The sequence below is a fragment of the Nicotiana tabacum genome, chromosome 8, assembly GCF_000715075.1.
Source record: "Nicotiana tabacum cultivar K326 chromosome 8, ASM71507v2, whole genome shotgun sequence".
Taxonomy (NCBI): domain Eukaryota; kingdom Viridiplantae; phylum Streptophyta; class Magnoliopsida; order Solanales; family Solanaceae; genus Nicotiana; species Nicotiana tabacum.
In genome coordinates, this window is record NC_134087.1 from 198,845,633 (window position 1) to 198,917,721 (window position 72,089).

The window sequence follows — 72,089 nt, forward strand, 5'->3', positions numbered from 1 at the left end:
AGGGATAATCTACTCAAATTCATCCCATAGATCATTCAACCTAGAAAAGTACACAAATACACTAGAGATTCCTTGTGTCAAGGAACTTATTCCTTGTTCATATGATAAATTTTTGTGGCATTCACCTTATCAAATCTATCCTTCATGGATTTCCACACCTTTTGCGCATCTGAAGAGTACACAATTCCTCTTCTAAGTTCTGGTAGTACTGAACTTCTTATCCATGATTGGACTATGGCATTACACCGTTCCCATTACCTTAATCTAAAAATATATTTCGCATACTGTTCTTTAGTACATGTTCCATCTATAAAATCTAGTTTATTCTTCATTAATAGTAACATTATTATAGACTTACTCCATTTCGAATAATTTTCTATTTCAATTAGTAACTCTGGCACAAATGAGATACCTGGTGTGTCCGAAGGATGTACATATAACGGATGATTGCAATCGAGTGTTTGGGTGTTTGCATGTGATGATCCAACATTCGTATCAGGAGTATCGATGGCCATTTCAGCAAAAAAATGATGAATTTTGAAGATTTCACAAGTAGTGAACAATTTCAGAAAAAAAACGAAAAAAATTAGGGAAAATTAGAGATTGAAAAAATTAATAGGATACTAGAGCTCGACTGTCAGAATTGCATGGAGCCGGACTCTGATACCATGTTAAAATCAAGCCCTAGGTCTTCCATGTTTGAGCTTCACATGAAGATCGAGATCAGAGATGAAGAGAGAAGAAGAGGAGAAGAGATAGAGAGAGAAAGTTCAGCTCGATCATTTCTTAATTGATTAAAATGAAATGTACAGTACACTCTATAGAATAAACTAACCGACCTATTACTCTCAACTATTTACTAACAACTTGTGTACACCTTCTAGAACAGTACAAATTAAATAGCCTTAGGTACAACTATATTAAGCTAATAATTTCTAGGTTAATCTCCTTAACCAAGTTGTTATTGACTAGTACCTAAGATCAGAGAGTGGAAATTCAACCTTTTGCCTTTAGTCAACCACTAGAGATTCTTTTTTTTATTTATTTATTACAACGAAGAGAATCAAAGATGAAATAATACTAGAATTAATTCGACATACATCTTACCAATTAGTTATTTTAGTTAAGCGACATTTTTAAGATGGACGTACTCTTAAGCTACTATATTAGCTATGTCATTTTATTTCTGCTAGTTTAGGGTTAATTGGTGACGGAAAATCGGAAACAGCCTTATGCAAGGGGTGTCATACGATGTAGCAGGTATATTTTTTTTTTTTACAAAAAAATTTAACTTATATACATTGATAATGATCTCACTTTTTATGGAGGTTACCTTAGAATTTAGATATAGGTTAAACTTTTTATTAAGCAACCAAATTGTATATGTTGATATATTTTTAAAAAATTGTATAATATTTATACAAAATTTACCCTCATAAAAAGAATAGTTGGTGCAGTGATACAATATACATTAATTTAAAATTTTGAATCCTCCCCTATGTTCTCGACCAACCAATAAGTCTCAAGGCGGATCCATGATATAAACTTTAAGGTTTCAAGTTTTAATCATTTTAGCATTGAACACATTATATTTTTAAACTTATAAGTTCAGATCCACCCTTTGTTGAAATTTTAATGAATTTTTATACATAAATTTATGCTTCACGTCGAAAGTTATAAGTTCAGATAAACCTGACGCTACTACTCTAAATCCGCCCCTAGTCCCACTCTACCTATTTTTGCTCCACTAGATCTATCTGCCTCTTTTTTCTGTCCTCTTTAGTCTTTACGCACGCCTTTTCTCCTCTCCAACGTACGTTGCATCCTCATCGTTCCACCATTAAACTTTAGAGGACCAAAAGTTTCTGCCCTTGCAAAATCAAGAGGCTGTTTCAAGATTTAAATATAATGAATTTTATTTCAAAATTTCACTACAATTCATTTGATTTACTGTATTTTTTTAGTGAATTTTTTAAATACATATGTAGAATCTGAGCCAAAATTATTGGATTCATATCCTTAACTACATCTGATCCACCCCATGCAAAATATATAGAGTGATATCCCGATCTCATGGATGACAGCGTTTTTTTTTTATTGGAATAGAGTGATGTGCCAATCCTACTTTTCACTTTGCCCATCTAAAGATAGTTCGTCCTGAGATAGAATATGCGATTGGAAGAGAACGCCAGTATATCAGCTCAACTTCATCAAAGGCCTAGAAGAGAGGGAAACAACCATTAATATAATAATACATACTAGTCAAAGTCAAGAAATTCCATTCTCTTTCTCATGGAACCCTTAAGTTCTGCTGCATTGTCTGCCTTTTCAGCCTGCATGTGACAAAAAAAATAAAATTTTAATAGAAGGTAAAGACTACAAAATGCTATGAAACCAAGTTCATAAGGGGAGCCGGCTGCTACACAACTAGCTGTATAAGGAAATACTCCGTCTTTATACCCTATTTTATTTGGCACTCTTTTTAGTTTTGAATCTATTTCAGAAAGAATAAAAGGGAGAGTCTAGTGCACGACATATCCTACATTCATGCAGGTTATGTGGAAGGGACACGCCTCAAGGGATGTGATGTAGACAGCCTATCCTAATGCAAGCCTTAATAATTGCTTCCACGGCTCGAATCTATAATCTATAGGTCACATGGAGACAATCTATTTTAGAAAAAATAATTCCTCTATATGTAAAAATAATTTAACTTAAACTTTTTGGTTTACCCTTAATGACATATTACTTTATGGCCACAATGCGGAGTATGTGTTAATATGTCATACCCTTTTGATTTCTGCTGCGGACACACAAGTCATGTGTGGCGAAAGCTCCTCCTCGGCAGACTCCTACACCATCACTACTAACCATTAACAAGATTTAAAAACATATACTATGAGACAAAAGGTGTGATTTGTGTTAATCTGCCTTTGTTATGGTACTCGATACAGAGGCAGAGGCGGAGTCAGGATTTCTACCTTATGTATTTTAGATTTTAGAATGACTGACTTCAAGTGCTAAAAATTGGATTCTAAATTTAATATTTATACATATTTAATGAATTTCTTAAAGCAAATATACTGTATGAACAAAAGCTACTGATTCAGCCGAACCCGTAGCTCGGCTTCTGCCTCTGACCCTGACTCAATATACACACATAAGAGACTGCATGAAGAGAGTATTCCACCTCAAGACACAAGGAGACTAATTATATATATTGACAGTGTAAGAGACAATACGTAATTTAAAAATTAGCGAATAATATTTGTTAGTATATGATAGTAGATTTTTTAGTGATGAGTCGTGTAAAAATTAGAAGATAAACTCTAGTGTATTAACTATTATTACCCGTTCTCCGATCAGCACAACATTCTCCCCACGAATGACATAGAGACCCAAAGGTATGTCGCAATAGAGATTTCCAACCATTACTCTTTCAGAGGTACCTTCCAATACTATATTTGCTATTCAAAAACATTAAAGAGGACAAATTAATTAAATATCAAAATAAAGCGTGACTAAGAAAAAAAAATTACAATAGAAATAAATAGCTAGAATACTGAAGCTTAATAACATAGAATTACCATATTGATCGAAAGAACGTAACGTTCCCAAGAGTTTTCTGCCATCTCGCAGTAATATTAGAATCTTTCCTATCAAAAACACGTCATTCACTCGTATAAAGACCATGGAAAATCAGTATGCATGTCCAGAGACGAATTTAAAATCTAGAGTCAGTCGGTTCACAAGAATGCTATATTGTATATATGTATACAATTTTTTTTATTTTGCATACATATACATATTCCGAAAGCAATGAATTCAGTTGAACGACATATCAATCCAGTAATATAAGGGTAAAAATAACTTTTTTAGATATATATACAGTCAGATCTCTGTATAACAGTCATCCTCTATAACAACATTTCACTATAAATGCCAACCATTCTTCATGTTATGTTAGGAAATATGTTCTCTATAACATACTTCACTATAGCAGCCAAAAAATATCGGAACAGACAGGCTGTTATAAAGTGGTTTGACTGTAATCCTTTTAAGTCTTCAACATAAAGAAAACTTCTAGATGGAGTACTTTTGTCTTTCTTTGAATTCCCTTGTTAAAAATTCTTGGCTCCGCCAATAAATCCGCCACTGTGCATGGCAAACCAGGATGAATTATGCTGCATTATTTCATGTTGAAATTAATTCTTCAACAATCCAACAGTATTAACAGACACATGATAAATTACAGAAAGGAGAAAAGGATGAGAGGGAGAAAGAAAAGGTTTCATACTATCAAGATAGCTTGCAAGGCTAGAAGAGAATAAGTTGTGATCTGATGAGTCTGACCAAGACATGGAAACTCAGTTTCTATTATCTGAAGCAATCTTCACTTCAACCTTAAAACCATTCAAACTAAGTGTAGAAAGTAAGATGGGGAGTGTGGAGTACCTGGAAATGACATTATTATAAACTATATATATACTATATATTTATTAGAGAAAAAAGTCATTTACTTTAAGATAAGATTTAGTTGGGTTTTTTTCAAGTGGTGTAAGTGTTTGGTGAACCTTTTTGGACGGTGGCTTTGCAGAAAAAGGGATACCATCTTTTTCTCCTCATTCCCAATTTTCCAATGATTCTCTCCTTGACATTTTCCTAACACTAAATCCTTGTAGGATGCTACATTACATAGAGCACTAGTATTTTACTTATGAATTTAAGATATATATATTAACCGAGTAAATAATTTTTAATAAGTTAACCACACCGTGCTTGAGATGAGGAATTATTTATTATTGTAGGTTAATTATAATTGATATATAAAAAAAGTATACACTATCACCGCACAAAACATGACACTTTACTTATAGACAAAGTAAAATCCAGACACAGATTTTAGTCAGTTTAGTTTAGTTTGTGAGCAGTGTATATTATATTGAAAATTCAAGACACTTTCACATAGTGCAAATGGAGAGAATAAGAAAGAACGAATAAAATATGGGAGAAGCGCACCAGTAGCCACTTTCAAGACTGCTATTTAAAATATATTTCATAATTTACATTGCATTTAAAGATTAGTCTATTTGTCCAAACGTTGGGACTATCCTGAATTTTTCTATCCTCATATTTAAGCTGCTAATTTGGAATTCGGGACTTAGTGTCCTAAGTTTTTGAGCTGCTAATTTGAAATTCAAGACTAACTATCTTATATTTCTGATAGCTAATTTAAAATTCAGGACATAAGATGCGAATTTTTGAGCACAATTTTGAACTTTAGGGCACGATGTCCTGAAGTTTGGAACCTTGAGACTTTTGGATGTCGTGTCCTGAAGTTTGAGTGGATTGGCTAATCTTTAAATACATTATAAACTGTAGATATATTCCAAACAACATGCTAAAAAGTGGCTACCTGGTGTCATTTCCACATAAAATATTGTAACGATCCAGCGGTCGTTTTGAGAGTATTAGCCCCGATCCATATTTATTGCTCCCTCTGTCTCATTTTGTGGTTACTTGACTTGCCGGGGTGCTTGGTGTCGGGTTCGGGAGAGTTTCGGAGTGGAATGGGACACATGGTCCCTAAATTAAAATTAAAGTCGTAGGAGTTGACTGTAGTTTGACTTGTGTCAAGACGACTCCGGAATGGAGTTTCGTTGGTTCCAATAGCTCCGTATGGTGATTTTGGTTTTAGGAGCGTGTCTAGATGTTGATTTGGAGGTTTGTAGGTCATTTCGGCGTTAATTGTCGAAAGTTGGGAAGATTTTTGGAAAGTTTGATCGAGAGTGGACTTTTGATATCGGGGTCGAATTCCGATTCCAGAAGTTGGAGCAGGTCCGTAATGTCAAATGTGACTTGTGTGCAAAATTTGAGATCAATCGGATATGATTTGATAGGGTTCAACATCGAATGTAGAAGTTAGAAGTTCAAAAGTTCATTAGGCTTGAATTGATGCGCAATTCGTGGTTTTATCGTTATCTGATGTGATTTGAAGGCTCGACTAAGTTCTTATGATGATTTAGGACTTGTTGGTATAAATTGTTGAGGTCCCAGGGGACCTCAGGGGTGATTCGGACCTTGTTCGATGCATTTGGGATCATTTTGGAGTTGCCGAAATTCTGGTTCTCCCAGTTCTAGTTTCCTCTTATGCGATCGCGGAAGAGGGGATGTGATCATGAAGCACTGAGATTTGGCAGTCGTGATTTTGTTCTATGCGATCACGTGAAGTCATACGCGATCATGAAGCTTGCATGGGTCATTGAATCGCGAACGCGTGGCAGTTGCCACGTTCGCACTAAAGAGGGGAGGACCTGGGCAGTGGATGACTGGATGCTTTACTCTATGCGGTCGCGTCGCGTGGCTTTGGGAAAAGTCCTTTCCGCGTTCGCAGCGGGTATACCGCGTTGATGAAGGCCATTTTGTTGGGCAGCTTATTTTGTTCTACGCGATCACATGGGAATTTCCGCGATCGTGTAGTGTAATTAACCAGGCAGCAGATTAAAATTTCAAAATCGAGGGTTTATGTCATTTTTTACCATTTGGACTTGAGAGTTCGGATTTAGGCGATATTTTGGGAGATTTTTAGAGGGATTGTTGGGGTAAGATTTCCTAACTCATTTTTTATTTATTAATTTCACTAATCTATCTTCGATTTCTTCATCTAATTAAGGATTTGGGTTGAAAAGTTGGGGGGAAAGGGTGTAAAGTTCTTAGACCAAATTCTTGAGTTTTGAAAGACGAAATAATGTCGGATTTGGATAATTCTTGTATGGTTGGACTCGATATCGAATGGGGCTTCGATTTTTGTTATTTTGGTCGGGTTTCGAGATGCGGGCCTGGGTTGATTTTTTGGGGCGATTTTCCAATTCTTTGCTAAAATCATAATTTCATTATTTAGATTAGTTTATTATAGTTATATTTATAATATGTAATTGTTTTTGGCTAGATTTGAGCAGTTCAGAGTCAAAAAATCGAGGGAAAAACCTATTTATTGATTGATTGTGCTTGGTTTGAGGTAAGTGACTTGTCTAACCTTGTGTGAGGGAAATTTCCCTTAGGATTTGGTACTGTTATAGTAATTGGCAATATGTGAAGGCCGTGTACGCGAGGTGACGAGTGCATACACATGTTAAATGTTGAAAATTCAATTTTTGCTAAGTAGTTTCCTTTTATTGCCTTAATTGAGTTACTTTAGCATGTGTAGTCATCATGTTTAGCTTAATTTCACATGTCTACGTGTCTTATCTCTTATTTGTAACTTGTACAACATGCTTAGTTAAATTTCCTACTTCCTTGATTTCGTATTCATTATTTAACTGTGGGATTCTTTTCTTGAAATTCCTCTCCTTGAAATATCATTGTTTCAATTGTTATGTTTTGGTTTTCGTGATTATTGTTGAGGTGATTGATTGGTTGTTGCACGAGGTTTATGTCGTGTTGTGGTTATTGTTGCACGAGGTTTCATCCGTGCGGTTGTTATTGTTGCACGAGGTTTCTGCCGTACGGTTGTTATTATTTGCACGAGGTTTCCGCCGTGTCGTTGTGATTATTGATACGCATGCGGTGGTAAAAGCTCTGGTGTTGAAACGTATGCGGTGAGATAAGATGGGCTTGAAACGCGTGGCTAGTAAGGGAACTACTAGAAGTCATACGGTGTGATAAGGTGGGGTAAAACGCGGGATGCTATTTCGGAAAAATAATTTTCAAAACAAAAAAATAAAGGCTCCCGCAGTGATATAAGGAAAGACTGTGAGCTATTTTACTTTTGGGACTATGAGGCGATACCTCGTGAAAGTACAAGAGGGGGGAGTGAATTGTTTATTTTTATATTTTAATCACTACAAGTTGACTAGTTTTCTAATTAGTCGACTAGATGTAATAACGAGATAATAATAAGAGCAAAATTTAAGATGAAGAAATAAAGTGCAGGAATTTAAGATACCAGAATTTTTATATTGGTTCGGATTCAATGTGAATCCTAGTCCAGTCCCCTTGGGTTGCAAGGGAGTTCTCTTTCAGTGAATAAGTTTCTCGAGTACAACGTGAATGGTGTGGTTTACACCAATGGCTCAGTTTCTATATCACTCTTTTCTTTTTGATACAACGCCTCACCAGTATTTTTCTCTCTTTCTTCTCTAACTTGTTACGCAACAAATCTAATAGAGCTACAATGTTTGTTTGCAGTAGAACAAAGAGAGGGTATTTAGTTCGATTAATATTTGTCTAAGGCTTAAGGATGTGTATAAATACTTTGTAGGAGGCGTTGCTGAAGAGATTTGTCAACCCTAGAGATTTGATCCTTGGAAAGAGATTGATTCTTTCCAAGAAAAATGTTATTTGCCATTGCTCTTGCTTGATGAGATGACTTTAATAGCTTTCCTTCCATAGGTCTTGATAGCGCCAGATTTTCTCCTTGATTTTTGGTCCTTCCAGTAATAGCAGCTTGATTGATCATCTTGCAAGATCTTCAATGCTTCTTTTCCGCTTCAATCAATCTCTGATTGACTTCCTTGTCGGATCTTTAGTTGTTTGATTGATTCCTTCCTTTTGATTTTGTCGATCTTGGATGCTTTTCTTGAGTTCCTATACCAAAAGCAAATATATTATTTTTCATCATTAAAACTAAAACCCAACGATCTCCCCCTTTTTGGTGATGACAAAATAATATATATAAATATTAGTTGACTTCCCTATATTTTACTCCCCCTCAATGAGTGCAGTTGACTCCCCCTCAATAGGTGCTGTCGAGACTACTTCCTTTAGTCGACTGCTTCTGCAGGATCTCTGACTCCCCCTCAAGAGGTGTAGTTGGAACTTCTTTTAGTCAGCTTCTTCTGTAGTATCTATAGTCAACTTCCCTTGCAATAGATGTACCTGCACGAATATACATATATCCTTTCTCCCCCTTTTGGGCATCAGCAAAGAGGGGATAATATAACAACACACAAATACTAAAACACGATTTATAGCATGATATGCTTGCAGATTTATGGCAGAACAAAACATATTGTCTAAACAGCATAAACAAAACAAAAAAAATCATCCAACGACTGGTTATCCAGTCCAAAACAGCACATAAAAAAATATTGTCTAAAACTTCCACATTAACGATGCAAGAAATAAGTAAGAGTGTTGCAAATCGCCTCCTTCAGTTGATAAAAACTGGCATTGGCTGAGACAGTCATTCCATCAAGCCTGTTGTGTACCTCCTTGAATGCCTTGACTGCATTTTCCCTAACTCTGAGAACTGCAACTCTTATCTTTGAAATATCAGACCCTGTTTCTTTGGAGATTGCATGAATATCTCCAACAGTGTATTGAGTAGCCGTAAGAAGATCTTTGATGGTAGACAGTTGATTGTCAATGGCAACTAGTGTCTCAACAAGGTTAGGGACATTGCAACTATGATGGGAAACATAGGGTTTGGATTTTGGATCAGGTTGAGCATGTTTGACCTCACCTTCTTGTTTCTTAACCCATGAGCCCTTCACACACATATACCCCACTTGCAAACGCTCTGGAATTGTAAGATTTTGAAACAGAGATGAAGGGATATTCAGAGATGGAAATAAATGAGCTTCCAGAATGTGAGTGATGGCCATGCCATAAGGCAGACTGGTGGGACCATTAACACTTTCAATCATAAAGTTGATGACCTAGGAGGACAGTTTGATCTTGAGTTTTGTCACCAGGCAATATAAAAGAAAGGTATCTCTTTGAGAGAAGGTGGAGAAAGAGCCAGTACGAGGAAGCAGAGTAGTTGCAACAATGTGGGCTAGAACACGAGTTTCAAAGCTAACATCACTTGGACCTAACTAGTTTGGGAGAGATTCAGATGGACACTCAGCAATACACCGTTTTGCTTGATCAAAAGTGATTTCAAAATCATCAGGCCAAGAATTTTTGAAAAGCATGGGAAAACTAGAACACTTACACTGGAAAATTGAATCAAACATGGCACAATCAAGAACAATACGCTTCCCCAACATTAAGGATTCCAGCTTATCAGACTTACTAGAGCGAAGATTTGCATAAACATTTTCACTAGAGGTTCATCGACTTTAGGAGGGGGAACAGAAAAGAATTAGGACCGGCCCTGATGAACAAACAGATCTTTTACCTTACAATTTAGGGCTTCCATGTCATCAAGGTCGACTACCCTCCCATGAGAAATTGGCTTGTCTTTCAAAGCAATGAAAAAATCCCTGTTTGGAGAATCCCAGAAATTTAGGCCAGACTCTAAAGAATTAGAGAAATCTATTTTCGACTTCTTTGGAGTAAAGGTTTCAGGGGGTTCTTCCATAGGTCTTTTTCCCAGGGCTTTTTCTCCTAAAGTATGAGAATGATCTGAGAGGCCCGCCTGAGAGGAGGCAAAACCTTTCGAATGGTCGGACCATAGGTCTAGTTGTTCTGGAGGTTGAGATGGGGGTTTTTGTTCTGGAGCGAGTACTCTTTCTGGTAGAAGCAGAAGAATTTTTTGAGTGTTTGGCCATGGAAGAGCTTTAGGTGAGAGAAAGTTTTTTGGAGAGTGTTTCTAGGCGATGGGGGACTGAAAAGGGTTTTCAGGTATTAAAAGAAGGGTTTCTGACGGTTAGTACAGAAAAGAATGTCAGTTGAACAGACGTGATGATTGATTTTCCTTCTTTGAACTCTGTAACTGATGTGAAAAGAGAGGAAAAGAGAGGGAATTTGGAGGCGCAATTAATGATTAGAAAAAAACAACAAACTTTGAACATTAGGCATACAAAAATGTAATAGTAACACATAGGTCCTAATATTAATGATTAATTCAAATAATACCAAGTAATTCTCTTAAAAAGCAAAATCTTTCCTCTAGTAATGGCTTAGTAAAGATATCCGCTAATTGATCAGTAGTTCGAACAAAAGATAGTTCTATATTTCCCTTAAGAACATGATCTGTAATAAAATGATGCTTGATGTCTATATGCTTTGCCCTAGAATGATGCACAAGATTTTTAGAGAGACATATAGCACTAGATTTATCACAAAAAATTGGAATGAGTTTACAGAATAATTCATAGTCACCCAATTGATGAGACATCCATAGTAATTGTGTACAACATTGTCCAATGGCAATATACTCAGCCTCAATTGTGGATAATGGGACTCATTCTTTCTTTTTACTGTTCCAAGATATCAGTGCTTTTCAAGGTAATTGGCATGTCCCACTGGTACTTCTTTTATCTTCCTTATCACCTGCAAGATTAGCATCTGAAAAACCTTCTAGTTTAAAATTGTTAGATCATGGATACCATAATCCGTGAGAGACAGTTCCAATGAGATATCAAATAATTCTCTTTATTGTAGTCAGATGTGATTCCTTAGGAGCTGACTGAAACCTGATACATTTACAGACACTAAACATAATATCCGGTCGACTAGTCGTTAGATAAAGAAGTGAGCCAATCATTCCATGATACTTAGTTTCATCAACAGGATTTCCCTATTCATCTTTGTTGAGACTTGTTGAAGGACTCATTGGTGTGCCAATAGCTTTAGCATTGCTCATACCGAACTTTTGAATCAACTCCTTTGTATATTTTGTCTGACATATGAATGTTCCTTATTCAGATTGTTGAATTTGGAGTCCAAGAAAGAACGTTAGCTCTCCCATCATACTCATTTCTAACTCACTTTGCATAAGATTTGAAAATTCTTTGCACAGAAGAGAACTAGCACTACCAAAAATAATATCTTCAACGTAAATTTGAATAATGAGATTACCTTCTGATGATCTTTTAATAAACAGGACAATGTCTACTTTACCTCTTGTAAATCGCGATCAATAAGAAATGAGCTAAGTCTTTCATACCATGCATGTGGAGCTTGTTTCAGTCCATAAAACGCTTTGGTCAGTTTATACACATGGTAGGGAAACTTTGAATCTACAAATCCAGGAGGTTGTTTCACGTATACTTCATCTTCAATAAAACCATTCAAAGAGGCACTTTTAACATCCATATGAAATAGCCTGAATCTTTTAAATGATGCATATGCAAGAAGAATTCATATAGATTCCAGTCGAGCTACTAGAGAAAAAGTTTCGTCAAAGTCGACTCCTTCTTGTTGTGAGTATCCTTGAGCAACTAATCTAGATTTGTTTCTCACAACTTTTCTATCCTCATTCAGCTTATTTCTGAAAACCCATTTTGTTCCAATTACGGGAGCATTTTCAGGCTTGGGCATCAGTTTCCATACTTGATTTTTGTCGAATTGGTCTAGCTCTTCCTGCATTGCTTGCAACCAGCTTGAGTCTTTCAGAGCTTCCTCTATTTTCTTTGGCTCAATCTGAGAAATCAGTGCTATGTTTGCTTTCTTCTTGAGAGCTCCCCTGGTTTTCATTCCTTCGCTTGGATCTCCTATGATGAATTTTTGAGGATATTCAAGTTCACATTCATTTGGACAAACTGTATGAGTATTTGACTCATTCGGAGATTCTGGTTGACTGTTGCTGATCTCATTAGTTGACTCTATCACACCATCAGATTTATTAGTCGACTCCTGAGATTTACTTGCCTCCTGAATTTCTTGAGCTTGATCTTCATCACTTTTGCTATAATTCCTTTCTTGGCCGAAGTGTTATTCTCATCCAATATAACATAAACTGATTCTTCCACACAATTTGTTTTTATTATAGACTCTAAAGGATCTACTATTTAATGAATAACCCAGAAAAATACCTCTGTCAATTCTTGTATCGAATTTTCCAAGATTGTCTTTACCGTTATTGTGAATGAAACACTTGCTTCCAAACGGATGAAAGTAATTAATATTGAGTCATTTACCTTTCTACAATTCATAAGGAGTCTTCTTCAAAATGGGCCTTATGAGACATCGGTTGAGAATGTGACATGCAGTACTTACTCCTTCTGCCCAGAAGTGATTTGGTAACGAATATTCTAGTATCATAGTTCTTGCCATATCTTGCAAGGTCCTATTTTTTCGCTCAACGTCTCCATTCTGTTGGGGTGATCTTGGGGTAGAGAAGTTGTGGGTGTATCCTTGATCATTACAGAAATCTTCAAATGCTCTGCTTTCAAATTCTCCTCCATGATCACTTTGGATTATTGTTATAAGATACCCCTTTTCTCTTTCAACCTTCTTACAGAATATCTTAAATTTTTTCAAATCTTCATCTTTATGAGATAAGAAAATTACCCAAGTAAAGTGTGAGTAATCATCAACAATAACAAAAGCATATCATTTCCCTCCTATGCTAGCAGTTCTAGTAGGTTCAAATAAGTCCATATGGAGCAATTGCAAAGGCTTAGAAGTAGATCCAATATCCTTGTTTTTGAAAGAGTTTCTAGTTTTTTTTCCAATTTGACAAGCATCACATATATGATTTCTAGAGAAATTGAGTTTAGGCAAACCAATAACTAAATCATGCTTGAAAAGTTTTTCTACCAAATGCATGCTTGCATGACCAAGTTTCTTATGCCATAACTATGGATCATCAGATATGGATGTTAAACAAATATGGGCACATATATTTTCAAATCTATCAAGAATATAGACATTTCCATACCTTTTACCTTGGAAGATTATTTTACTTGTCTCATCTTCAATAGCACAACATGCTTTCTTGAACTTTACTTCATACTTGAGACACATAGCTGACTTATACTCAGCGGATTGTAGTTAAGTCCATCAATAAGATAAACCTCAGTGATATCACAATTAGTATTGAAAGAAACTGTTCCGGTACCGACTATTTTTCCTTTTGAGTCATCATCGAACTTGACACTTCCTCCGTCTATTTTTGTAACTTCCTTAAATAGGTTTTTGTCACCGGTCATGTGACTGAACACACACTATCTAAGTACTATTTTCCTTTGCGACTACTCTTGTGGTGTTCCTGCAAAACATAGTTATTACTTTCTTTTAGGTACCCAAGCTTGCTTGGGTCCTGGTTGGTTAGTATTACTCGGCTCAAGATTGTTTTTGGGATTCCAAATCCATCCTGAAATATTTGATTTACAAAATCGACAAAAGGAATATTTATGTCCACTTTTATTACAGTAGTGACATGTAATTCCTTATCCATTTTTTGGATCTTTCATTAGTGTTAGTACTAGTGGACTCTGTTCTGGCTGGTCCTTCTCTAGTTGACTTGTAAGTCACTTGGTTTGACCTGACAGAACGATGATTGGTGGATTTGCGCATGCCATTGAGTTGCATTTATAATTCCTCAAACTCTTCTTGAAGTACTTCATTTTCAATTTCACATACTTCATGCTTGAGTTTCCAGTCTTTTACTTTTTTGTTGAGTCTCTTTAGTTCATTCATCATTTTTTGAAACTCTTTCAAAGTAAGGTCAAGAATATCCTGCAATTCATTACACCTTTCACAGTTATAAGATCTTACCTCGCTTGTTTTACCTCGTGCCATGAAACAGTTCTCATTGTCATCTTTGCATTCATCGTCTGAAGTGTCCTCATCTGTCCAACACCCTGAGAGTTTGTTCATGTCGTTTTCCAAAATTGTCATGAAGCAAATATTCACTATCTCTTCGTGTTCTAAACTGTCTTCATCACTCCAGCTTCCAAATGATTTGTTCTTGTTGAAGTATCTGGAATCTTTTCTTTTTAGATCAGGACATTCAGCTTGAACATGCCCAAATCTTCCACACTCATAGCATTTGCCATCATTTTTTTCTTGGTCATTATATCTGTAAGCACGTGATTTTTGCCCTATATGAGAATTACTCCCAAAAATTCAAAATAAAACAATTTTCCTTTTGTGTGCAATTTTGAGAATTTTCGTGGCATTTTTTTTTGATAAATATTTGTATTTGTCCGTGCATGTTTATTTGTTAAATTAATAAAAAAATACAAAAATATGTCGCATTTACATTTTACAATTAGGAGAAATTAAGTTTGTTTTACAAGAATAAAAAAATCATAAAAATAATGTACATTGTATTTTTAGCATTTAATGTTCAAATTGTGTGATTTTATCGTAATTGCTATTTAATTGTGTTAATTGCTCCTTCATCTTCTTCTACTTCTCCAACTCCAGCTCCAAACGACCTCGCCATCCATGGCTTCCCTCGCTGCTTCTGCCCTCCCCCTCACGTCCCATGGCTGCCCCCTCACCACCATTTGCGTCTACCACGACCATCCCAGATCTACCATGAACGACCAACAACCATGGTTGTTGTTTCTTCGTCTTCATCTTCAACCAGTCAGCTCGCCTCCAGCTCCACCATGGCCATGTCCCTCTCCAAAACTGAGCTTCGTCTTCAACACCCTCACGACCAGTAACTCCATAACACAAACACACACACACACACACGCACGCTAAAAATGGCACCCGAATTTCAGAAGAACACCATGTACGTATCAATAGAACTCGAAAGCGGAGATGTTCAAAAAAAAAAAAAGAAAAAAAACTTTGATGATGATGGGCGTGAGAAAAGAACTGGGACGTTACTAACGGCAAGTGCACATATTATCACTGCTGTAATTGGTTCAGGAGTGCTTTCTTTAGCATGAGCTATAGCTTAGTTAGGATGGGTGGCTGGTCCTGCTGTTCTCTTTGCTTTTTCTTTCATTACATACTTCACTTCTACACTTCTTGCCGACTGTTACCGTTCTCCCGGCCCCATCTCCGACAAGAGAAACTACACTTACATGGACGTTGTTCACTTAGGAGGTGTGAAGGTAACACTATGTGGACTTGCACAATATGCTAACCTCGTCGGAGTTACCATTGGATACACTATTACAACATCTATCAGTATGGTGGCAGTAAATCGAGGTTGCCATTCGAACCCGGACTTCAAACTAGTAGGTTTCTGTTCTCTTTTCTTTTAGTTTTCGTTTAGTGAATTCATATTCCGCTCCCTTTCTTCTTTCTATGATTGTGTTTGTGTTCCGATGGGTTGGTTTGAATTCGAACCCAGGTTTTTGTTTGTATTAGAGATAATTCGTGTTCATCTTTGTTTGAAGTTCGTTAGTTTTTCATCAAGTGATTTAATGTCAAGTGTTTATGTGCTGGTCCTTAGTTTTTGATTTAGTTTGAATCATTCATCTTGGTTATGATGTTGTTTGATTTAGTTTGAGGTCAACTGATGATCGAGTTTAGTGATTTAAATCTATTTGTTTATTCTGATGAGTTTGTTCGGATATGAATCTGACTTTGTTATTAATTCATGAACGTTGTCGATTAGGAGTTTGTTTGGCGAGTTTATTATGCAGAGTTTGATTATTAGTTGTCAATTGTCAGGATTGATTTGGTTATAGCTGCTGTAATTTGATTGATTGATTAGGTGAATTGGTTATAGCTGATATGGTTTTGGTACAGATTGAAAGGGATAGGGGTAGAATGGTAAATTGCAGTATTTTCAGGGGCATTTTCGGGATTTTAAATTTTAGTAATTGATTAATTTGAGTGTTCTGTCCACTAAGCACTAATATATTAAAATAATACATAAAATAGTACGTAGTGGGGGACAAGACATAATGGTGAGAATTAATACATTGTTTAATATAGTGGGGGACAAAACATGCGGTAGTGGGGAATAAGAGAATTAAATAAAAAAAAGATATGTGTTAGTGGGAACTAATATATTTTTTTAATATAGTGGGGGACAAAACATTAAGTAGTGGGAAGTTAAAGGGGGATGGGTAGAAGATGGTGGGATTTAATTTAAGTGTTTGAAGTTTGACTATAAATAAAGGGAGGTTGGACAAAAAAAAAAGATTTTCTGAACATTAAGAGAGTGCTGGAGAGTTTAAAAAGAGAAAACAAAAACAAAGTAGTCTACGAGTTTAGTTTTGGGTTTAATACACGCGTGGTTGAGTCTGTTTGTGGTGATGTTGGTTGTTGCTGTTTAGTCTTTTACAAACTTTTGGGGTTGTTCTATTGAACTTGTTTGGTTTTCTTCAAATTTTCCCGGGCCTCGAATCTGGTTTGAATTGCTGTTGTTGGGTTGCTGTTGTCTTGCCGTGTTATTACTGTTGCTGACTGCTCTTTCATATTCTTGTATTGCCATTTCCAGGTACACTTTCGAATCAATACTGATGTGGCTGTGAGATGTGAAAGTGAAATGAAATGCTAGGGTGTTTTGATGAATTAGTGTTGTATCTATAGTTTAATAAGATATGTGACAAGTATTTATATAGTTTAATTTTATAACTCAACTGGAATGCATGGGGTAATCTTGTATTTAACTGGAACTGTTGGTTTTCAAACTATAGTTTGTAGTTGTCAATTACTGATTCCATGTAGTTAAATATGTAATTTGTAGAATGAACAAATAAGTTAAGGGATTAGTTGCCATATTTCATCTCTAGCTTTCTTTTGTATTTGAGGCAGATTTTAAATAGGCAGTGTTTGATTCCAATTAAAGGACAATCAAAACGGGATTTATTTATTTATTTCAGAGTCGCCACTTGTGAGATTTATGGTGTCCCAAGTCATCGGTTTTAATCCCGGAGGTGTGACAGCTCTGGCGACTCTGCTGAGGATTTTAAACTAGAACCACTGGTTCAGGGTTAGAAATTCAAGCTTAGAATAATTGTTGTATTTGTCTTTATCGTGTGATTGAGCTTAAATGTGCAAAATGATGTTTTTGACTGCTTTGATATTATTTGAACTGTACATATAAACTGTGCCGAAACCTTCTCTTCTCACCTCCGGGGATGTGCTTACTGGTGGAGACTCCTTATTCTGTTAGTGTCATACCCTGAAATAAAAGAGGCTCGGAAAGTTTCTAAGTCGGCTGGCCTTTTGGTTCCCGGAAAGGAGCTCCTTCCTCAACTCGAGTTGTCCGCTCGGGTACACTGTCTAGAACATATACCCAGGTTGAACCTAGAATAACTTGACTTCATGCCGGATCCCTAGTAGGAACGTTTATTTGCATCATGTTGCATTTGACTTAGGGGACTGAATATCTACTGGGGAGGTAACCCAGAATCTCTGGTTCAGGGTTCAAAAATTCGAGCTTAGAATAATTGTTATTATTTGGCTTCATTTATTATCTGATTTTATTACATGTTTTAGCCTAAATGTGCAAAATGTTACTCTTACCGCTTTGATATTATCTGAACTGTATATATAAACTGCTACAAAATCCCTCTCTTCTCTCTATTGAGGAGTGCATGCTGGTCGTGACTTCTTTCTGTTAGTGTCCTATCCCAAAATAGAACAAGGATTCAGAGGAGGTGCAAAATCGGATGATCTTTTGGTTACCGGTACGCAGTTCCCATCCTCGGCTCGAGTTGTCCGCTCGGGTTAGTCAGGTATAGAACAAACACCCAGGATAAACCTAGTATAACTTGACTTCATGTCAGATCCCTAGTAGGAACGTTTATTTGCATCATGTTGCATTTGGCTTAGGGGACTCAACACAGGGGTTGGGTCCGTCTAGGACAAACAACCTGAAATGAAAAAAGACCATCCTGCTGCATCCTGTTTGTTTTGCACATTTATTTGCTTCAGATCTGCATGCCGACCGGCTTCTAAAATCGGGAAGTTTTGAAAAATTGTGAAAAAGAGAAAAAATAGCAGTGTAGAAAGATAATTCTGAGTTACCAGCGAACTCTACCAAAATTTTGTGAAAAAAAATGTTTTTTAGTGTAATTTGTTTAAACAAGTCTTGTTGTCAGAATTAGTTTATTGTCGTGGCCCGAACTACGCCGGTCTGATTCTCACAAGATGTGAGATACGTAGGCAGCCCTCATCGGGTCCAACCTCCCCTTTTGCAAAAAATAGCCAAAAAATGTTAAATTTATTTGTCAACATAAATAAGTCGGGTGATGTCGTTTTTTGCAAGAATAGCCGAATGTTCTCGAAAGGGACGCCAGAAGGGTGACTTTGCATAAACGATCACTTTTTGATCATCCTTTAGAGTTTTGGTCGGTTGACCCTCACGACCTTAAAATCTTCGTCCCCGAGGTGCTGAAAGGCCGTGTTGACAAAACCCGGTCTTTTATTTTTTTTAATTTGAAAAATAATAAGAAAAGAGTCAGTGGTCAAGAATACCGTTTATATTTTTTAAGCCGAGCCAGCTTCGGCGGTGTCTTAAACCGTTCTTGCCGAGATAGCCTTAGAATATCTTTCAGTTGTCAAAAGGCTATTTTCATAAAAGAACAGACAAGTTTGTGAAGGGTCATAAAATAATCTTCCCGACCTCAAAATTCATGTGAAATTAGGAAGGGGCCACGTTTGCAAAAACAACCGTTTGGTCAAAATCGGCATATAAGGGAAGGAATCTGTCATTTTATTTTGCTTGAGTTTGTATTTCTTTTGATTAGAGAATGTGGGCCGTTTGACTTTCATGTCTGTTGTTCGTCTTTAAGTGATTCCAAAAATGTCTTATTGTTGTTTACCTTTTATGTGGCAGAACTACGTCCGGTCTAATTCATGCGGGGACATGATACGTAGGCAATCCACATAAGATTCGACCACCATTAAAAAGAAGAAAAAAAAGAGACAAAAGAAAAGAAAAAAGGGAGCACAATTACAAGAAGTCGGAATGACGCACATAACTGAAGCAAATGCATGATAGAAAAAGTTAATTGCCTAGTTGCATTGCATCCTTAATGTGTGTTTTCTTATCTGTTGAAAACCCTAACGCTAATAGGGTGCTTCCATTTTGTCCTCTTTAAAATAGTCAGAAGGGTGGTTGGTTGTGATTCTAAAGTTACGCTTCCCTGCAACACAAAGGCAAAAGACAATGGCAGAGAGCAACAGAACTGAGCGGGTTGGTACCGATGCCCAAAAACAGTTGGTTGAATAGGACTACGGGTTGGTAGAAGAGGTGAGAATATTGAGACAGCATGTGGCAGATATGTATCGGGCATGGATGAATGGGAAAACACCACCACCGCCACCGCCTAGATGCTTGAACTCTGTCCTTAACCAAACACCTAACCCAATAACGGATGATCCCCCATACTCTCCATATCTACCCACTTATGACAGCTTCCCAAGCCACCCGAGTAGCTCCATCACTCGTCATCCAACTATATTCTCCCAACGCTACTCCCCTCCCCAACGCTACTTCTCTCCACGGGACTCCCAAAAACATGCTTCACTTTCCCAGTACCCAGCTTCACAAAATGCCTATCCACCCTCACAAGCCTACCGAAAGCCCTCTGGATCAGGTTTCCGGCCCAATCAAGCATTTAAGAATGAGAGGTTGTTGAAACGAGAAAAGGCTCTCACCCCTATCGGAGAATCTTATGCAAGCTTGTTTGAAAAGTTAAAGCATTCTGGCCTGATTGAGCCGCTCCTCGGCTATACTCCAGACCCATATGCAAAAGGCTTTGATCCTACTGTACGATGCATGTACCACTCTAATGTCCAAGGGCATAGCATTGAAGATTGTCGTTCTTTGAAAAGGGAAATAGAAAGAATGATTCAAGAAGGGGTAATTGTGATCGATGACAATAATAAAGAGCATGTGAACCCTCTTGGGATATTGACTAAAGCTGAAGATGTTGAAGCGGATAGTGGTCTTGGCAATATTGATGCAAAGCTCAGTGGCTAAGATGTCGTGCTTGGTAATTGGGAAGACGCTCCATTCTTTGGTCCGCCAGAGTAGAGTTTTTGGTGGTTTATTTTGTTTCATTTCTGTTTTCCGGGTTATTTGCAGGGTTGTAATCCGGACATTGTCTCGTGTCAAACCCTCTTATCCTTCCATTTTGTCATAGTGGTTTGTTTAGTGTTGTCGAGGATTTGTTTTAGGTTTGGTCCAAGGTTGTACCCCAGTTGTTTTGCTTGTTTCGTTACACGAATCGTTTCACCGCTTGTCTAATGCAAATTCCGGTCTTTTGTTACCTCCAATCATCTTCTTTGTTTAGTTCTTTTATCCTTTTGTTTTGTCCTTGATTCAACGCCAATTCTAGTGACATGACATGCACGCACAATTTGGGCCTAATCTTAAGAGTTAATTATAAAGCCATTGGGAGATGATCGGGACACTTAAGGGAAATAGGAACAGCTTGAGATCCTTTGAAGCCCGAGCCACGTAAAACTAGGGCAAGTAAAAAAAAAACCATAAAAGCAAGTTAGCCATATTGCCAAGAGGGTCGTTCATGGTAACGAAACTGAGAGTATTTCTTAACGGTGCTTTAAAAATGACAAATGAAAAGGCGAATGTGTGGATATGGTTATCAAGTCCGGCACAATCAGAAGATGTGGCGAATGTTTAATTGTGTTGTTTGTGCTTGGCATGTTTTGAAGATTGGAATGACGAAGACATTTTATTCTGCTATCTAAACACTTTATCCTTCGTTAATCTTTTTGAGCCTTATTGGTTTTCTTTCGTACCCCTCGTTCGGAATCAGTAGCAAAGACTAGAAAACACAAGCATGAAAGATAAAGAAAAAGAAAAAGGAAAAGAAAAAGAAGACAACAGAAACAACAAAACAACAAAAGAGAAAGGAGAAAGGAGAAATGAGAAGAGAAAGAAAAGAAAAATAAATAAGTGAAAAAATAAAAAGAGGAATTGGGAACTACGTTTGACCTGATTCCTCAAAGAGGATACGTAGGCGCTTCACGGCTCGGTCATAGTATGCATAGTGTGCATAGTGTGCATAGTGTAACATAGTGTAACAAAAATAAAAAATCCCCAAGCAAGAAACTGGGGCAGAAGTTGTGTTGGATGTAGAGAAATCTGATTCCGAAGGTTGTAAATTTTGAACCCAAATTGATTCGTTTTGAGCCGCTAATACCCTTTCTTTCTAGGCCTATCCAAAACCCCACGTTACGGTCCAAAGAAAGACCTTTTGACCAGTCTTCGAAAGATGCCAAGTCATACAAACGGAAGTCGGGGATAGCACCCCGATTCCCAACAAAGAAAAGGATCATGGACTGGAAATGAATTGATAGCCGAAAAGAATCCCCAGCAGAGAGAGTCATATCGGCAACACTCCAAATCCCCAGCTAAAAAGATAAAATAAAATGAAAGAGTCTTATCGGTGAAAACCTTCACGGGCACCTTGAGGCGGCTATAAGTTGGGATAAAAACCAAAATGAGAGAGGCTTGATAGTGAAAACCCTTCGGGCACTACAAGTCGAATAAAGATTGAGAATCATACAGGAAAGCACCAGACGAAGATTGTGAAAGGCGATTAACAACGAAGGATAGGCCACATGTGCATGTCATGGCCAATGGAGTTGGCATCCACATCTGATAGGTTTTACTTTGTAATTTTCTCGTTAGGAGTCATCTTTTCCTTTTGTCTTTTACTCTGTTCCTTTTACCTTTGTCATTTCCTCTTCTTGAGTCTCTTGGTCAGAACAAGCGAGAAATGATTTCAAAATTTGCCATCAGCTTCCTAATTATGCAAGACGAGATCTGACTAGTACATCAAAGGGGTATAAGTCAGGAAAAAACAAGCGCAATGAGCTGATAATAGTCAATGTGCTTTGAGGTTCGCGGAAAATACCCAAGATTGGTCCATATCAATTCAGGGACAGTGCAACAAAAAGAGGGCCAGGGGGATTGAACCGAGGGTATATTCAATGATGAGATTGACAAAAGGATGGACCAGTGTCAAGAAGGATATCCCAGCAGAAATTGAGGGTTATAAGGCCAAGGCCAGCGGAAAATCAAGAAAGAACAACGCGGAAAGCAATGGACAAAATTTGGAAATTCACAGGAGACTCAAAGGTTGGGGAAATGCCAAGTTCAGACAGTACCGCAAAAGAAGATATTGGGTCTGCACCGAGAAAGGGTATTTCGGTAACACAGACGATGGAAGGAGTGGTTAATCAATGAACGAACATGCAAGATCTTCAAGTGAAATCAGCTGGCATAAAAATACACGAGGTCAGATAAGGAGACTGGGAAAATGGTTAAGAGGTTTGTGAATAAGGAATTGTCAAGAAGGTCGGAAGGTATCAGCCCAGTTCAAGATGGTCAGACAACGCATAGATGGGAGAATGGTTGATGGCATCCCCAACAGGAGTATCACAATCAACCACCACGTTTTAAACTGACCAAATTTTCTTTGATTTGAAGCAGGGACAGGGAATGCTACCGATGATGGAAAGATGGGCCACAAGAAAGATTGTCAAACTGGGGCAAAAAATTTTCGTTCATTTTGAAAATTTTAGGGAAGTCTAACACAAGTTTGGTGAAAAGCGGTGTCCCCAGTAGTTCTTCGGGAGAAAGCAAAACAAGTTTTAAAAAAAAAGAAAGAAAAAAGCAATGTTAGGAGGAAGATAACACGAGTTTTAAAGGAGGTAGTCTTCGAAGGAAGATGATAACAAAAAAAAAGAAAAAAAAAGAGGAAGACCGGTTCTTGCAAAAGGAAACGGTTTGCAGAAGAATAAAACATCAGTCTTGAGGGAAGTAGTCTTTCAAGGAGTAAGATAACATATTTTTGAAAAATGTTATCCCCAGCAGTCCACGGAGAAGACAATACAAGTGTTGAGGGAAGTAGTTTTGAAGAAAGATAATTCAAGTTAGAAGGAAAATGGTTGTTGAGGTCAGGATCCTCCCCTTGAAGAACAGAATAACGATTTATTTTTCGAAGTTGTTATTGAGGTCAGGAGCCCCCCTGAAGAACGGAATGACGATTTATTTTTCGAAGTTGTTGTTGAGGTCAGGAGCCCCCCTGAAGAACAGAATGACGATTTATTTTTCGAAGTTGTTGAAATCTCGCCCGCCTGAAGAAAGGAATGACGATTTATTTTTCAAAGTTGTTATTGAGGTCAGGAGCCCCCCTGAAGAACAGAATGACGATTTATTTTTCGAAATTATTGTTGAGGTCAGGAGCCTCCCCTGAAGAACAGAATGACGATTTATTTTTCGAAGTTGTTGTTGAAATCTCGTCCGCCTGAAGAAAGGAATGACGATTTATTTTTCAAAGTTGTTATTGAGGTCAGGACCCCTCCTGAAGAACAGAATGACGATTTATTTTTCGAAGTTGTTGTTGAGGTCAGGAGCCCTCCTGAAGAACATAATGGCGATTTATTTTTCGAAGTTGTTGTTGAGGTTAGGAGCCCCCCCTGAAGAACAGAATGACGATTTATTTTTCGAAGTTGTTGTTGAGGTCAGGAGCCCCCCTGAAGAACAGAATGACGATTTATTTTTCGAAGTTGTTGTTGAGGTCAGGAGCCCCCCCGAAGAACAAAATGGCGATTTATTTTTCGAAGTTGTTGTTGAGGTCAGGAGCCCCCCCTGAAGAACAGAATGACGATTTATTTTTCGAAGTTGTTGTTGAAGACAGGAGCCCCCCTGAAGAACAGAATGGCGATTTATTTTCCGAAGTTGTTGTTGAAATCTCGCCCGCCTGAAGAAAGGAATGACGATTTATTTTTCAAAGTTGTTATTGAGGTCAGGATCCCTCCTGAAGAACAGAATGACGATTTATTTTTCGAAGTTGTTGTTGAGGTCAAGAGCCCCCCTGAAGAATGGAATGACGATTTATTTTTCAAGGTTATTGTTGAGGTCAGTAGTCCCCCCTGAAGAACGAAATGACGCTTTATTTTCGAAGTTGGTTGAGGTCTGGAGCCCCGCCTGAAGAACGGAATGACGATTTATTTTTCGAAGTTGTTGGTTGAGGTTGGGAGCCCACCCATATAACAGAGGAATATATTTCAGTCTTTACATTTTATGTTGAAGAAGTTGGGAGCCCGCCCATATAATAGAGGAATACATTTCAGTCTTTAAATTTCAAGTTTTGAAGTTGGGAGCCCGCCCATATAACAGAGGAATACATTTCAGTCTTTACATTTTAAGTTGAAGAAGTTGGGAGCCCGCCCATATAACAGAGGAATACATTTCAGTCTTTAAATTTCAAGTCCGGAAGTTGGGAGCCCGCCCATATAACAGAGGAATACATTTCAGTCTTTATATTTTAAGTTGAAGAAGTTGGGAGCCCGCCCATATAACAGAGGAATACATTTCAGTCTTTAAATTTCAAGTCCGGAAGTTGGGAGCCCGCCCATATAATAGAGGAATACATTTCAGTCTTTACATTTTAAGTTGAAGAAGTTGGGAGCCCGCCCATATAACAGAGGAATACATTTCAGTCTTTAAATTTCAAGTTTTGAAGTTGGGAGCCCGCCCATATAACAGAGGAATACATTTCAGTCTTTACATTTTATGTTGAAGAAGTTGGGAGCCCGCCCATATAACAGAGGAATACATTTCAGTTTTTAAATTTCAAGTTATGAAGTTGGGAGCCCGCCCATATAACAGAGGAATACATTTCAGTCTTTAAATTTCAAGTCCGGAAGTTGGGAGCCCGCCCATATAACAGAGGAATACATTTCAGTCTTTACATTTTAAGTTGAAGAAGTTGGGAGCCCGCCCATATAACAGAGGAATACATTTCAGTCTTTAAATTTCAAGTTTTGAAGTTGGGAGCCCGCCCATATAACAGAGGAATACATTTCAGTCTTTACATTTTAAGTTGAAGAAGTTGGGAGCCCGCCCATATAACAGAGGAATACATTTCAGTTTTTAAATTTCAAGTTTTGAAGTTGGGAGCCCGCCCATATAACAGAGGAATACATTTCAGTCTTTAAATTTCAAGTCCGGAAGTTGGGAGCCCGCCCATATAACAGAGGAATACATTTCAGTCTTTACATTTTAAGTTGAAGAAGTTGGGAGCCCGCCCATATAACAGAGGAATACATTTCAGTCTTTACATTTTAAGTTTTGAAGTTGGGAGCCCGCCCATATAATAGAGGAATACATGGAAGTTTGAAGTCAGTAAAGTGGAGGGTTACAACAAGAAACCCCAACAGAAATCAGAAGGAAGGCCACAAGTCGAGCCAGAAGTAAAGAAACAACAGAGAGGAATACAACCGAAATCCCCAACGGGAAACAACAAAAAATCCCTTGTAGAGGAAGGAAGTTCAAGATTCGATGGGAAAAATGATGCGAAGCTCCCAAGAAGGACATAAGCAGTTCGAGATCGGCAGTCAAGGGAGAATACAAGACAAATCAGAAGTAAAGAAATACCCGAGAAGTGACCAAGACATCAAAGCAACAAGAGACACAAGAGCATGACTGAAGATCTAGATAAGATTTTGTAATTCATAGACTATAGTTTAGTCTAGCTTCTTGTTTTCTTTCAGCATGGTGTAATAAGGAGGTCGGAAAGCAGTAATAACAGCATGCAACAGCAGTAACATTGCCGTCCCATGGTAGTCCCAGCTACCAAAACTTCCCGAACTACATTAACCTGATTCCCTTCTAGCCAGGGATATGTAGGAAACCTTTGAAGCAAAGGTTCGGTTAAATCCTTTTTCAAAAAAATGCTTCACACGGAGTCCTCGGATAGGCAAAAATCGCTCACTTTATCTTTGCACGAAAACTCTTCGTGTTTTCGGACAAAGAGGGGCAGCTATAAGCACGTGATTTTTGCCCTATATGAGAATTACTCCCAAAAATTCAAAATAAAACAATTTTCCTTTTGTGTGCAATTTTGAGAATTTTCGTGGCATTTTTTTTATAATTATTTGTATTTGTCCGTGCATGTTTATTTGTTAAATTAATAAAAAAATACAAAAATATGTCGCATTTGCATTTACAATTAGGAGCAATTAAGTTTGTTTTACAAGAACAAAAAAATCATAAAAACAATGTACGTTGCATTTTTAGCATTTAATGTCCAAATTGTGTGATTTTATCGTAATTGCTATTTAATTGTGTGTTAATTGTTATTGAGAGTTAATTTGCACTTTTATAAATTAATTTAGTTCTATAGGATAATTTAGGATTTTTAGAATTTAGTTTTAGTTTAAGAAAAAATAAAAGAAGAAAAAAGAAGCAATAAAAGAAGAAGAAAATCGGATTGGGCCACCTTTTAATTTAAATCAACCAGGCCCAAACCAAATAACCCCCACCGGGTCGACCCGACCCAGTCCGCCCCATAACCCAAACTAATCCCCCCCTCTTCCCATTTTTCACTCTTCATTTCCCCAAACCCTAAAACACCTACCCGCCCCCCTCTTCTTCTCCTTCCAAAGCCTCCTCCCATGGCTGCCCTCGCTGCTTCTTCTTCTTCGTCAGCTCCCATGGCTGCCCCTTCCTCCTTCATCTTCTTCTACTTCTCCAACTCCAGCTCCAAACGACCTCGCTATCCATGGCTTCCCTCGCTGCTTCTGCCCTCCCTCTCACGTCCCATGGCTGCCCCCTCACCACCATTTGCGTCCACCACGACCACCCCAGCTCCACCATGAACGACAAACAACCATGGTTGTTATTTCTTCGTCTTCATCTTTCAACCAGTCAGCTCGCCTCCAGCTCCACCATGACCATGTCCCTCTCCAAAACTGAGCTTCGTCTTCAACACCCTCACGACCAGTAACTCCATAACACAAACACACACACACATACGCGCTAAAAATAGCACCCGAATTTCAGAAGAACACCATGTACGTATCAACAGAACTCGAAAGCGGAGATGTTAAAAAAAAAAACTTTGATGATGATGGGCGTGAGAAAAGAACTGGGACGTTACTAACGGCAAGTGCACATATTATCACTGCTGTAATTGGTTCAGGAGTGCTTTCTTTAGCATGGGTTATAGCCCAGTTAGGATGGGTGGCTGGTCCTGCTGTTCTCTTTGCTTTTTCTTTCATTACATACTTCACTTCTACACTTCTTGCCGACTGTTACCGTTCTCCCGGCCCCATCTCCGACAAGAGAAACTGCACTTACATGGACGTTGTTCACTTAGGAGGTGTGAAGGTAACACTGTGTGGACTTGCACAATATGCTAACTTCGTCGGAGTTACCATTAGATACACTATTACAACATCTATCAGTATGGTGGCAGTAAATCGAGGTTGCCATTCAAACCCGGACTTCAAACTAATAGGTTTCCGTTCTCTTTTCTTTTAGTTTTCGTTCAGTGAATTCATCTTCCGCTCCTTTTCTTCTTTCTATGATTGTGTTTGTGTTCCGATGGGTTGGTTTGAATTCGAACCCAGGTTTTTGTTTGTATTAGAGATAATTCGTGTTCATCTTTGTTTAAAGTTCGTTAGTTTTTCATCAAGTGATTTAATGTCAAGTGTTTATGTGCTGGTCCTTAGTTTTTGATTTAGTTTGATTCATTCATCTTGGTTATGATGTTGTTTGATTTAGTTTGAGGTCAACTGATGATCGAGTTTAGTGATTTAAATCTATTTGTTTGTTCTGATGAGTTTGTTCGGATATGAATCTGACTTTGTTGTTAATTCATGAACGTTGTCGATTAGGAGTTTGTTTGGTGAGTTTATTATGCAGAGTTTGATTATTAGTTGTCAATTGTCAGGCTTGATTTGGTTATAACTGCTGTAATTTAATTGATTGATTATGTGAATTGGTTATAGCTGATATGGTTTTGGTACAGATTGAAAGTGATTGGGGTAGAATGGTAAATTGCAGTATTTTCAGGGGCATTTTCGGGATTTTAAGTTTTAGTAATTGATTAATTTGAGTGTTCTATCCACTAAGCGCTAATATATTAAAATAATACATAAAATAATACGTAGTGGAGGACAAGACATAATGGTGGAAATTAATACATTGTTTAATATAGTGGGGGACAAAGCATGCGGTAGTGGGGAATAAGAGAATTAAATAAAGAAAAGATATGTGTTAGTGGGAACTAATATATTTGTTTAATATTGTGGGGGACAAAATATTAAGTAGTGGAAAGTTAAAGGGGGATGGGTAGAAGATGGTGTGATTTAATTTAAGTGTTTGAAGTTTGGCTATAAATAAAGGGAGGCTGGACACAAAAAAAAAAGATTTTCTGAACATTAAGAGAGTGCTGGAGAGTTTAAAAAGAGAAAAGAAAAATAAAGTAGTCTACGAGTTTAGTTTTGGGTTTATTACACGCGTGGTTGAGTCTGTTTGTGGTGATGTTGGTTGTTGTTGTTTAGTCTTTTACAAACTTTTGGGGTTGTTCTATTGAACTTGTTTGGTTTTCTTCAAATTTTTCCGGGCCTCGAATCTGGTTTGAATTGCTATTGTTGGGTTGTTGTTGTCTTGTCGTGTTATTACTGTTGCTGACTGCTCTTTCATCTTCTTGTATTGCCATTTCCAGGTACACTTTCGAATCAATACTGATGTGGCTGTGGGATGTGAAAGTGAAATGAAATGCTAGGGTGTTTTGATGAATTAGTGTTGTATCTATAGTTTAATAAGATATGTGACAAGTATTTATATAGTTTAATTTTATAACTCAACTGGAATGCATGACGTAGTCTTGTATTTAACTGGAACTGTTGGTTTTCAAACTATAGTTTGTAGTTGTCAATTACTGATTCCATGTAGTTAAATATGTAATTGGTAGAATGAACAAATAAGTTAAGGGATTAGTTGCCATATTTCATCTCTAGCTTTCTTTTGTATTTGAGGCAGATTTTAAATAGGCAATGTTTGATTCCGTTAGGCAGCATATAGGCCAATATTCTAATCCGTGTGAATAACATTTCCTAGCCATTAATTCCAATAGTTTAAATCAATTTTAGGAATGTTAGTTTAAATCAATTTGGAGAATGGTCAGTTTGTTTTGATAATCTTGACAATTTTGTATGCAATTTGTAATTTCAGCTTTAGTAGTTCACTTATAGAATAAAGGCATGAAACATTTCTCCATTTTTATGAGTTCGAGTGTAAATTACCGTTATCATTTACTCTAATCCAATAACTACTTGTCAAGCATGTAATTAATTAAGATTTTTTTCCGTTTCTTTTAGAGACAAACTTAATAGAAATGCAGTCACTTTAGGATTGCCCTTAAAAAATAAATGAGACGAGCCTCGCCAAATAAAACGCAAGCTGCGGGGCCCACAATAAATGGTTAATAATTAATTAGACTTCGGGTGGGCCGTTTTAGCAAGATTTCACGGCCTTCCCAAAATAATGATACGCTACTCGCTTTAGCCGCGTATTTAATAATGTTATCTTCTTAAACTCGGGTGCACATTTATGTGACCAAAATCCAAATCTCAATAGAGTTGAAATGTGCCAACAACCACGGGTGCATTGATGTGACATGGTTCGAGATATATTTTCACGATGTTGCAATTCTCGATAAAAATAATAATAATGATAAAAGCGGTTAAAAGTTAAAATTCGCACATATGTTCAACATGTATTAAATCAGATAATCAAGCCGAATATGACAGTTGAGCGACCGTGTTAGAACCACGGAACTCGGGAATGCCTAACACCTTCTCCTGGGTTAACAGAATTCCTTATCCGGATTTCTGGTTTGCGGACTGTAATACAGAGTCATTCTTTTCCTCGATTCGGGATTAAAATCGGTGACTTGGGACACCATAAATCTCCCAAGTGGAGACTCTGAAATAAATAAATAAATCCCGTTTCGATTGTCCTTTAATTGAAAAAACTCCCCTTCCGCGCCCCTTTGCGGTGGCGCGGGCGAAAAAGGAGGTGTGACAATATTGCCTGGTTCTCCTGGGTGGCATCGTTCCTTTTCTCGCATTACTGTATCTCATTATTAAACCATCCATATTCCTTGACATAATGGAAATTTCTTCTTGAAGAGCTTCAGTGTCATCATCAATATCATTTTCTGCTTTTTCAGTTGTGGCCTTGAATGCAATCGTTTTCTTCTTTTCTTCCTGGTTTGTTTTCTTGAGATGAGTTTTCTCGAAAGATATGAGTTCTCCTCGAAGTTCATCGTATAATAGTTTGTTAAAATTCTGTGATTCAAGTGTAACCACTTTTGTCTGCCAAGTAGTGGGTAGACTTCTAAAATTTTTACTTGATTTTGCTAAATCTAGCAAACATCTCTTCAATAGATTCTCCTTCTTTCATCTGGAAAAGTTCATAGTCATGAACCAACATGTTGATATGGATTTCTTTCACTTTACTGGTTCTTTCATACGTAACTTCAAGTTTATCCCATATCTCTTTGGTTGTATCGCAACTGGAGATTTTCTCATACTCCTCACCACTTATAGCATTATAAAGCAGATTCCTTGCCTTATTGTTAACTTGCACAACTGCCATTTGCTTATCTGTATATGAATCTATATCTTCAGGATCAGCAGGTGGTTGAGCGGCGGCCACAGAGGGTAGTTCCCCTTTTTCATAACTCTCCAGACTTTGACATCATAGGACTTTGCGTATATTTCCATACACACTTTCCAGTGAGAGAAATGCTGTCCATTGAAATACGGTAGCCTCACTTGCGATGTTCCATCTTGGAAGAGCGCTCCAATAATAACTTGATTTCCCATGATTTATTTCTCACAAGTTGTTAAGCAAAAGAAAAATGTGAGTCTCGCTCTAATACCAATTGAAAGTACAAGAGGGGGGAGGGGTGAATTGTTTATTTTTATATTTTAATCACTACAAGTTGACTAGTTTTCTAATTAGTCGATTAGATGTAATAATGAGATAATAATAAGAGTAGAATTTAAGATGCAGAAATAAAGTGCAGGAATTAAAGACACCAGAATTTTATACTGGTTCGAATTCAATGTGAATCCTAGTCTAGTCCCATTGGGTTGCAAGGGAGTTCTCTTTCAGTGAATGAGTTTCTCGAGTACAATGCGAATGGTGTGGTTTACACCAATGGCTCAGTTTCTATGTCACTCATTTCTTTTTGATAAAATGTCTCACTAGTATTTTACTCTCTTTCTTCTCTAACTTGTTATACAACAGATCTAGTAGAGCTACAATGTTTGTTTGCAGTAGAACAAAGAGAGGATATTTGGTTCGATCGAAGTATATATGTCTAAGGCTTAAGGATGTGTATAAATACTTTGTAGGAGGCCGTTGCTGAAGAGATTTGCCAACCCAAGAGATTTGATCCTTGGAAAGAGATTGATTTTTTCCAAGAATAAGGTTATTTGCCCTTGCTCTTCCTTGATGAGATGACTTTAATAGCTTTCCTTCTACAGGTCTTGATAGCGCTGGATTTTCACCTTTATTTTGGTCCTTCCAGTAATAGCAGCTTGATTGATCATCTTGCAAGATTTTCAATGCTTCTTTTTCGCTTCAATCAATCTCTGATTGATTTTCTTGCCTGATCTTTAGTTGTTTGATTGATTCCTTCCTTTTGATTTCTTCGATCTTGGGTGCTTTTCGTGAGTCCCTATACCAAAAGCAATTATATTATTTTTCATCATTAAAACTAAAACCTAACACCTTGGAAGTGCCCTGTTGTTCTTTCTTATTTGCTGTATTGTTGGTTGTTGTTTTTCTTAATCTGTAAGATTCTTGTTTCCTTCCGTATTGTATTTTCCTTCTTTGATTTCTCTACTGTTACTTTCCGTAAATTCTTATTGATTCATTCCCTGCCATCTTATTATATCCTTATATCTTCTGCCTTGTTTCTTATTATTAGCTCCAGTAGGGCCCTGACTTGACCTCGTCACTACTCTATCGAGGTTAGTCTTGGCACTTATTGGGTACCGTTTTGGTGTACTCATACTATGCTTCTGTACATCTTTTGTGCAAATCCAGGTACATCCTATCAGCCTCGGTATTGGTGCGCCGTGTTGCTGCTTTGGAGACTTCAAGGTACACCTGTCCGCGTCCGCAGGCTTCGGAGTCCCCTTCTATCCTGTTTTTTTCTTATTTCTTTATATCTTTATAGACAGTGATGTATAGGAGCGTTCCGTACTGTATCTAAAGCTTGTGACTTATATTTCACCGGGTTTTGGGGTTTGTATATTTTGAGAGGCAGTTTTCATTTATATAGCCGTTGATGTTTGGATTTAAGTTATTATTTCGATGTTTTCTCATGTTTGTTAGGCTTACCTAGTCTTAGAGACTAGGTGCCGTTACGACATATTATGGAGGAAAATTTGGGTCGTGAAAAATACACTATATGATTTATTTCAATATAGAAATATTATTTTGGTGGTTGAACAAATTGAAAGTATGGGAAACTTCTTCAATGATCCACAGCCAAATACTTCATTTTTATCCACAAATACCACTTTTCCGTTAATAAAATTATCAGCTCTTTAGATTGAAGCATATAAGTATAGTGCTAATCGCTTAGTGCCAGTGGCATAGACAAAAACAATTTCATTCTTAATTCAATTATTTCTTACTATATAAAGAGTTTTAATTTTATATATTGGCGGTATACAAATATTTACACAATTAAGCCATTACTTATAAGGTAATATCTGGTAATGTTTATGATAAGTATTAATTAATAACACGATAAAAATATAATTATGTTAGCTATACTATAATTTATAAAATATTTACACAATTTGTATAACTTAATTTCCTGTCTAACTTGCTGAAAGGTTGGGCTGAAACCGAAAGCTCTTTACAACGATAATTATGAATTGATGCTTGATTTATTATGGTGACCTATGATCAATATATTGATAATTCCTTTAATATTGTCCGATGAAAAATGATTATGAAAGATAATCATGATTATGTCGAATGTTCAAGTCCTATACGTTTAAATTTTCTCTGAGTATCATAATCGAATATGCTCACCAAATAGCAACTTTACATATCTTAATTGCCCCACAGCTGATTTTAATTTGTATTCAATCATGAAAATAATTCGAAAAAAGCATCATCTTTTGCTTAATATAAATATAATCATACAATTAAAAGAGCTAGCGTTTATTCGTTGGAAAGTTTGTTCAAGCCCAGGAAATAAAATCACCTTTTGTAGCAGCACTTTAGCCCTAAACTAAAGTGGAATTTTCGGCGCGAATTCGTATTAGTCGGGCTCCAAAACAGAAATGGATCCAGTGTGCAAATACCCAAAAAAAAAAGAGGAGGGGGTTTTGGGTGGGGGGTGGGGGTGGGGGAGTTGCTTGAAGCCATGCATTAATGTGATTTACTATAAGTATATTGTGAATGATTGATTGAGGAAAGGTTCTTTTGTTTCCAACCCTTCTTCTGATATGACATCTGTTGCTTTAATCACTTAAGCTTTTGAAATGATTGTTTGTTTATGCTTTTTAAATCTCAGTTATCTTTAATTTAATCAAAGCCCCATTGCTTTAATGATTATGATTAAGTTGATAAAAGGACATCTCACAAAATAACGCCCAACAAAACGTGACGTTTGGTTTGTCCCACAACTCTTTCGATTGTCGATACTTTGATTCTCCATTATTGTATGGTAGATTAATTAACTTTCATTTAGCTTTAGTTATCTAAATTTGTCGTATTTTGAGCTAGCATATTGAGCATAGGTTGTACTAGAAGGAAAAATTTAAGAAGTCTAGTTGGTTGACTGTCTGAACTTTTATCTTGTCGATCGGTATAAGTTCAATTTCCTACCTTATAATCTCTTTCCCGTTCCCCTTCCCCTCCACGTATAATTGAAAAAATTAAAAAGAAAAAGTAAAGGTTGTGCTAGGATAAAGCGAGAACCAATCGAAATACCAAAGAATCTACGTATCCGCTACTAGTATTCCTATCCCAAATATGCTTTGTCCAATAAGATTAAAAATATAATTGGATTTCTAGATAATGATTGATGAATAATTAGCATTTCAAGTGTACGGTGATGCCTCATATGATCAAGCTGGTCGGTTGAATACCTTTCGTCAAAAAATTATATTGTTTATATAAATCTAATTGATTGTCAAAACTGTACCTATTGAAGAGGTCTATCATGCCTATCTGTAACTTTTAACTCCTATCTACAATGGAATTCAAAAATTAAAAGGTCTATCATGCCTATCTTTAACTTTTAACTCCTATCTACAATGGAATTCAAAAATTAAAATGAATATGCCCTGAAATGATTTCCCTTAAAGTAGAAAAATGATGTTCATATTTCACAGTAAAAAAAAAGAGCGTGTAACAAAGAGAACGATATACAATATTCATGCACATGCATATCATTTGTAACGTTTGAGTAAAAACACATGAATATGTCACGAATAGACAAAATCAGCCAAAAGCTATAATCCATCTTTACTTGGTATTTTCTTCTCCCTGATTACAAATATTCAAAACCAATTCAACGGTTATTTACAATAAGTTAGTAGCAATTGACAACATTCTTGATACCAACTACTTAGTAGAATAAATATGTAACTATTGACAAAATATTGTAATACAATTGATACAAAAATATGGGGAGAAAAAAAAAACCATGAAAAATGTTCACTATCATCTAATTCTGTGTATTATCTGTCATATTTGACACAGCATACAACAAAATCTTGTGGTAAAGTTAAGGTTTGTAATTTCTTCTCACTTATCATTTCCACAGCAGCAATATTGACAACAAGCAAAGCAACCTAAACATCCCAATGCACCTAGCAATTGTGAGAGTGCAATTGCACACTGATGATTCATCTTTGAACATGTCCTAATACAGCAACCGCAACAGCAGCATATACCACACAATTTTCCGCAACAATTAGACGTTGCTTTCGCAATAATCTCTGCAGCTTCGTCCTCTGACTCGATGGCTCCAGGAGGAATATTCTCAATCGTCGCTGTGATGTTACCAAAACCAATGCCAAGGTAGAGTAGCAGTATTGTCGTCTCTACTATACGCTCCTCTATCTTCTCAGCATCAGAATGAACCTGAAATACGACGAGTATAATAATGAAATGAACTATTTTAGCAAATGATAGTTAATTCTGACTCTTGTGTCTATTACTCCATTATGAGAACACATGTTTCTTGACAAACTCAAACTTGTTTTCTTATTAGTCTGGTATGAGGTTTCCCTTTGTTGGATTTCAATGCAGTGGCAGAGCCACCTTATCCCAAGGTCCAAAAACTTACACTATGTATATATGTATGTGTGGATATATATATACACGGTACCCTTGACTTTTTCGTGTGTCTACTTCTTTTTATTTAGATACCCCTTAGTGAAAATTCTGACTCCGCTACAGTTTCAATGCCATAAATATTTAAAAGTACCCTTACAATGAAGTAAATACTAGACTATGGTTGCTTGACTCTTTATGAAGATTGTCAAGAGTGACGCGAAAGTGAACTTCTAGAGCTGGTGACTACTCATTTACCATGTAAATGAATGAGCTACAATAAAGGGCAGCCTTGTGCACTAAGCTCCCGTTATGCGCGAGGTCTATGGAAGGGCCGGACCACAAGGGTCTATTGTACGCAGCCTTACCCTGCATTTTTGCAAGATGTTGTATTTCCACGGCTTGAACCCGTGACCTCCTAATCACATGGCAGCAACTTAGAATGAGCTACAATAGAATAGACTAAATGAAAAAGTTGTCATTTGTGAAACCTGAGGTTACCAAATTGTCTACTCAGAATTGTTGATCTAAATATGTCAGAATGTCTTAGTTTACTGAAATTGAAGCTCAACAAATTCCATGCATACCTTCCTTTTCGTGGTTGGCTTAACGACCCTTACTCTTTCTGTCGATACCAATGTCATGCGTGCATACTCAGAGATTACTGCATTTTGTGCACTCATTTTTGCTATCTGTCAACAAAGGAGAAGGGCTCAGTAATGTGAAAACTACTTGAGAACTAAGTCAAGAATATTAAGGGTGAAATAATAGGATCAGGATAAACGATTCATATATTCAAACATAAACAGTAGGAGTTCAATAACCTTCTGCGCGAGATCCTTATTTTCTGTAAACCAGGCCTGAGCTGTGAGTATTTCAACCTGCTGCTTCACCATTATCTGCATATTCAATATACAAGGACTTAAAACCAAAATAAAAGCTGAGCATCTTAAACCAAGTGCACTAATTTGGAAACTGGAAATCAATAGAGTAATATGTATTTCAGCGGAAAGACATATTCTCATCTGTTCAATCAAGAATCCGGACAGATAAAATGTTCATAAAGAACAAACATTCAAGTTTACCTTAATATGGTATGCATTTATAGATTGGGAACTCCTTATTTAGTAATGAAAAGGCTTGATGAAAGCAGAATGGTATTCCGGATTCATAAACTCTTGACCATAACTTATTTAGGATTAAGGCGTGATTGATTGATCACAAAATATTTTATGCATGTAGTTCTGTATATACCTGACTCGTACTTAAAAGTTTAACCGACCCTTTGCTGATAGCACTAACACCGGAAATTTTCAGTTGACATAGGAGGAGCATATTAAAGGAAACTGAACCTTTCCTTTTTTTTGTCTTACCAATAACATAGCAATAAGATTGAAGATGCTAACTATTATTGTATAAGTACGTATATATAGGCCATATTGGAAGGGCAACCCGTCCTCTTGATCTGAAGTGCGAAAAGAAGGATCCCCTTTTTCATGTCTTCCACTTATCAATTCCAGCCTAAAAATGCGACCATATAACTTTGCACAGACACAGTAAAACGGAGTGCAAGAAAACCTTCAATAGGACGCATACAAAACTGTCTCTAACCATCGAACGATTATATGATTCACAGGCATATGAATGGCCATCCGGCCAATAGGACCAATATGGATACTGGAATTTCGCTGGATCATGCATTTATTGTGATTTCCTTTTTACTCTTGGGACGAAATATGCAGATTTTAAAAGCTATAAAACATGTCATTTCTTTTGAAAATGCATCTATAACTGAGTTTTCTTCCTTACCTTGTCAAGAGGTATGTCTTTGGACTCAATCCCTTTTAACTCCACAGAGAAATTACTCATGTCTGCTAGGATTCCTTTAGCTTTGATCATCTCAGGAAATACTCCTCGGTATCTGCCCGATAAGACTAATGGTTCTTCAGAAGATAAGTCTGGAATTTGAGAGGGAAATACCTGTCATGAAAATTTAAATATCAGTATTAATAATATGCAAATTAGAGCTTCCATTCCATTCTTGAGCTATTTGTAATTACGTCTGTCTTTTGAAATGACAGACAAAACTCGAAATAAGTCATCAAAAACATAATATTCATAAGCGCACCTCGAATTCTTCAAGACCATCAAGGTTCTCAAAGGCAATATTCGCAAGGATGATGGATGGTGCCCTGGAGAACAGCCTCTCCAAACGAACTTCGAGTGATTCTGAACAAACACAAATATGAGAAATGGCATTAAAGCAGGCAAGCTATGTCTAAGTATCTTTAGCAAAACAGGACCAAATGCACTGCTTCAAAACACCAGCCTTAGAAACAATGTTTTTGGGAGACACTTGGAAACTACATCTACATGATAAAAAAAACATTTTCCTCATGATTACAACAACAACAACAAAAAAAAACAGTGTAATCCCATAAGTGGGGTTTGGGGAGGGTAGTGTCTAAGTGTGTACGCAGACATTACCCCTACCTTCTAAAGATAAAGAGGTTGTTTCTGAGAGACACTCGGCTCAAGGAACACTGAAAATAAAGCAACCAAGTAACAAACAATAGTAACAACAAGGTAATATGGCATCATTGACGTCGGCGTCGCATTAGCATGGCCGACCCAAAAGGCACGGCCAAGTCCAAGATGAGCACGACCGTCAAATATTTTCCTCATGATTACCCAAAGTAAATTGTGCTATTTTTCAGCTACCAGATAATGAGGGGCCAGATATGTAAAATTTCTAGACAACAATATAATGACATCCATGTGCTCACGATAGGAAAATATTAACCTCCATCACAACAATAGAAACTCTTTGTTTGATTTTGGAGCATTATTGATAAAAATTGGCGGACATTAAATTGGAGTATATGTAGGAATCTACAAGTAAGATCTTGTACTTGATAGTATGTGTTCAATTAATTATGCAGAAATCAAAAGGTAATAAACTTATAGCAGATCAGTTGAATGAAATCAAGCCATTCAATCATGTGACAACATTTGGGCAGCAGTTATCGAAAGAAGAACTTTGCACAAGTAAAAGAAGAACTCACCAACATCTAAAGCAGCATCATAATGGCCACGGCTCATCATTGCTAGTGTGCGCAGAAAATAGTGGTTGCAGAACAATCCTGAAAAATATCTCAAATTAGAATCAGATGTTGAAAGAGCATATATCTAATGCACTAAGGAGAAATTACTTATTGCAGAAAGAGAATCAAGGCACAATGATACGAAGCAGCATGCGACCATTCAGATTTAGGTGTCTACAATGAGCAGCAATGATATGGCAATGAGCTAGTAACAGCCTCAAAACAAACCTGAAGACCAACTGCTTACTAAGTTTGTAAATATATAGAGCAATAACAAATGCAAAACTATTGAGATTGAGAAGAGTTTTGAGATAACGTTACGTGGCTTTAAAATGATGACAATGGCAAGCTATTCTAACATGGACTGGGAAGTTTTGAGACAATGTCACTCAGGGGCGGATGTAGTGTGTTAGCGACGAGTTTAATTGAACCCATAACTTTCGATACGGAGTAAAAAATTTGTGTAATTTTTTTTATACTTACAAAAATAGTAGATATGAACCCATAACTTCAAAAATATAATGGGTTCAATGCTAAAAACCTTAAAAGTTGAATCCATAGAATTTAAATCCTGGATCCGTTCTGATGTCACTTGGTTTTAAAACAAAGCATAGAGGAGATCATAGGGCTGATGATGCTGCACATAATGTATACCTATGCCAAACGTGTAAAGTCGTGGGCGCATTGTTCTGTTCTGTGTTAGATGACTCTTCATGAATTCACAGATCTGTTTTTCATCTTCAACAGCTCCGTCCGTGATCAGGAAAATGATAGGCATGGATTCTCCAGCATTAGATTTAGATAACATCCCTATAGCCTGATAAAGCAACAAGGCACTGCTGTCAGATTTGTCACCGAAAAGGATAGATATCTACTTTCTTGATTTAAGTAAAAGTTGGAGATCTCGATCAATCAACTACACCTCAATCCCAAACTAGTTGGATTGGCAATACAAATGCTCATATCCATTCAGCTCTACTTAAGTCCATTCCAAACCAATACTAAATAATTTGTCTTTTAAGGCAAATTAGGATTCTCTAAAGCTACAAGTTCTCGAACTCTCGCCTTTGCTTGAGAGATCAAGGGTTAATGAAGTTGTTGACAGAAATTATGTAAATGTAATAAATGCATTTATCTGAGATAATACTGGAATAGGTGTTATATCATGACAGACCACTAGACCAGCATCGCAGTTCATGTAAAATTTAAAAGCAAAGAACCGTATAGTTTATATAGTTGTTTACAGCAATTAATGATAAGTGTAATAAATGCATTTCCTCAGTGCTGCTGTTCATAAACATAAACTAATCGTCAGATTTACGAGTTCAGCAGCTTCATAAACACAAGGCGGAACACTATTACTTTTCTTTCCATTTTCTTTAAGTAAAAGATTGATATTATCCCAGGTTTCATCTGCTCCAACTTGAAACTAAGAATAGGAACACTGATAAATGGTAGCATACAACTGAAAAGTCAATGAGAAGATAAGATAACCTGTTTCAATGGATTCAAGATATTTAGGCCGCCACCAGCAATAAAGTTCATGTCAATCCACTGAGTTGCATTGTCAATAGCCTCTTTGGTTGCAACCTCTAATGATGATGAAAATAGGTACTCTTCACTGTTGAAAGCGATTATATTAAACAAATCTTGGGGATCAAGTTTTGATAACGCTACAGAGAGAGCTTGTTTGGTATCGTCGATTGGTTTTCCCTTCATGCTCCCACTTATATCAACAACAAATATCACTTCCTTTCTGAAGACCTATCATAAAGTTGAAAAGAAAAGGTTAATATATAAAGCTTTCCTTGTTTTCTAAAGGGAACAACAACATTCCCACATAGAATTCTCATTTCTAGCCAAATAAAAGGAGGAACATTAAGAACCAATAAAGGAAATCAAGTCATCATATTCATTGAAGTTAAGAATCTTTCTCATTCCAATAGCACATTTTATCCCTAATACTATTAAAAGATAAAACTGAACAAACAACGGAAAATAAATGTTTTCCTTTCTATAACTTATCCTTCCACCTTTTAAAGGTAAATGTAAATGCATATCAAGTATATTTCTTGGTGTATGAGTGAGTTATGCATCGGCACAGATGATCAAGAAACCTAAACCTGCAAATATTTTGTAGCTTGCTGTTCACACATGTTTTAGCAAGTTTACCACATTTTTTTTACCTGTAAGAGCAAGTTAGGACAACCAATCATCTGCATGACCCTAAATCAGTTTCTTGATTCAATAGATGCCAAGTTTAGAAGAATAACTACTTCAACTCTGCCAAGAATTAAACTTCTAGAGAAATCTTAAATGCAGAAGTAGGCAATGAAAAGAGAGTTATCAAACCTTTCTACCCTCCTCGACACCCGGAAAAAGATAGCAGCAGAACATCTCTCTCTGGTCAGTGTCATGTTGTGGCGGTGATTGCAGAAGTATACTGCCATGGTAAGTAGGACTTGAAGAAATCTGAAAACACAGTGACGACTAATGAGAGATCAGTTCCACACAACCCAAATCTTTGGAAAAGCTTTATAGTATCGCTTTAATGTTGCTACAAGAGATTGCGACATATTTGATAAATAAACTATTGCAACATATTATTCTAGGGTGTACCTTGTAACTAAACACAACGTCGTTACTTGACCAGTTAAGGACATCAGCTTCATAGAACAAGCGCAACTTTCCAGCTTCGTGTTCTAGCTCCTAAAAAACAAATATCAACACCAGTGTCACAGTTGTTTCATCCATCAACCACAAATTAAAAATCAGTAGAATGCAAGAAAAGCTTCACCTTAAGAGGGTGACTGATAGTCTTAGACGAAACCTTAGTCCCTGGACCACAATTAACATTTAACTGTATCTTTTCTTTCTTAGACATCTTCTTTCCAACTGGAGTCACGTATTCCGGGAAACTATAGGGTATGTTCAAGTTAAATTGGCCATCGCGATACAATAACTTCTGAGACCATCTAATTGTTACTGAGATACAGGTTCCACCATCAATCTGAAAAAGTAATTAACTCCATTAATAAACTGAACAAATGATACATGAAATAAGAAAGCAAATTATATATTCCCTCCGTTCCAGTTTACGTGACACTATTTCTTTATTAGTCCATTATTCCAAAAGAATGACAACATTTCTATATTTGGAAACATATAACTTTAAATTTTTCATTTTACCCTTAATCATGAGAAGAAATGTTATGGCATGTTTAAGATCAAAAGTTCTCATTTTTTTTAATACTTCGTGTCGAGTCAAATTATGTCACATAAATTGGAATGAAGGGAGTAGGATACAGTTAGATATTTACCTCTGGTATTGTAAGTGTAAAAATATGGGGCTTCAGAAAGCATCCATCTTCAACTTTGGCTAACTTTACATCTTCCCTTTCATCATCATCGGCCACCAGTTTAGTTCTGTAAGATTTCCTTGGTAACTCAACGTCGACACCTAGAATTGAACCCTGTTAGCCAAATAATGCATCACTTGAGGAACAAACAATCAGCAATGTTTCACTTCTGTGAAACAAGAGAACGATAAGGATTCACAAAATAAGAAAGCATTCAACAAGCACTTCCCAAAATCTACGCGAACTGAAACAAAGGATTTCTCCATTCAGAGAAGTTCTACATTAACTATTAAGGCTTAAACAAGAAAAGAATACCAAGCTCATTGCTTTCAAGTTATATATGCTTGCCTTTAACTTCCAAAAGCTTTTGACTTGTAGGAAAATTTGTGCAAGAACTCAACCAAAATCAATCAAACCTATAAAACCTAGTGTTATTAAAAGCCACTTCCATGCATTTTTTGCACGATTTTATTTTTATGCAGTAACAGTGAAAATAATATTTACACAATCAGGTCATTTTAAGGTATTTGCCGCTAACGCTTTATAATTAGCACTAATTGGTAAGCTAAATAGCACTTATGTGTCATAACATGTTAAAATACATTAATAGTATAAAAAGAATCGTTTCAAGCCTCAAACAGGTAATATCACTACACTATCTACTAGTCTGTTTCTACTCGAACTTCTGTCATGTCAAGCTTCCTAACCTACTTTGTACCACCCGGTACTACAAGGAGCAAATTCTATACTATTGCGCAAATTAGCTACCATTTTTAAGGATTAATGTTAATCATAGAGATTTATCTGTAACTACCCTGTAATTGAGTCATCATTGCTTAGAACTTTAAACTCTTACAATAAAGGAGATAATTATAAATTTCCGTAATTACCTGTTCGCCCATAGGAACAGCAATACGACAGTCACAGCTACGACTACTCATGACGCAATGCAAACGCCACGAACCCGTAACGGTAACAACCGCCGTATCGTAATAACAATCAGCCACAACCGAAATGCCGTTCATCTGAAGCGGAATCAAAGCAGGTGGATCGCACCTGCCATGCACGTGAGGTTGATAACTCGGAATATCCGGGTTATCAACAATGGCAGGATTCTCAATCACAGCATACATCATAGGTGACGTCGGCAAATACGACTGCGCCGCCTTGTCCATCGCCGTCATCGGCTTAGGCGGCGCAACCGCACGGTCCTTGCCGAAATATATTCTTTTTGATAGCCTTATTCCGTCTTCTACGCATTTCACAAATTCCTCCTGATACGTCATATTAAGATTCGCGGCTCAATAAAATTGGTCGCCTAAAGCTAAATAAGTTTTTTTCTTGAAATGAGGAGAAAGAGGTATAAGAATATTGATATGGTACAGATAATGGAGAAGAAGAGGATTGAAAAATGTGATTTCTTAGTCCTCTTCTTCTCTGGATCAAGCTAACTTCCCGACGCCGACCGACGTTTATGGTGTAATATTTTGCATATAAACTGTGTCACGGAGGAAGTGTCGGATGCGAACACGTTCTTGCCACGGTTCCAATGGCTGCCACCCATTCTTTTTTTCTTTTCTTTTTTCATTAAAAAAAATCAGGTATAGTTTCTCACTTATAATTTGGTCGACACTCTCAAAAATTACAGCTTTTTTGGAAGATTGTTATATAAAGTATCATATCATATTTTATTGTATTATACTATATTGTTTTGAAATATATAGTGTTTGGATAAATTGTACGTAATGCCTCCGTTTAAATTTCAATTTAGATGAGGTAGTCTCATTCGGCACGGAATTTAAGATTTTTTTTTTTGAAACTTGTGTTCTTAAAAGCTTAATGGGTAAAAGTTTTGTGGGACTATGATATTTTTGTGTTATAAAAGCTTCTCGTTGGGAGTAAAATGAAGAGTTTAAAGTTGAATTATTTTCAAATTTAAAAGTATGTCATTTATTTTGAAACAGACTAAAAAGAAAAATACCTCGTCTAATTTGAAACGAAGGGAGTATTGTTTACCGTCATTTCGTGATGTCATGCTTCAATAAGATGAAGAATAAACTTGCAATATTATTAAAAAAAATATGGTGCGAAGTAGAATTATTATATAAAAAGATAGGGTAAAGGATAAAATATAATTATTTATTAATAACGAAAGGCAAAATGAGAGAGAAAAAAATAAGGTAACGAGATGATTACACCAAATCAGTCATTCCATAAAGTGACATTTCTCCTACAAATTTAATGATATAATTAATATAATAAAATTTAAGTAAAAATCAAAATAAGCATTATATTTAAAATAATGATACAATACAATACAACATGTACATCTATCAAACAAGAAGTGGGTGTAATTTCTACTCCCCTAAATTATCGTTGCTCGTCTAAGAATTATAAGCAGAAATGTGTTTATTTATTTCTACTTTCCTGTCCAATCATTATTATTCGCAGATTCTTTTTCTCAATAAATATAAGTGATATGGCAACTTTTTTTTTTTTTTTTAAGAAATACTTATTCAACACTGTTTAATCAGAAAATAAGAATTTCAGTCAAAGCTTACTTTTAGAAGAACTCGGGTTACTGATAATTAAATATGAAATAAATAAGAAGAATTGACTTAGACGATAACTGAATAAGTAAAAGAAAACAAAAGTAAATCAGTGTATTGCAATAATATTATGTCCCCTTACAAATGTTATTTCTCTCCTTTTATAACTATTTCTAAGTAATACGTATCTTTCTTCTCATAACAGAGCTATTATGAGCAATTAATGACATTTAATGTAACGTTATAATTGGCAATCGTAACTGTTTCGTGAAGATTCTATAACGTTTTCCATTATTGATGCTCATTAATTACGGATAATGCATATCTATACTTTTTGCTATCTAGGTTCATTCTTCCGATGTCTCTTCGAATTACCAAGAGGTCCGAGTAATCGTTTCTCCCTGTTTTCTTGAATCTTTGCCTGCACCTGTTAAGGCTCATGTCTCTACGAATACTCTTCACGAGCTGTCACTCTTTCATTGATCCACGTGTCTTGACATGTCAGCACATAATTAATTCCATATGTTAACTTGATTTTTCCCAATATAGATAGCCCCCCCCACTTGCCATTTATTCATCAATTGAATATTTGGGAAGTGGATCTCATTAAAGCTGGAATTTTTGCCGCCATCCTTTGTATCATTATAACTTCTCCAAAACTAACACTTCATATGTCACTTTCATTTAATGCACATGACACGTGGTGATTTTTAATTGGTTCTGCAATCCTTCGGCGCCTTTTGAGGCTTTTTTCCAACTTACATCAATCACAAAGTGACAGTTTTCATTATGACGTCCCCATCATTACCTTTTTTGTTTGACGCTTGCTTTTGAGTATAAATATAACCTTTGTCTTTTCTTTCTCATAAAAGTTTCCCATCTTTGAATATTCATTCTTGTTTTCTTCTTCGTACAACCATGTCTTCTTCGAACCCTAATCCCCGAAGAGTTCCTATTATTGATGAACTTCCCCCTGCTCCTGTTAGAAGCAGAAGAGGGGGAAGATTACGCAGTTTAGGATCATCATCTATTCGAGGTGCTTCTTTACCTCCACTTAGTTCTACCCCTCCTTCTTCTTTTAGAACTAGGGGTTCTCTTTTACATAAATCTTCAACCAGAAGTAGAGACTCCAATGAACCAGTTTATGAACCCATAGTAGATGAAATTATCCCCTCTGAACTTTCTTTTTATACTGATAGAGAGTCAATTAGGAATCAGGTTTCTTCTATGTCCTCTCTTGATCGTGCTGATGTTTATCCTTCTCAGATTACTGGGGGTTTAATCTTTGTTGTCTGTAGAGATTACCATTGGAAATCTGACTTCCCAATTATAACTCCTAATGAAAATCAAATGATTACATCCTACATGGATGGATTTTCTTTCGTGTATACATATCTTTTTACACTGAATTTTAGACCCCCATTGATCTTGTTATCATCGAGTTCTGTCATTTTTTCAATGTTTGTTTAGGACAAATTGACCCCATTGTGTGGAGGGTTGTTGCTTGTCTAAGGTACTTGGCAAACTTGGCTCAGTTGCCTTTTACCTTTTTTCATCTGATCCACCTCTACTCTCCTAAGCTGTTTCGACATGGGATATTTACTTTAGTGGCAAAGAGTAAGAGGGTTTTAGTCAGCCCTGGGGATGACAAGGACCGTGGCTGGTACACCAGATTTGTCGCTGCTCCTACCGTAAGGTTAGTAGGTGAAGAAAATGTACCATTTCCTGAAAAGTGGAATTTTGCACGTAAGTCTTCTTTACAATTTCCTTTCTTTCTTTCCCCCTTTTTTTAGAAACGGTTTGTTCTTCCTGTGACTATTTCGCTTCTCCTTTTTCAGCAACCATGAGAACTGTTGAAGAGATTTCTAATTTTCATAGTTGGGTAGAGAAATTGTTGACCATTGATTCGATGGAGGTTAGATCTTAGAAATACCTTTCGAACATATTTGGTTGGAAGGTGAAAACTCATGGTAAAAACCTTACTTTTTTCCTTTCAATTTTTGTCCTCCTTTCCTTTAGAATATATTTGACCCTTCCTTTTATCAGGGTTTCCTATTCGTGGTGTAAGCGCAGAGTTAATCGTAGATTCCAGGGTTTCTTTGGCAAGAGCTCAGGATATAATCTTGAGTTCTTCATCGAAAAGAAAAGTTGATGCGTCCCAGGATTCTGAGGAGGAAGAAGAATAGGATGGAAGTTCTTTGGTTAGAAGACCCGTCATTTCATATGACCAAGCTACTCCTCCTTGTTCTGTTCCCGTGACCGAGCCTGTTGAAGCCACCTTAGTGAGTTTTGACAATGATATTCCTACAGCAGCTCGTGACTCTGATGAAATTTTTTTTTCACGTGGCTTTGATAGTGAAAATTTTGATCTAGTGTCTGATGAAGTACCTCTTGCCTCTTTCCCCGTGTCTGTCCCAGTGGAATGCTCCTTACCTATTTCTACTGATGTTGTTTCTGCCCCACTTCAAGCTATTATGACTTCCTCTACAGTCCCCACTACTACCATTTCTCACACTGAAGTTGGTTCTTCAAGTGGAAGTAGAGTGATGAAGTAGATTACCATTGAAGTCCCTGCCGATGGTAGTCTTTTGAAAAAGTCAGGTCGGGCTGACGTACAGTTGAAACCCTTGATTGGTCCAGTTGAAAAGTCCAAATTAGAAAGTCATAGTTCCTTGACTTGGATGAATGATATCGTGCAGTCATCACTGAAGGTATTAATTTCTTTTCATGCTTTCTTCCATTATCCTTTTACTAAGATTCTTACCCTCCTTTTTTTATATCAATCTCATCGGTACGAAGATGATGAAAAGGGTTTCCCATACAGAACAATTGATGCATGATTACTAAATTGAGGCAGACAATTGGAAAGAATAATATGAAAGTCTTCAGCTTGAGATGAAAGTTTTAGAAGAAAACAAATGTACCTTAGAGCAGCAGTTGAGGGTTATGGCTTCAGAGTTAGTAGTTGAAAAAGCTTCTTCTAACCAGGCTGACAAGGATAAAAATCTCCTTGAGTCTTCATTTGCCGAGCAACTCTCCAAAGCCACCGAGGAGATAAGATGTTTGACGGCCTTGTTAATGAGAAAGAGTTTTATGCAGGTGAACTTGTTCAAACACTCACCCAGACCCAAGAAGATCTCCGTGTGTCTTCTGATAAGGTCAAGTTTTTAGAGAGTTCACTTGCTCCTTTACAGTCTTCTTACAAATGTTGTTTTAGCTGAGAGGGAGGAGCTCAAGAGTGAGATTGACCATTGGGAAAGAGACTACAAGATTCTTGAGGACAAAGTTGTTGTCGAAGTAAGTTGGGCTATATTGAACACACGCCATGATACCCTTATGTAGGTTAGCCAAGAAGGCTTTAACTTGGATGCTGAGTTTGCAAAGATTAAAGAGACCATTGAAAAATCTCAGCAAAGCCAAAGTTTCTCTTCTCCCATGGCTGATACTCCCGAGCACGTTGAAGTTGACCCTAGTGCGGTAGATGTCCCAGCTCCTTCAGATCAAGTCGAGCCTTCTATTGTTGAGGATACCGTTTTGAACCCTTCTCCTGCTCCACAGTGAAAGCTTATTTGTGAAGTTTGACTCTCTCTTTTTTTCTTTTTTGTTGGAATATGTGGTGGTTTTACCCTTGGTCCCATTTTGGGGGTTATGTTTTTGGTGATGATAAGTCCCCAGGTCTTTTCGGGGCTTTTTGTAAAAGGATAATCAATTTATAACTAAGTTCATACTTAGTTTTAACTTAATACTATGAAGTTTTCGTTTTAACTTAATTCTTTCGAGTTTCTATTATACTCTTTTAATAATTTGCCTTGTTTTTTATAAGTCCAAGGTCTTGCTTTTTAATTCGTGGGTTTTTCTCTTACCCTTGACTTTTTGCATTTTTAGAAATGCTTTATTAACTTCATGGATCTTTGAATCAAACATGATATAAAAGAGGGCCCTTTTATATACGACACTTAATGAAGAAGACATCTCAACTTCTAATGGTGTAAACATACGAAAAAAGAAATAGGAACACACATGTTTCTTGAAATAACTTTGATAAAGTTTTCATTCGAACTTTGTCAAGTTTAAATAGCATCTTACATGTATTTAAATATCTTCTATTACTCTTCCGTAACTGTTTCCTTTACAACAGATTTGCGAAAAAGAAAGAAAATCCAAGGGTTTCTTTATGACCCATGGCTAAATACTGCCTTTAACCTAAACATCGTAAGATTTTGAAATCTATATCCACGAGTGTACTCTTCACAGATTTTTTGATCAGGCTTGCGTTATTGGCTCGTGACTTTGCTCTGAACTTGATATTTGATGAGTAGACTTTTAGGATTGACTTGAAATTTAATTGTTTTCAATCTTCTTTACCTTCCTTATACATATATCATATGTATATTATATAGTCCCCCAAGTGTTTGAGCTTTGAAGTATGAAATCTCGAGCACTTGATTATTTCTTCCATGCGGTCCTTTTCCTGAAAAGGAAAAACATACGGGACTCGGAGGTACGATTTTAGATGAAGACTGCTTAACCCATTTAAATTTTCATCAGAATAGTTGTAACCCTAGACCAAGAATTATGTTCTTTCCACGTGTCTTTCAGGCCGTAATTCATCATTTAGTGCGGGCTAGCTTTTTGCCTATCATCTAAAATCGTTAGTAAAATTTTAATAATTCAAAAAATAAAAATCGTTAGTGAGGATACCTTCCCGTATGTATTTCCTTTCCTTAGAAGTAGTATCTCTTTAGATGAACAATAATCCAATTTGAAGGTAGAATCTTGTCATCCAATGTTTCAAGCTCGTATGCTCCTTTTCCTGCGATACCATGAATCTTATACGACCCTTCCCAAGTTGGACTTAACTTTCATGCATTGGTTGCCCTCGTGGATTGGAAACTTTCTTGAGTACGTAGTCCCCAATCTTGAAGTATCTGAGATGAGCTTTTCTACTGTAATACCGCTCAATAACTTATTTTTGTGTTGCCATCCTTATTAATGCAGTTTCCCTCCTTTCTTCAAGTAAATCCAGGTTTATACGCATCTCTTCTTCGTTCGATTCTTCAGAAGATTGAGTATATCTCTTGCTTGGTTCCCCTATCTCGACTGGATTTAAGGCTTCAGCCCCGTATACAAGTGAAAACGGTCTTTCCCCTGTACTTGTTTTTGTTGTTGTTCGATAAGCCCACAAGACTCCAAGTAGCACCTCTGGCCAATTGCCTTTAGATTCTTCCAGTCTTTTCTTCAGGTTGTTGATAATGATTTTATTTGTTGATTCATCTTGTCCAGTACCCACCGGATGGTAAGGCGTTGAGGTAATCCTTTTAATTTGCCAACTTTATAAAAATTTTGTGATTTGTGCGCCTAGAAATTGCGCGCTGTTATCACATATGATTTCCTTTGGTACCCTGAATCGGCATATGATGTTCCGCCAGATGAAGTCTCTAACCTCTTTTTCTCGTATCTGTTTAAAAGCTCCCGCTTCTACCCACTTAGTAAAATAGTTAGTGAGCACTAATAAAAAATCTTACCTTGCCTTTGGCTTGTGGTAGTGGACCTACGATATCCATCCCCCACTTCATAAAAGGCCATGGTGCAATGACCAGATGTAATAATTCAGCTGGTCGATGCATGTTGTTACCGTATCTTTGGCACTTTTCACATTTATCCACAAAATTTTCCGCGTCTTCTTTCATTTTTGGCCAATAATAGCCGGCTCTAATCATGGTTTTTTACCAAAGATCTTCCTCCAGCATGATTTCCACAATGTCCCTTGTGTATTTCTCTCATCACATACTCTGTTTGAGAAGGCCCGAGGCATCTTGCTAGAGGACTACCGAATATTTTTCGATAAAGATTGCCTTGATTTAAACAGTAGCGAGCAACTTTTTTACAAAGTGCTTGAGTCTTTTTCTTATCTTCAGGTAAAATTCCATACTGCAAGAAATTAATAATCTAGTTCCTCCAATACCAAGTTAGATTATTGTAATTTACCTCGTTTTTGTCTTGATCAAGTACTGAACGAAACAAATGGATCACAGAAGCATTTTCATCATTTGTTACTTCTGCAGCAAACGCAAGATTAGCTAGAGCGTCTGCCTCGGTATTTTCTTCTCTTGGTATCTGCATGACTTTCCAAGTTTGAAATTCCCTGACCAAATCTCGTGCCTTCTCCAGGTACTACTGCATCCTCGCCTCTTTGGTTGTATAAGTCCCCTCCATCTAGTTAACAACAAGTTGTGAGTCGTTTTTGATTATTACCTGCTCTATTCTGAGCTCCCGTGCCAACTCTAAACCTGCAATCATAGCTTCATATTCTGCCTCATTATTAGTGATTGGATGACACTTTATTGCTTGTCTTATGGTTTCACCCGTAGGTGGTACCAGGACAATGCCCAAACGTGCTCCTTTTACATTTGACGAACCGTCAGTAAATAAGGTCCATGTACCTGGATTAGATCCGTTAAATATCTGCAGTTCTTTTTCTACTTCTAATTGTATCCCTTGGCTAAAATCTGCTAAAACTTGTGACTTTATTGTAGTTCTAGATTGATATGTAATATCATATTCGCTTAGTTCTATAGCCCACTTGGCTAATTTACCCGATAACTCTTGTTCATGCAATATATTATGTAAGGGGTAGGCAGTTACCACAAAAATAGGATGACATTGGAAATAAAGCCTTAATTTCCTAGATGCCGTAATCAAAGCTAATGCAAGTTTCTCTAAATGAGGATATCGAGTCTCAACATCGAGCAAAGATTTGCTAACATAATAAATCGGTGATTGCTTACCTTGGTCTTCTCGAACTAATACGACACTTACCGCCACTTCTGAGACTGCAAGGTATACAAGCAATTTATCCCCATCTATTGGTTTAGCTAGAAGTGGTAGATTTGACAGGTACGCCTTTAAATTTGTAAGCGCTTGTTGACAATCTTCAGACCATTCAAAATGGTTTTTCTTCTTTAAAGCTGAAAAGAATTTGAAGCATTTTTCTGATGACTTGGAAATAAAACTGCCCAGGGCTGCTTTTCTTCCTGTTAGCCTTTGTACTTCTTTTTTGCTCGTGAGTATTGTTACACCCAACAATATTACATTACGGTAATGTTAAGCCTCGCAGTAATAAGCTACGACAATGTTACACCCTGTAGTATTATACGTTAAATTTGTCGTAAGATTATTTGGGGATTATAAGAATTATAAGTGATGAGTATATTCGTGAAGGTAAGAGGGTAAGTAATATCGAAGAAATCGAATTTTTTTTCGAAGTTTGGCATTTTGAGATAAAATACAGCCCGAGTTAAAATGCCCGGTATTTATGGACTGGTACCATGCACGGTACCCCATAGCCATAATAGTAAGGTGTATAAAATGTATTAAAAATAAGTAAAATTTTAAGTAATTTGATACAATTCTTAATTGTGCGAGTAATTGGCTAATTATCGGGTAGCGGGATACTACCTATTTGATTATTGGATAAAGTTTAAAATCCCCAACAAAGGGATTACGTGGCAGCAAAATATGTTATGTTGGATGACTTTGAAGTCATTTAGACAAGGTGGCAAGATTTAAAATCATTGGAAGGATATGTTTGAATTGATTTTGTCGTGTATCAATGTAGTTACTGGAGTGCTTTCATTCTAGTATCCTTTGTTAATCCTAAAATCCCAACCAAAAAGTTTGCAAAAAAAAACACATTCATCAGTACTCGAATTTGTTCACTCGCCATCCATACATGTGAATTCCTCAAAATTTCTCGAAATTCCTTAAGAGGTTCCTTTCATATCAGAAGCTAGTTTACGTTCATGTTCTTTAAATTCCTTCACTCACAATATGTTGTCTTATTTGCATTTCTTGTTACTGCTCTAGAGAATGGATCAATATACTATGGCAATTTTATGGCTAATACTATGTCTAGCAGACTAGTCTCTAATTTTATTTTTATTTTGACTAGTCTATATTCTTTTATCCATGTGATGTGTTGGTTAAGGTTATGAGAAAAAGGGAAGCAGGAAACAACTTATAAGGTGGAAAGTAGATGATTAGTTCCGGACATCTTGAATGGTTAAATGTAATAATTGTTCAAAGCTTGAACGATCTCACACAATCCCATGAAACAATGGTGGATGGATGATCCCTAGCATCCTTTTTACGGGAAAGAATTAATTGCATATGGGGATTAAGAAGTTTGTTTGATTATTTTTGGTAGAGAAAAGCATTGATTTAATAGGCTATTGGTATTGGAATTTTAGAAGTGTATATAAAAGAACGTAGTGGTAAATTGGGACGAAGGAACCTATGATTGTCAAGATTCTGAAAGATAATTTCATGCTGATGTTCGCAAAATCGCAAGTTTCAGATTGAAGTACTAACGGACTGAACCGTCGTTGTGTGGTTAGGTAAATGACAAAGGTATGTTAAGGCACTTTCTTCTTTCTTTTGGCATGATCTAAAATGAAATGAACATAAACGATACGCTATTTCATAATGACTCTACTCCTAGCAACTAAGGTTGTCCATGTTGTTCTTTCCTTATAAAATTATTCTAAACAAGTGTGTATGATCCTTAAATCCTACTAAGGTTCATATTGATGGTAGGGATGTCCATAATGTTCTTAAGTCACTCCAAAAGGTCTAGAATGTGATTCCATGAGTCGAGCATGCATTATGTATATGTATCTATTTTACTCTACCGAACCGCGCTATAGTCGGCCGGGTACGGCACATATTGTGCAACCACTGATCAGTTGTGTTTTACCGAGCTCCACGTGGCCGGGTACGATTCTACCGAGCCTTATGATGGCCGAGAACGTTTTTACCGAGTCCTCTGTGAGCCCGGGTACAATATGATGATGATGATGATGCCCACAGAGGTGAATGTTTTTAAAAAGTTCATGTATATATATGTATTATGCATATTATGTCAGTAGCCACCAGAGGCACTTAGATGTTACAGGTTGTATCTCCTCTATCTCTCTTTATATTACTGTTCTTGTTTATGCTTTCCTGCCTTACATACTCAGTACATTATTCGTACTGACGTCCCTTTTGCCTGGGGACGCTGCGTTTCATGCCCGCAGGTCCTGATAGACAGGTCGAGAGCCCTCCAAGTAGGCTATCAGCTCAGCGAAAGATGGTGGTGCGCTCCATTTACTTCGGAGTTGCGTATTTGATTAGTATGATTTAGACGTCTATTGTTTGGTATGGCGACACTCTGTCCCGACCTTTGTGACACTTATGTACTCTTAGAGGCTTGTAGACATATGTCGTGTACGTGAAAGATTGTACGGCCCTGTCGGCCTATGTTTGAGTTTATAAATGGTTATGTTAGCCTATTAGGCCCATATGTTACATGTATATAATGATGTAATAAGAAAGGTACATTATGTTAGTACTCGGTCAAGTAAGGTACTGGGTGCCCGTCGCGGCCCATCGGTTTGGGTCGTGACAAGTATATTCAAAATTTCTTCAATAGCTTTAATCTGCGCAGAATTTACTTCAATGCCACGGTTAGAAACAAGAAATCTCAAGAACTTACCTGATGAGACGCCAAATGCACATTTCTCAGGATTTAACTTCATATTAAATTTGCGAAGAATATGAAATGTTTCAGTCAGGTGTTGAATGTGGTCTCCTATTTGTTGTGATTTAACCAACATATCGTCTATATCCACTTCCATGGTTTTGCCAAGTGTTCTTGGAACATTTTTGTCACCAGCCTTTGATATGTGGACCCAGCATTCTTTAAACCAAATGGCATGACTTTGTAATAGTAAGTTCCATTGTCTGTGATTAAGGAAGTCTTTTCTTCATCTAGAGGATCCATTTTAATCAAGCATCTAAAAAACTTAACAATTCAATGCAGTAGCATCAATTAGTTGATCTATGTGTGGTAATAGAAAAGAATCTTTAGGGCAAGCTTTATTTAGATAAGTGTAATCTACACAAACTCGCCACTTACCATTCTTTTTAGGTACTACAACAGTATTAGCCAACCAATCTGGATACTTTACCTCGCCGATAGACCCAATTTTTAAAAGTTTTTGCACCTCATCTCGAATCACCTGGTTCTTGAAGGAGCCTTGCTTCCTTTTCTTTTGTTTGACAGGTGGGTACGATGGATCTTCATTTATTTTTTGTGTCATTACCTCCTGTGGTATACCTATCATATCTGAATGGGACAAGGCAAAGCAATCTACGTTTAGCCTTTAAAAATTCAATCAATTTACGTTTCATTTCCGGACTGAGGTTGGTTCCAGTATAGATTTTTCTGTCTCGCCAATGTATAAATAGTTCCACAGCCTCCAGTTTCTCGATCGTTGTTTTGATATTTTCATTTTCCTCTAGTTCCTGAATAGTATCAAGCCTCGAATCTACATCTGTTTTCCCATCTTCAGTTGAGGTTCGTGTCGATGCGTCCTCAACTGCATTCTATGGTTGCTATATTTCGTCACTTTTTGCATTTGAATCTACCATGGAATTAATGCTCAGTGAAGCTTGTTGGTCACCACAGATTTGCCGTATCCCCCATTGTGATGGGAATTTGATAACTTGATGCAAGGTAGATGGAACAACGTTCATTTCGTGAATCCATGGTCTACCAAGAATCATATTGTAGGCCATATCCATTTCTACCACCTGAAATTTCGTATCTTTGACCACTCCTTCTACGATTATCTCCCCTTTTGTTACGACGCTCGAGTTGTCAAAACCAGACAAGGTGTGTGCCTTGGGTATTAGCTGATCATCAGCTTGCATCTCATTTACCACTCTTAACAGAATGATATTCACGGAACTGCCTGGATCAATCAAAACTCATTTTACATTAGTGTCATGTACAAGTAAAGATATTACCAATGCATCATTATGCGGGATTAGCACGCCATCTACATCTGCATCATCAAATGTAATACTATCTTCTTCCAGAACTTGACGAACTCGCTTCCCGTATGTAACTGTTATTTTTGACACTTTCTTAGCTGTCATGTATGTTACGCCATTGATCTCTTCTCCAACATTTATGACATTAACCGTCTTTTTTGGCGAAGGAGGTTTTGGGGCTCCTACCTATTCTTCATATATGCTTGCTTTTACTTTTCACTAAATAATTCGGTTAAATATCCTTGTTTTAATAAATGTTCAACTTCACCTTGCAGCAATCTACAATCCGTCGTTTTGTGACCGTGATCATTGTGAAACTTGCACCAAAAATCTGGATTTCGTTTATTCGGGTTTGATCTCATTTCATTTGGCCACTGTACCTTGTCTCCCGTGCTCCTTAAAACAGCCACCAACTCGGATGTGATAACATTAAAACTGTAACCGCCGATATTTGACTTCGAGCTTCTGTCATCATCTTGCGTCTCTCGCGTGTTTCGTTCTTTTCTGAACCTTGATGATGAACCTGACTCTCTATCTCGTGATCTATGATCGTACCTCAGGTTTTCTTGTTTTGAATGTGAGTCCCTTCTCGCTGGTCCCATGTAAGGCTCGTACCTATTTTTACCAGACCTTTTTGTAATTTTAGCTCATCTAAACTTACCTTTTCCTCTTTTCGAGATTGAGTGATGGTATCCTCTTCTATCCGCAGCTTCATGTTGTATCTGTTATAAACATCATTCCAAGTTGTTGTTGGAAATTCTCGTAGACTTTCCTTGAGTCTCCTCGTGGATTCTGAACTTTTTTTATTTAGATTACTGGAAAATGCCATAGCCGCCCCAATTATCAGGTACACGTGGCAACATTATCCTTTCTCGCTGGAATCTGTTTACGAATTTCCTAAGCAGCTCCGTATCTCCTTGTTTTATTTTGAAAATATCCCCCATTCTTTTTTCAACTTTTTGAGCTCCCGAGTATGCTTTGATAAATGAATCTGCAAGCTCAGCAAAAGAATCTATAGAATTTTCGGGTAAAAGAGAGTATCATGTTATTGCTCCCTTAGTGAGTGTTTCGCCAAATTTTTTGACTAATACTGATTTAATTTCTTGCTTGGTCAAGTCGTTGCCCTTTATACTAGTTGTGAATGCAGTTACGTGATCCCGTGGATCAGTTGTTCCATCATATTTCGGAATATCGGGCAACTTGAATTTCTTCGAAATTGGTAGAGGAGCAGCACTTGGCTTCCAAGGTTGTTTTGAATATTTGTCCATATCTATTCCCTTGATCACAGGCAGCACTCCAAGTATTTGCTCTATGCGGTCACTTTACTCCTTGAGCTGTTTCTACAAAGTTAGTACTAAATTTTGTAAATCAGAATTAATTGGGTTACCTGACTCTCCATCACGAGATTCACTAGGAGCTCCGCCATTGCCTGAATTAACGAGTCCTGAGCGAGGATTTTCCAGGGTTTTGTTATTTGGAATTGGTGTTGGTGGTACAACCAACAACTGGTTAGTAAAAGCCTGAAGAGCATTGCTGACCTATTGAGCGATTAATTTTTTCAAAGCTTCATCGATAGCTTGATCATTTTCATTTGATTCAGATCTATCAGGAGTCCCCTCTCGTGATTGTTGAGGAGAATGTTGTGGCGAAGGTGGTGGAGTTCTGTCACCTTGTTGGTTTAGCTGATGTTGTGGATCTCCTTGGAGTGGTAAATTTTGTTGGTTATTGTCGTTGACTTTCGACATAATTGTTTCGATAAAGAATCGATTTGGAAAGCAGAAGATTATCAGTTTTCTGGTAACGGAACCAATTTGTTTAACCAGAAAATAGGAATTTCGGTCAAAGCTTACTTTTAGAAGAACTCGGGTTACTGATAATCAAATATGAAATAAATAAGAAGAATTGACTTAGATGATAACTGAATAAGTAAAAGAAAGCAAAAGTAAATCAGTGTATTCCAATAATATTATGTCCCCTTACAAATATTATTTCTCTCCTTTTATAACTATTTCTAAGTAATACGTTTCTTTCCTCTCATAACAGAGCTATTATGAGCAATTAATGACATTTAATGTAACATTATAATTGGCAATCGTAACTGTTTCGTGATTCTATAACGTTTCCATCATTGATGCTCATTAATTACAGGATATGTATTGTTATACAAAAGTGCTAATGAGTGCTTCAGTGATCAGGCAAGGGTAGTGTTTGCTTTTACTGAGTGTGGGGTCGGGAGATCGAATCGTATTCTCAACAGGGGTCAATTTTACTTTCTTCCTTTCGGGCCAATTAGGTTTTTTTAAGATTTTTTTATTCAGTAGCTACATTTATTATCCAATACTGTTACTTTATTTATTTCCTTTTCAGACTACTTTTTCACTAAATTTTATTTTACCTTCCCTTTTTTTTAAATTTTTTCTTTTTTATTTTATCTAATAATTCCCTATAACAAAGAAAGAAAGAAATTCCAAAGTTCGTCCTCTTTTACAAATAAATAGTTCCTCTAGAGTGGCAAAATCCATAAAAAAGAATCTCTCCCGTTGCACGCGTCTATAATATTAATACGAGTTTTTATTAACTTTTTTGACCGTCATGTTCAAATATGATTGGCAGTAGTTGCACGTCAAAAAAATATTAAGCACCACCAACCAAAATCCGATTTGCCAGTGCATTCTGCCATGATATATGCAAATTACCTCCTCCTCTTTTTAACTTCTCCTAATGGCTCTTATGGAGTGGGAAAAATAGTTCAACTTACGAAGGAGTAGGGAACTCAATCCAAAGAGTGAAGTTTTCTTTATTTTTCTTTTATCTTTGGAGTAAAGAGCAAATTTATGTTGTGTATAAATTGTTGAATATAGATTATAAAGAATAGGTTTTAACTACTTTAACCTTCAATAGAATAAATGCCAAGAGCTAATATTAATTGTACGTGTATTTCACGTGAATTATTAAAAACTTTGTACTCAAAAATCATAATTTTATGCTTGTTCACATTGTAAAAACTTCCATTTAGTTATTACATAATAGATATTAATGCAAAATAATAGTTTGTATAATGTATCACATCAAAAGAATGAGTGGAAAAACAAAAAGGGAGGAGAATTGTTACACAAATAGCCAGTCAAATTTACTGTTTACTTTTTCTAGCCAGTATATATAGATTATACACTGATCCTGCACAGTTATATATATATATATATATATATATATATATATATATATATATATATATATATAATACATATTATATATTTGCTGGCTATTTTTAATTTAAGAAATTAAGTGGGCGGCTATTTGAGTTGTGTGAAGATGACTTGAAAACTAAAATTGCATTGATATTTAACTTCTATCTAAAATACGTTACTAGTGGTAAATATGCACGTTCCTATGATAGAAATACAACAACAACAACAATAACTCAGTAATAATTTTATTAGTGGGGACTGGGAAGGGTAGAGTGTCATGATCCAATTCAGGATCATGACCGGCGCTTAGGAGCAAGTGCTCCCAAGTAAGCCTCATCGGTATTTTATAGAAAATCGGACAGAGTTTCCCCTATTTTTGGACTATCCAAAAAAAAAAATTCGTCTCAAATCAGCAACCAAATATCCTAATAGCAATTCAACCAATCGACAACTGATCAATTAACCAAAATAGTCTTCGCCATTACTAGTCAACCCACTAACAACTAGAAATACTAATTTATCTCCGACTTTGATAATAAAAAACGATACTCGACATAAGACTATAGCAAAATAATACTCATGACACTAAAAGAATGACTATGGAGCGACTCTAAGAATTCAAAGAAAAGTCCATAACAATTGATAAAAATCTCCGCCCACGCGAACAAGTGCGAGGATCACCAAGAATTCTCAACCCGTGCGCTCTAATTAACGAAATCCTCGCCTGCATCAACTGTTGTCTCTGTAAAAAAGAATTAGCGGGGAATGAGTCGCTAGCTCAGTGAGTAATAACACTTAACTACAACCGTTTTTATTTGGGGACAAGTAAGAAACATGCTAGTATCTCAAAGAGAAAATAACATAAAAATGCTCTTTCAGAAACAATAAATAATTTTCAGTCACATCATGCTTTTCTTGTAGTACAATACAATTAACAGTTCAGTAATAAGCTCGGTAACCACTGTATAATATCAATATTCATATTTGGGAGGTTTCAATGAACGGATCATGTAATCGGTATAACTGTGGACTTCTTCGCAAGAAGTCAAATATAACGGTAGTCCCTACTCGAGGGAAGTAGGTAACGGTATGCTAGTTCTACCTTCCCACTAGCGAGGGCTATAACAGTAATCTGTAATTACAAGGTGTACCAGGTCTAACAAACCCGCCGTTAGCTACGAGATCCTTCAATGTCTACTCCCATTTATACTTATCTCTGTAATCTGTATATACTCGTAGAAAATATTTTAAAACAATATAGGGAACTTCGGTTCTTATCAAATCATATAATTTCTTTTCGATAACAGTAAATTCAAGTAACGGTAAAACAGATCTAGTGACAACGAAAATATTTAAAACCACGGTATTCATCTCAAATAACTATTTCGGTATCATATCACGTAAAAGATTTATCCCACGTGCAACTCAAAATAATCGGTAACATATTCATATTAAAAATCATGTGTAAATCATGCAACTTATGAAAACACAAATTGCGATAAAATTACTACTCACAGTACTCGTGCCGAAAACCAAATGCTTCACCTCGAGCAATTCGTACAAATTCCTCCAATCAATCTATAATTAAATAATATCGATCTCATGTTAATTGCCTCATTTAGGCTAAATTCATCACTAATTTAGAATACCCAATCATCGGAGTTCACGTTTGAGTCTTAGTTTGTGGATTTATATTTAATCATAGAACTAGTCCATAATTCTATCGATTTCAAACTATTTTGTATAATTTATTCCACTAAAATTAGACCTATTAGTGCTTAAAACAAACCTTTATAGCCTCATTATCTCCATATTAATTGTATATTTCTTTTTATATAATAGATGGTTGATATTGAATTCTTTTATACTATATGAAATTGCATAGATGCGGTGAAATAATTCAATAGATGAGGGGAAGAAGGTTAAACTCTTGAGCCGAAGGAGAGCTTTTATACTGTCAATTTTAACTCCCAATTCTTCTTAAGGTCTTTGCCCAAAGCTTTCTTCTTCTCTTTTCCCCCAATTTCTTTCTCTGATCGTTTTTCTTATGTTTTGTCGTTTGAAGCTTTCTGCTTCTTTTCCTTAGAAGGGTGCAGATAACCCTTTTTAAATCTTGTATAAGTTGTAATGGGCTTCGGCCCTTTGTCTTACATTCCTTACTTTTTTCCTTTTTTTAATTATTAGTTCTTATTTTATTTTTAATAGACGGTTGCTTATTATTATTATTATTATTATTATTATTATTATTATTATTATTATTATTATTATTATTATTATTATTATTATTATTATACTAATGGCCAATACACCCTTATTAAAAATATAGGGTATTACATCCTCCCCATCTTATGAAATTCGGTCCCCGAATTTTAACTCAAGTTCGTACCTGTAGACTGAAATAAATGGGGATACTTCGCTTGCATATCTTTTTCTACTTCCCAAGTAGCTTCTTCAACGGTATAATTTCTCCATAAAACTTTAACGAACACAATTTCTTTTGACCGTAGCTTTCTTACTTATCTATCAACAATTGCCATCGGCTCCTCCTCGTAAGACAACTTTTCATCAAGTGGTATAGCAGGTGCTTCAATCACCTGAGATGAGTCTGATATACATTTTCTTAGCATTGAGACGTGAAACACTAGATGAATAAAGGACAACTCAAGAGGCAGTGCCAAACGATAAGCCACCGCTCCCACTCGGTCTAGTATCTCATACGGTCCTATAAACCTGGGGCTCAACTTGCCTCTTTTCCCAAACCGCATCACACCTTTCATAGGGGAAACACGTAGGAACACTTTGTCCCCAATTGTGAACATTAAATCTCTTCTTCTCTTATCAGCATAAGACTTTTATCTACTTTGAGCTGCAAGCAATCTCTGTCTGATCAAATGGACCTTGTCCATAGCTTCTTGTACTAGGTCGGGTCCCAATAAGTTAGTCTCACCATCTTCAAACCATCTGATAGGAGAACGACATCTTCTACCATACAATGCCTCGTACGGTGCCAGTTGAATACTGGACTAGAAGCTATTGTTGTAAGCACATTCAGCTAAAGGTAGATAAGCATCCCAACTACCTCCAAACTCAAGAATGCAAGCTCTCAACATATCCTTCAAGATCTGTATAGTATGTTCAGACTGTCCGTCTGTTTGTGGATGAGATGCAGTACTAAGATCTACTCGTGTACCCAATTCTTCTTAAAAAGATTTCCAAAAACGTGAGGTAAATTGTGATCCTCTATCACATATGATAGATATTGGAACTCCGTGAAGTCGGACAATTTCATTCATAAATATCTGTGCATACCTGACTCCACCATATGTAGTCTTCACCGGCAAAAAGTGTGCTGATTTCGTCAGTCGATCTACACTCACCCACACCGAATCATAACCTCTAAGGGTTCGTGGTAGACCGGTGACAAAATCCATAGTAATTCTTTCCCATTTCCGCTCTGAAATCTCAATTTGTTGTAGTAGTCCTGCGGGTCGCTGATGCTCAGCCTTGACCTGCTGACAAGTCAAACAACTAGAAACAAAGTTAGCAACATCATTCTTCATACCTTCCCACCATTGAAATTGCTTCAGGTCATGGTACATTTTTTGTGAATCCAGGATGTATTAGAGTTGTGGGTGTCACACCTCCTTTTTGCGCGCCCGCCCCGAAGGGTTGAATGCGCGAGGGAGTTTTTCCAATTTAAGTGACAATATTCGAAATGAGATTATTTAATTCAGAGTCGCCACTTGGGAAAGGTTTTTGGTGTCCCAAGTCACCGGTTTATCTTGAATCCCAAATCGAGGAAAATATTCGACTTTCCAAATGAAGTCTGCGAACCAGAAATTCTAAGTAAGGAATTCTGTTGACCCGAGGGAAGGTGTTAGGCACCCTCAAATCCCGTGGTTCTAGCACGGTCACTTAAATTGTTATAATGGCTAGATATCTGATTTAATACATGTTATAAACTTATGTGCCAATTTATCCCTTAGCCGCTTTTATTATTATTATTATTTTTTATTTATTTATTGTTATTATTTTACGAAGAATTGCAACATTGTGAAAACGTATTTCAAATCACGTCGCAATCAATGCACCCGTGATTATCGACACATTTCGACTCCGTTGAGATTTAGATTTGGGTTACATAAATGCACACCCGTATTTAAGAAAATAACATTATTAAATACGCGCCTAGAGCGACTAGCGTATCATTATTTTGGGTAGGGCCGTGAAATTTGCTAAAACGGCTCCTCCCTAATTCTAAGCGATTAAATGTACATTTATTGAGGGCCCCGCAATCTATACATTTCATTAAGCGAGGCTCATCTCATTTATTTTAAATGGACAAATCTTAAAACGACTACATTTTTCTATAAAAATTAGTCTCTAAAATAAAGAAAGAAAATCCTAATTAATTACTAGCTTTTTATTATTTTAAGAAAACATGACATGCTAATTGCTTGATTAATACAAATATTGATGAAAAAGGAATTTTACTCTTAATTTCGAAATTATAAATAAAATAAAAATTCAACAACTAATATTCAAAATAAACAAATATAGCTAGATTAAAACTCAGCATTGTTATTTTTTTAAAAAAAATATTATTGAGATTAATTATTCACAATCATTTGAAACTAGATTTAACCATAATTACTAAAGTTTATTAGAAAGTTTATTAGATTTAAACGTTCTTTTAATCCTGCTTAAGCTCAAGTCATGCCTTAATGCCTAATTTACGATGTTTAATTTAAATTCGTGTCTTAGCTAAATTTAGCTCCTTGTTCATGATCAACCTATAATCTTGAAGCCTTCATAACTAGTGAATTAACCTATTTTGCCGAACTGATTTATTACAGACTAACTTATGATATTATATTTTTTATTCCAGTTATTATTTAGTAATTCATGAAATAGCTTAAATACAATCAACAAAAGGAACAAAGAAAAAAAACGAAATTAAAACTTCAAATTTTCATTCTTCATATGTATTCACGCTTCATATTTCGGATTACAATAAAAAGCCTTTCAGTTGTGTACCTGATATTGGAAGCAAAAGAAAATGAATATGAGAATCAGCAGCAGCAGTAAAATCAGTAAAACATAGCAACAATAGCCCAACAACAGTAACAACCCAGTAACAGACCGGTGGAGTAGTAATCCAAAAAAAAATACAAAGCTTCCCGCTTTTATGAAACAACAATTAATTTTGATTTCAAACAACAAAAGAAAGCAGAAAATTTTTTTAGTTTTTTTTTTTATTTTGAAAGCTTAAATATTTTTCGGAATTTTCTATCTCTTAAATGTTCAGCCCTTTTCTCTCTCTTATTTTCAGATTTGTTTCTCTCTCCCGTTTTTTTTTGTCTGTGTATTTTTTCTTCTATCTTTTGTGTTCCTCCCCCTATTCTGATTTCAAGACATCTTCTTATAACCCATCCCATAAACCTTTCAATTAATTAAAATCCATACTTTTTCTCTACCCAACCCATTATCTTCTCACTCATCCCCATTACATTAAATAAACATATCACACCACCCCATTATATTTTGTCCCCCATGCCTAACATAAAATAATGCAAGATTCCCCCTTTAAATTAAATCTTGTCCCCCCTTTATATTAAACAACTATATCACAACCCACCCCATTTCATTTTGTCCCCCATGCTTCATATAAACAATTACAAAATGTACAATTCCTAAACTACCCCTCTGACCCTATTGCAAATTACTATTTTACCCCCGAAAGTACTATAAATTACCAAACTACCCATCAGCTATAACACATCAATTAATCAAACTTAACCAAAATATAGACAATATGATCAATTTCTAACAATGTTCAAACAACAATATGAACACGGATGAACATCATAACAACAATATCACATGAACACGATTTTAACAACATTTCAACAACAAATCACATGAACACAAATTGAACAACAAAGAACAACTAAAATTTGATTGAACAATATTTTAGCAACAAACAATCCTATTTTCGGATTCAACAACAACAAACAAGTATATTTAGATTTCTAAATTCAATCATATTGAACTTAAAATCAATTCTAACAACATTACAACCAACAATTCCTATATTAAACTTTATGAGACAAATTCAAGAAATAATCACAAATGGTAAACAAGAAATCAAGCTATACAAATTTCGGATTCAAGAACAATCAAACAAAGTATGAACATGAATTAAAACTATATTAAACAACAAGCATGACGGATTCAAACGATTAAATCAATATATTTCCTTCAACACAACTAAATTCTTTTTTTAGACAAATAACAATATTTGTTGTTAGAAACAAATATGAACTTAAACTTGAACTTAACAATATTAACAATTTTTAAAAATACATAAACACATGAAACAAATTGAAGAAATAATCAATTAAATTTCAATTTGAATCTAACAAACATCAAACTAACAAATATTTATTCTAACAACAATACAAACATGAAATAAACATGAAAAACCACTAATTAAATTTCCATTTGAAATCTGAAAATTAATTTAACAAAACATATGAACATGAACTAAAAATTAATTCAAACGATAAACAAAACAAACATTTGCCGATTTTAGATTCGAAAATATCAAAGCAAAATATGGACAAAATAAAACTCAAAAACTACTAACCGGATCGAAATGAAATACGTACGGACTGTTTCGACGAACCTCTCCGGATTCGACGACGAACTCACCTTCCTTGTAAACTTTGACGAACTCAAAACGACGCTCGACGACCTCGACTAAAACTCAACCGAGCAGCTCGTCTGAAGATACAACAGCTGGAATGATGAAGTGAAGCAGCAATGGGAATTGCTGCGACGAGCAGCAGCAACAAATGGAGCAGCAGCTGCGGCAACCATGACGGAGAAGCTGCCGCGAAACAGCAACGCCGGGGAGCTGGACGCGGCGAGAAGCAGAAACAGGCCGGAACGCAACAGCAATGGTAGAAATGGGCAGCAGTGGCGCGTTTGAACGATGAGGAAGCAGCTGCGTCGAGCAGAAGGAGTAGAAGAAGCAGCCGCGACAGTAGGGTGAAGCTGGTCGAGGGTTTTCCGGCGTGACTGGGGTTGTTGGTCGTCGACTGTGGGCGGGGTTATGGGTGACGGATGGTTTAGACGGAACAAGGAAGAAGATGACGGGATCTCAACAAATAAACATGGGAGCTTGTGAAGGAACAGAAGTGAAGAAGAAGAAGATGACGACGGGCAGCCATGGGAGCTCGGAGGGCAGCTTCGTTGTTGCGTCAATGGCGGACGTGAAGCTGGAACTTGTTGGACGAAAGGTGGTGGTCCGGCTGTGTCGACGGAGCAGGCAGGGGTGTGTGGGGGCAGCCATGGATGGGGTCTTGCTTAAGGAAGAAGAAGAAGAAGAAAGATAGCAAGGGGGGGCGGGTGAGTTTTGGTCTCTTTTAGGGTTTTTCTTTTATTTTTTTTTTGTTTTGTTTTGTGTCTTTGAAATGCAAGATAGGGGTATTGGGTATTTTGGGTTATGGACTGGGTCGACCCAGTTCGAAATGGACTAGGTCGTAGGGAAGATTGGGCCAATTTTTGGGCATGTGACTTGAAATTGAAGAAGAGGCCTAATTCCGACTTTCTTTATATTTTCGCTCTCTTTTCTTCTTTTATTTCTCTAAAACTAAATTATAAAAATACTTAAACTATTATTAAGAACTAAATTAAGTTATAAAAGCGCAAATTAACTCCCAATAACAATTAACGCACAATTAAGTATTAATTAAGCATAAAATTGTATATTTGGACATTAAATGCTAAAATTGCAAACGATGCCTATTTTTGTAATTTTTAATTTTTGTAAAACAAATTTAATTACTAACAATTGTAGAATTAAATCCTACATGCAAAATGCGACATATTTTTGTATTTTTTATTAATTTATCAAATAAACACGCACAGACAAATACAAATAATTATTCAAAATATCACAAAATTGCACACCAAAGAAAAATCATTTTATTTTTGAATTTTTTGGGAGTAATTATCATATAAGGCAAAAATCACGTGCTTACAGCTGCCCCTCTTTGCCCGGAGACACGAAGGGTTTTCGTGCAAAGATAATCGAGCGATTTTTGCCCATCCGAGTACTCCGTGTGAAGCATTTTTTTTGAAAAAGATTTGACCGAACCTTTTCTTCAAAGGTTTCCTACATATCCTGGGCTAAACAGGAATCAAGTCAATGTAGTTCGGGAAATTTTTGTAGCTGGGACTACCATGGGATTGCAATGCTTGCTGTTACTGCTGTTGCTGTTGCCACTACTGCTTTACTGACCTCCTTATTACAACCAAAGGAAATTGAAACTGAACTAACTACTTATGTCTGTCAACCGCTAGTTACAAGATTCCTATCTATAATTCTTTAGAAACTTGATCTTGGGTCTCAGCTAATTCTGCTTGTAGACTTCGATCCGAATCTTGATGCTCGCAAGTTGTAGGCGTTTGTTTATTTCTGCAGTATTGAATGAAACGGGATTGGCGGAGCTCGGGAATTTGATCCAATTTTTTGAGCGACCTGCCCTTTGTTTGTTCCAATATGTGGGAACATCTTTTTTTTTTTTTTGTTCTTTTGTTCTTTTCTTTATTCTGGATTGAGACTCATCCCGTAGGTCGTCTCGATCCATGCACCTCAGGGTTAGACCTGCTGAGACAAAAAAACAAATGAACGAAATTTCTGCCCCAGTTTCACTAGGAAGATTTCGTGAGTTAATTGTCATGAAAATTTACAGCACTGATGAGGGGATTGGAAAAAACCCTAATCTACAAAGCGCAACTCAGGGATTGGAGCCCTAATGTAGGCTAACAGAAAAAATGCTTAGTTCAGGGTTGGAGCCCTAATGCTGGCTAAATGGAAACTTGCTCAACTTAGGGATCAGAGCCCTAAATTGGGAGGATTGTCAGGTTATGCTGGACACTGTTCGGGTTATGTCGAAAAGATTCGTCGGATTTTGCCGGAAAAAGAAAAAGAGTTCTCGGGTTATGCCGGTATGTCATCGGGTTATGTCGAAAAGATTCATCGGGTTATGCCGGAAAGATTCATCGGGTTATGCCGGAAAGATTCATCGGGTTATGCCGGAAAAGGTCCACGGGTTATGCCGGAAAGATACATCGGGTATGCCGGGAAAAGGTAAGAGTCCTTGGGTTATGCCGGGGAAGTCATTGGATCATGCCGGGAAGATTCATCGGGTTATGCCGGGAAGATTTATCGGGTTATGCCGGGAGATTCATCGGGTTATGCCAGAAAGATTCATCGAATCATGCCGGGAAGATTCATCGGGTTATACCGGGAAGATTCATCGGGTCATGCTGGGAAGATTCATCGGATCATGCCGGGAATATTCATTGGGTTATGCCGGGGAAGTCATCGGGTTATGCCGAAAAAGGTCCACGGGTTATGCCGGGAAGATTCATCGGGTTATGCCGGGAAAAGGTAAGAGTCCTCGGGTTATTCCGGGGAAGTCATCGGATCATGCCGAGAAGATTCATCGGGTCATGTCGGGAAGATTCAACGGGTCATGCCGGGAAGATTCATCGGATCATGCCGGGAAGATTCATCGGGTTATGCCGGGAAGATTTATCGGGTTATGCCGGGAGATTCATCGGATTATGCCGGAAAAAATTCATCGGGTTATGCCAAAAGGATTCATCGGGTTATGCCGGAAAAGGTCTACGGGTTATGCCGGGAAGATTCATCGGGTTATGCTGGGAAAAGGTAAGAGTCCTCGGGTTATGCCGGGGATTTGGATAGAAAAAGCTCCTTGGGTGATGCCAGGGAGATCCGTGGTTTATACCGGGATAGTTGAGGAATGAGGTTCTATGTTACCATGATTTGTTTTTCTTCTGGGGATTTTCATTTTCCTTTCTTGTCTTTATTTTTTTATTTTTTTATTTTTATTTTATTTTTTATTTTTATTTTTTTATTTAAAAAATGCATGAAAGAATTCCGGGGAAACTTACTTTTGGTCGTTTTCCTGCTGCAAAGCTGTTTCGTCGCTCGCGCGCTTCATTTCTTTTGGGCTAACCTGCTTCTTGCATGGTTGCTTTGGATTGCACCTGTCTCAATTTTCCTAAGCAAAGAAAAATTGTCAGTTTGAAAACGGTGGTTGATTCGGTGGCCTTGATCGTTCCAATTGCTTGGTCTTGGACTAATTCCTGTTGGAAAACTTTGCCATTGATTGGATTCACAGGCGACCCGTTTTAAACTGATCAGACTCGCATTTCCGGATTTGTGATGATTTGTTCGTGTAAGGCTTTGGTTCTTTCATCCCATTCTGCTTGGGGATTCTTTACGAGGCCAACTCAGTGGGGATTTTTTATTGGAGAGACTCTGTGGGGATTTGTACAAGGCAGACTTGTTGGGGATTTGCTGGGCAGACTCTTTGGGGGATTTTTACAAGGGAGACTGGGATTTTTACAAAGGGAGACCCTGTGGGGATTTGTCGATTTTGTGTCAGGGATTTTGATCCTCAAACCTAAACTGCAGTGGCTAACCGCGTGGGACTTAACCTTTCCAACTTATTTTTGCCTTTGTAGGCTTTTCTTTTCTTTCGAAGTCTTTACTTTGGAAGCAAATCAACTACCATGGTCAGTCGGGATGGGACTGAGGTCGCGCATTTTCTTTGACTCTTGCCAGGCGGGGCCCTGTGAAACCGGTTCTGCCACCTTTTCTTTGTAATTGTTACGGAATCAGAGTTAGATCGAAAGGGATTCAAAGAAAACTATGCAAAAGGAAAGCATATGAGTTTAAAGAGAAGTGTCCCTTTCGGGGGAAAAGGACTTATCTAGAGTGCATGCTGGCTTCAAACTGACATGACATGCCTTTTGGACTGGATGTCCGATCCGTATCAAACTCCAGCTTCTCATGAACCTATTGATCTGGGTTTCTAAACCGGAGAACCTTTCCAGGACTTTCAGTGATGAAGTATCCTTTTTTCGGTCGACCACGCCCTTTGCGGGTTTTCGCTAATCGACCTCTCTCATTTTTTATTTCTCTACTCTCATCGCCTCATGGTGCCCGAAGGTTTTCACCGATAAGAATTTCTCACTTTATTCTTCTCGATTTGATTTCTATCAGATTCCAACAATGATGTTTTCCACTTTCCTGTCTTTGCCGATTGATTAGAAGGACTTGGACAAGGTTTGGGGTGAAAAGAATCGGGATTGAACTACAACTTTGGAACCTTTTGGGCGGGATCATTGCCGAACCATTATAACTTCTGCCCCAGTTTCACTTTTGGGGGACTTCTTGGATTTTTGTTTTGGTGTGACTGAACCCCAAGGAGAGGTTGCCTACGTATCCTTTCGGAATCAAGTCAAACGTAGTTCAGGCCACTTTTTTTTGGAATTTCTTTTTGTTTTTCTGCTTTACTTTGTTTTTCACTTCCTTTTCCTTTTCTCATTTTCATTGTATCTTTTTTTTTCTTTCTTATATATATATATATATATTTTTTTTCTAATTCTTTATTTTTATTTTTTTTATATATATTTTCTTATTTTTTTTCTAATTCTTTATTCTTCCCTTTTTTTATTTGTCTTTTTCATTTCAATTTCTCTTTTTCTTTCATTTTATTTTAATAATATTTTCAGGTTCCAAAGAGGGTAATCAAAGAAGAGTAACCGGCTCAAATGGGTTTGCAAAGGGTTGATAGTGTTTGGGTAGCGAGAATGAAAGCCTTCGTCATCTCAAACTGTGCGAAGACATCGCCGGAGCGATTTAGGCATAGTACTGCATCTGCTTTCAAAGCGGGGTCGGCGTCATTTCTTTCGACGTCACCTAGATACAAATGCTATTCTTGGCAATATTTTCCAATGACGTATGGACCCTTCTTTGTCGGTACAATTGCTCGTGACAAACCGCAATCATTAAGGTTAACATTCCGTACGGATCTAAACCCATTTACTGTCCTCAAACTCTGTTTTAGTGACGGTCATTTTCCAAACCATGAACCAATTTTCTTTAGTTGTCCCTATTTTCTCCAATTCTTTATATTTCAAATTTTGACTCATTATTTGAAGTCTGACGGAGTTCTCGGGATCTGGGCATGAAGTCCGCAAGCATGTCATGTTATTTAAAGCTGCATCATCAGAATTGAAGAGAACAAAAAAAAAAGAAAATATAGCAGATCTCTTGAAAAAGAAACTGAGCAATGAAACATGATTTCATTTCTTGGAATTTTGGGAAGATAAAAAAAAAAGTTGACATTCAGGAAATTAAAAACAGGAATCTAAAGAAAAACATCTGAGTCACACCCTGGGGTAGCTCGTGATGCAGAGAAAGTGGCAGGACGGGTCCATTAGGACTTCCGTTCGATCAGGAATGGCGTAGCCTTCCAGTTTTGAAGCTTGGCGCTTGGTCTCATGTATGATACCTCAGCGGTGCTAGTGCCCTCTCCTGGCTGGACCATGTGTGTTTCGCATAACTTATACCTCATCGCCTCACATGTTCCCTCGCTCTCTTCGAGCGTGAACACCTTATCATCTTCCTCTTTACTGTACTTTGGCTTCTGTGGTATGCGTCCAATAACCACTGGCTCATTCAGCCGAGGTGGTTTAATTGTCCCCCATACCACATAGGTCTGCTTGGATACATCAATTTTCTTTTCTGGTTCAGTCTCGGTGATTTTACTCTTCTTTTCCCCTTTATCTTGCTTCGGGGTGGCCTTGGGCTTCTTTTCTGTTTTAGCAATAGCAATTATGGCCTTAAGCGCCGGATCAAATTCCTTGTCTTCACAAATCATCCCAATTATCGGCCCATTGTTGTGGGCGGGCAGCGGATTATTGGTCACATTTGGGACATCCTCGTCTTTCAACACAATTTTCCCTTGCTCTAACAAATTCTCTACCGCTTGTTTCAATGTCCAACAGTCGTTTGTATCGTGCCCTTCTACCCCTGAATGGTATGATGGTGATTCTGGGTTTTGCCCGTTTGGTGGTATGGGTTGCAACAAATTCATCTGGACAAGCTTAGGGAATAGGGCGGAGTAGGGTTCACCGATTGGTGTATAGTTGGGTCTCCTGGGTGGTTCCCGAGGACGGAAGTTATTTTGGGAAGGCCGAGGATTGTAGCGGTTTCGGTAAGGAGGCTGACTTCTAGGAGGTGGAGCTTGATTTCTGTTAGCCTGTGGTTGCGGTCGGCTGAAAGGTTGAGCGTTCATAACCGCATAAAGTGGTGGAGCATAGACCATATCAGAATGAGGATAGTAGTGTTGAGGGGTTATTTCAGAGAACACAGGTCTAGGGGCCCGGTATCTTTTTCCCCATGATGCTGCCATGGTTGTTTCTTCTCTTGT

General features: G+C 36.9%; 3 protein-coding genes across 6 annotated transcripts; 1 reads left to right on the top strand and 2 right to left on the bottom strand.

The window, feature by feature from the left end:
• Positions 1-1,686: 1,686 nt before the first annotated feature.
• LOC107815656 (sm-like protein LSM1B) lies at positions 1,687-4,486 on the bottom strand. Of its 4 annotated transcripts, XM_016641269.2 has the most exons (6): positions 4,298-4,476; positions 3,588-3,656; positions 3,352-3,467; positions 2,790-2,852; positions 2,260-2,333; positions 1,700-2,157 (listed from the first exon to the last, which is right to left on the bottom strand). In XM_016641269.2, coding segments are annotated over exons 1-6 (387 nt in total). In that variant the 5' UTR covers positions 4,362-4,476; the 3' UTR covers positions 1,700-2,156. The 4 variants fall into 4 exon arrangements, with proteins under 4 accessions (XP_016496757.1, XP_016496756.1, XP_016496755.1 ...); XM_016641271.2 differs by lacking the exon at positions 2,790-2,852 and having other exon boundaries at positions 1,687-2,157; positions 4,298-4,486; XM_016641268.2 differs by having other exon boundaries at positions 1,708-2,333; positions 4,298-4,475.
• Positions 4,487-27,373: 22,887 nt separating this feature from the next.
• Positions 27,374-27,844, top strand: LOC142163485 (amino acid permease 6-like). Its single transcript, XM_075220775.1, has one exon. It carries the CDS (start codon positions 27,374-27,376, stop codon positions 27,842-27,844), a length of 471 nt encoding a protein of 156 aa, XP_075076876.1.
• Positions 27,845-34,855: 7,011 nt separating this feature from the next.
• LOC107762453 (uncharacterized) lies at positions 34,856-43,619 on the bottom strand. The gene is made up of 13 exons (XM_016580811.2): positions 43,043-43,619; positions 42,114-42,266; positions 41,591-41,803; positions 41,413-41,502; positions 41,146-41,265; positions 40,288-40,557; positions 39,448-39,610; positions 38,755-38,832; positions 37,818-37,918; positions 37,499-37,669; positions 36,514-36,588; positions 36,277-36,381; positions 34,856-35,497 (listed from the first exon to the last, which is right to left on the bottom strand). The coding sequence occupies exons 1-13, from the start codon at positions 43,436-43,438 to the stop codon at positions 35,159-35,161; spliced, it is 2,274 nt and encodes a 757-aa protein (XP_016436297.1). The 5' UTR covers positions 43,439-43,619; the 3' UTR covers positions 34,856-35,158.
• Positions 43,620-72,089: the final 28,470 nt, after the last annotated feature.

Excerpts from the sequence above, each read along its gene's own strand:
- LOC107815656 (XM_016641269.2), bottom strand. The coding sequence starts at position 4,361 with ATGTCTTGGTCAGACTCATCAGATCACAACTTATTCTCTTCTAGCCTT. Across the intron at positions 3,657-4,297 it reads CCTTGCAAGCTATCTTGATA|GAAAGATTCTAATATTACTG; the intron begins GTATGAAACCTT and ends TGTTTTTGATAG. Across the intron at positions 3,468-3,587 it reads ACGTTCTTTCGATCAATATG|CAAATATAGTATTGGAAGGT; the intron begins GTAATTCTATGT and ends GTTTTTGAATAG.
- LOC107762453 (XM_016580811.2), bottom strand. The coding sequence starts at position 43,438 with ATGACGTATCAGGAGGAATTTGTGAAATGCGTAGAAGACGGAATAAGG. Across the intron at positions 42,267-43,042 it reads CTGTTCCTATGGGCGAACAG|GGTTCAATTCTAGGTGTCGA; the intron begins GTAATTACGGAA and ends TTTGGCTAACAG. Across the intron at positions 37,670-37,817 it reads ATGGTCTTGAAGAATTCGAG|GTATTTCCCTCTCAAATTCC; the intron begins GTGCGCTTATGA and ends TTTTCATGACAG.
- LOC142163485 (XM_075220775.1), top strand. The coding sequence starts at position 27,374 with ATGTACGTATCAACAGAACTCGAAAGCGGAGATGTTAAAAAAAAAAAC.